The following is a 72089-nucleotide window of genomic DNA, read 5'->3' as shown; positions in this document are numbered from 1 at the left end:
TTTTGAGATGAAGGGGAGATTGGAGACCGGTCTGTAGTTGTTTGCGCATGATGGGTCAAGGGTGGGGTTTTTTTAGTAATGGAGTAATGATAGTGTGTTTGAAGGAGGAGGGGAAAATGCCAGAGGAGAGGGAGAGATTAAAGATTGTAGTTAGGTGAGTTGTGACGACTGGAGAGAGAGACTTGAGGAGGTGTGAGGGAATGGGGTCAGTGGTGCATGTAGTCGGACGAGAAGAGGAGAGGAGCTTGGAGACTTCTTCTTCTGTGATGGGATCTAATGTGGAGAGTGAGCCAGGGGAGATGCAGGGAGGAATGGGAGTCATTGCACTTGGTGTCTGGGAGCGGATTTCCTGAAGGATATTGTCTATTTTCTCTATAAAGTGGGAGGCCAGGTCATCAGCACAAATGTCTGTGATAGGGTCTTGTGCTTTTGGCCTGAGGAGGGAGTGAAAGGTGTCAAAAAGTTTCTTGGGGTTGTTGGATAGTGATGAGATCAGAGTGGTGAAGTAGGACTGTTTGGCGAGGTGAAGGGCAGAGTTATAGGTCCTTAACATAAATTTGAAGTGTATGAAGTCTTCTGGGGTGCGAGTTTTCCTCCATAAGCGTTCAGCACACCTGGAGCATCGCTGGAGAAATCTGGTTTGCGATGTGAGCCACGGCTGTTTCACTCTGTGTTTGGAGGTTCTGAGGGTGAGGGGAGCTACTTGGTCTAGGGTGCTTCTAAGAGTGTTGTTGTAGTGATGTACAGCCAGATCAGGACAGGAAATAGAAGAGATTGGGGACAGTGATGAGTGTAAGGAGTCTGAAAGTGTATGAGGGTTAATGGTATGTAGATTTCTGAATGTGTGGTAGGTAGGAGGGTGCTGGGGTGGGTGAGGAGTTGTGAGTGTGAAGGAGAGAATGTTGTGGTCAGAGAGGGGAAGTGGTGAGTTATCTAGGTAAGAGATTGAACAGAGCCGGGCAAAGACCAGGTCCAGGGTGTTACTGTCTTCGTGTGTTTCAGAGGTTGAGAGCTGTGAGAGGCCTAGGGAAGTGGTTAGTGATAGAAGCTGGGATGCAGATGTGGAAGTGGGGCTGTTAATGGGAATGTTGAAGTCTCCCAGGATAAGGGTTGGTAGTTCTGAGGACATGAAGTGCGGTAGCCAGGCTGAGAAGTGGTCCAGGAAGTGGGTGGGTGAGCCTGGGGGCCGGTATATGACCGCTACTCTGAGGGAGAGGGGACAGAAGAGCCTGATGGTGTGGACCTCAAAAGAAGGGAATGAAAGTGAAGGAACTGGGGGTATATCCTGGAACATGCATTGGGGGGACAAGAGTATGCCGACTCCACCACCAGGTCTGTTAGTGGTGCTTGAGGAATGGGAGAATTGTAAGCCACCATGGGAAATGGCAGCAGGGGAGACAGTGTCAGAGTCTTGGATCCAGGTTTCAGTGAGGGCCAACAGATTGAAAGAGTTGTTCAGAAAGTAGTTGTGCAGGAAAGGGAGCTTGTTACATACAGACCGTGGATTCCAAAGGGCACAATTGAAAGGGAGAGGTGAGGGAGTGCAAGTAATATTAATAAGGTTAGTATGGTTTTGATATGAGTTAGGGTAGCGGTTGAGGTTGGGGGATGAGGGACCGGGGTTTGGGGATATGTCCCCCGAAATCAGTAGGAGTAACAAGATAAAAAGCAAGTAATGTTTTGAAATGTTTGAAGTTTTTTTGTGCAGTGTGTTTGGGTAAGATGGGCTGAGGTTTTTCAGGAAGGTGAGAAGTGCATGGGAGCTATACATGGGAGATGGAAGCAGTGAGGAGCTGATGTGTATGAGTTGTGGTGGAGGGGGGATTGGGCGGTGAATGTGCATTGCAAGGGAGCATAGGAGGATGGGAATAAAGCACCTTGATAAAAGGAAGAGCAGAGTGTGGTTTACCTGACTCCTGCCCTGACTAACTGCCATGAAATAACTGCGGTATCACAATGCTTATCTTCCGTGAAACTTTGCTTCTGTGATGCGTGCACCCCCACTAGCGTGCCCCCCTAAGGATGGTTCTACATTTATAGTCCAGTGATGGGTCAGAAGAGATGGATTATGGGACCAGGGTGGGGATAATTTGGCAGCTGGGGCCAGCACACCAGGGGGTGGTTAAATGATCAAAGGCATTGTGGTTGGCAACATGCTATAACACCTTCACCTGATTGTATCTAGAGTGGCCACAGTAATGGATATACATTCAACATTGAGTACATCCTACAATACAACCAATGAATTATACCAAACATTACGCAGGCACATTAAAATAAGTTGCTAGATGGTACAGTGGCAGATGACAGACAGCAGACTGCAAGCAGAGGTGGGAAGCTATACCATTAGAGTCTATTGCAGCAGATGAGACATGACACAGCAAGCAGAGGTGGGAAGCTATACCTGTGTGAAGACATTCAGAGAAAACAAAATTAAACAGTGGTTGGAGAACTCCACCTCAACAACAGACACTGCTGAAGAGACAGCTTCCTCCTTTAAATAAAACCTATCTATTCTGGACCTACAGTTTCCTCTATGATAGGTGAACCCCTCGTGGCCTGGGGTGTGCCGAATGTGGACATCCACCAGGCGAGCCTCACTAGCTATACTATTAAGGGCGACGCTATCATAAGTCAACTTGTGTCTGGAACCTCCTCTATCTCGGGGCCTCGTGACAGCATTGAAGTCCCCTCCAAAGACAACCTGCCGGCTTGTTAAAAGGTAGGTCTTGATCCTCATAAAGAGACACTTCCGGTTCCACTTAGATTGGGGACCATAGATGTTAATGAGCCGGGGCTCTTGTCCCTTCATGAGGACATCTAAGATCAGGCACCTCCCCATTTCTAACTCAATAACCCGTCGGCATTCCACCGGTGCGGTAAAAAGGACCGCCACTCCGCTATACGGCTCGGCCGCAAGAGACCAATAAGAGGGCCCGAATCTCCACTCCCTTTTACCTTTAAACACGTTTGCCATGTTTGGCAGCCTGGTCTCTTGCAAAAAGAAAATGTCAGCTTCAGGGCCGGACTGGGACTAAAATTCAGCCCTGGCATTTGAAGTCACACAGGCCCACTTGTCGCATGGTGACTGTATAATATCTTTGTACACTTGTAGGCTACAAGAAGTGAGGGGAGTGTAACACGACTATATAAAATATAATCACAGCTGTATCCAGCATTACAGCTCAGTCCCAATAGAATGTAATACAGCACAGCCCCCATAGAATGTAATGCAGCACAGCCCCCATAGAATGTAATGCAGCCAGCCCCCATAGACTGTAATGCAGCCAGCCCCCATAGAATGTAATGCAGCACAGCCCCCATAGAATGTAATGCAGCACAGCCCCCATAGACTGTAATGCAGCCAGCCCCCATAGAATGTAATGCAGCCAGCCCCCATAGAATGTAATGCAGCCAGCCCCCATAGAATGTAATGCAGCCAGCCCCATAGAATATAATGCAGCACAGGCCCATAGAATGGAATGCAGCCAGCCCCATAGAATTTAATGCAGTACAGGCCCATGGAATATAATGCAGCACAGGCCCATAGAATATAATGCAGCACAGCCCCATAGAATATAATGCAGCACAGGCCCATAGAATATAATGCAGCACAGCCCCATAGAATATAATGCAGCACAGGCCCATAGAATGGAATGCAGCCAGCCCCATAGAATATAATGCAGCACAGGCCCATGGAATGGAATGCAGCCAGCCCCATAGAATATAATGCAGCACAGGCCCATGGAATGGAATGCAGCCAGCCCCATAGAATATAATGCAGCACAGGCCCATGGAATGGAAGGCAGCCAGCCCCATAGAATATAATGCAGCACAGGCCCATAGAATGGAATGCAGCCAGCCCCATAGAATATAATGCAGCACAGGCCCATAGAATGGGATGCAGCCAGCCCCATAGAATATAATGCAGCACAGGCCCATAGAATGGAATGCAGCCAGCCCCATAGAATATAATGCAGCACAGGCCCATGGAATGGAATGCAGCCAGCCCCATAGAATATAATGCAGCACAGCTCCCATAGAATGGAATGCAGCCAGCCCCATAGAATATAATGCAGCACAGGCCCATGGAATGGAATGCAGCCAGCCCCATAGAATATAATGCAGCACAGCTCCCATAGAATGGAATGCAGCCAGCCCCATAGAATATAATGCAGCACAGGCCCATGGAATGGAATGCAGCCAGCCCCCCACCAATAGCTCCACAATCCAGTCATCACTTATTGACAAAAAAACAACAAAAAACACTCTACTCACTTCTCTCCTCGTGCCCCGCGCTGCTCCTGGCTCCGGTCTCAGCAGCTGCAGTCTGCCCGACCGGTCACACAGCAGGTGCGCGATGATATGACGTCATCGCGCACCTGCAGTGTCAGCGGCAGGCAGAGCGGGGAATGATGGGAGAGGGGGCGTCAGCGGACGCTCTCTCCTCCATCATTGCATTCAACTGTACCGGCGTCTATGACGCCGGTATAGTTGAATGCGGGGCCGGGAGTGTGCCGCGACAGCGTGGGGAGTGTGCCGACAGCGGCACACTCGAGCGGCCCACTACTGCCATCGGCCCTTCTGGCATTTGCCAGAACTGCCCAATGGCCAGTCCGGCCCTGGTCAGCTTCAACCCAGCTGAGAAAATCAAAGGCCGCAAATCTAGCTGTATTTGACTTTATGCTGGCAACATTAATGGACGCCAACGTCAACGGAGTGGGTACCGCCATCATTGGTGATTGAGTTAGATGGCTTTCTTCTTCCCACTCCCCTTATCCTCTGCCTCAGAGGAGGAATCCTTCCCCCTCTTTAATGACATAGAGGTGTCCATTTCCACATGTTTTTTCTTTTTATCCTCCTCGTCTCCAGACTCTGGGCCAGTCCCTCCCTCCAAGGACCTTACATTCCCAGAAGAAGGAGACTCGGCTCCCTCTGTAAGCCCCGCTGAAGCCGGAACCTCACCCTCAGCATCCTCCTCAGATGAAGAGATGTTCTCAAGGGCTTGGAACCGGTTAGAAAGACCAACCAGAGGGGAGTCAGTTTTTCCTTCCTTAGGTACCTTGGTCAGAGTGGGAGAAGATGTTTTATCTCCCTTCTTTCTCTTCTTTTTGGTGCCAAGCTTACGCTTTTCCTCTAGCCACTGCCTATTATCCTTATCCATACTTTCATAATGGGAGGATTCGGAGGCAGTGGCGGTTTCCTCCCTGTGGATCCTCCTGACCTCCTCATCCAACTCATCATCCCTCGGGGCCTCAGCAGCAAGACTGGCGTCCAGGACAGGGGCCACCGCAGTAGCCCGAGGCTCGCCCAGCTCCCTATCCTGTCTGCGCTTGTCTAGATGCCTCAGCTGGGCAGGTGTCTTTTAATTGCTTTTTCTCCTTGGCCCCTCAGCTCCCTCACCCCTTCTAGTCCCTTCCCCAGCAGAATCAGCCTCGCGGCTTTCTCCCACCCGGGTCACGACTGCATTAGCGAAGGAGCGAGGACAACGGCTGAATGGGTGACCTAATTCACCACACAGGTGGCACCTAATCTCCACACAAGATGCAGCAAGATGGCCGATATCCCCACACAATGCACTTTTCTGCACAGTACAGTTTGCGCTGGAGTGAGTGGGGTTGCCGCACTTGTGACAGAGCTTCGGTTGCCCCTGGTAGAAGACCAGGATACGATCCCTACCTAGGAAGGCAGATGATGGTATGTGGGCAACCGTACCACCTGAACGCTTAAGTTTTACCATAAACGTCCAGGCCCCTGACCAGATACCAAACTTGACACGGTTTTTCTTTGGCATCTCCACTACCTCTCCATACCGGCCAAGCCACGTCATGATGTCATAACAAGAAAGCGACTCGTTACATGTCATCACGGTCATTTTCTTGACTTGATTTTGGCGAGACACCGCCTGAACGGCAAAGTCTCACCAGCCGGGCTCATTTTTTGCCAACTCATAGTTCGACCAGAAGAGTTCAAGCCCCTCCGGCCGAACAAAGCTGACATCAAACTCAGGTGTGGAATAGGGATGTATCAAGGCATAGATGTCAATCGCCTTGAAGCCCATCCTCAGCAGGAGCTCCACAACCTTCAACCTTGGAGGACATGCATCACTGCCCCTCCACCGAAGACGGACCACATTCCTACACACACTACCCGGCCTGGCTGTTGGGAGGGACCACACTGTATCCCCCACTCTTTGTTCTCGGAAGGCCCCGAGGCCATGCCTCTCTATCCAGAAGGATAGATCAACCTCTCGACCCTCTACCATTAGTGATCTCTCCCCCTTCCTTAGAGCCTCCAGGAGACGTCTTTGCATCATGCCATCCCCAGAGCCCAGAGACGAGGAGGATGCCCCATTTCCCCCGGAGGTGACAGCGGCAAAGCTCCTGACAGGTGCTGCCACTACCGGGGGGGGGGCAACCCGACCAGTGACCACATCTGCGCCAACAGCATCACCATTACCCACCTCCATAACCCCCTCACCCTCTACCAAACCAGCAACCACACCACTAGACAAAGAGTTTTCCGCATCCATACCCACCACATTCACTCCTGCTGGACCAGTGACTACAGGGGGTGACACTTTGGCTTCCGCATCATCAGGCACAAGGGGCTGAGTCTCCTCCACAGAACTGGAGGTGACCTCACCCCTGGTTTTATGTGTGCCCTCCGCATCATCAGTTGATATTTTCCGCTGCTTCATGGTTGCTACCAGGCGCCGTTGATCTTTCGCCACTGTGGGGCACCGCTGATCCTTCGCATCAGGATCTTGTTGACCAGCGGCACCAACACAAAATAGGACTTTGGGAGGACCGGAACTCCCAGCCCCAGTAACTCCCTCACGCTGCCGCCGCTCCTCAACTAAGTGATCAGCGGCAACAGTATTCAGGGGCACCGAAGCTACCGAAGCTTCCCATGACAGCGGGCCGCACCCCCCTCCCACTGAGGAGCACACCACAGTATTGTGGCCTGACCGTTCACCCGCCACCGGGCCGCCCTCACTGTCCAGCCTCTCGGCTGATGCACCTGCTGCTACGTCCCGGGCTGGGCAACGGGGCTTATACAGCGAGCTGACCCTGCAGCCGACTCAGGAGGTACAGGGAGGTGGGCATATACATAGCTTACTGCTTCCTTCAGGTTTGGCTTGGTGGTTTTCTTTGCCTTTTTCTTCTGCCCCCCAGGTGCCTCCTCTGGTAAATCATCACCAAGATGGAAGTTCTGAAGGCACACTGGGGACTCCAGGAGCTTGATCTCTGCCATTAGCGCCCCTCCGTGGCCGATGTTGTCACTGTCCTCCCCAGAGCCAGCAGAACTGCGACGAGATGTCATTGTCGCCTGTCCTGCAGGGACCTCGCTGCACGTGGCCTGTGAGTGACTAAGCAGGCTGCCAGGTGGGGCTTTCTGCTGGTCATCCTCCTCCTCATCATCATCATCCACCTGGCTCTCAGGCTGCAGCCCCATCTGCCTTTGCTCTCTGTTATCAGCCGTTTCTCTGAATCGGTCTTCATTTATAAGCTTTTCTTTAAATGGTCCACTTTTTTCTCTGATGTAAGCTTTTCTGACTGCAAGCTCATTGATCTCAACTTTCAGTCTCCTTACCACCGCCTGGAGCTGATTCTTCCTCGGTTTGGAGGAACCTGCAGCTTTGTTGCTTGTGCAGCGCAGATCCTCCTGAAGCCTCCTCAGGGTCTTACTCGCCTCTTCATACTCACGGAGGTGGCTCATGACCCGGAAGGCATAGGTGGACACAGACTCCCGGGGTCTCTGCAGTGCCCAACCCTCCTCAGTGAGGTCGGCCTCAGCTCTGTGAGCACTCAGCTTTCCTCCGGAAGGACCGCCATCTTGCACATTAGCAGGCTTCTCCTCCATGGAAGCCTTGCGGCTTCTCGGGGTCTCTGCAGACCTGGGGGGAGTAGGAGCCACATTGCTGGGACTCCTGGTGGAGCGTCTCACCCCCGAATCCTCTGATGTGCAGGCTGGTTGCTGGTTCCTTCTGCCCCCCGCCAGCCTGGTCCGGGAAGCAGAAGCCTGGGACTTGGCTCCTTCACTCATCCCAGGAAACCTACTCTCTCCCTGGGTAAGAGAGAGAGCAGGTCCCCGGGTGGAGAGGTGGTGGTTCTCAGTAGCTCAGGAGCATACAGCAGGTTCAGTGGCGACCACACCCACAATCACCACAATGAGTAGCAGCTGAGCAGAGCTGCACCCACTATTCTGCTGGTGCAGTCACTGTGTACATACATTACATTACTGATCCTGAGTTACATCCTGTATTATACTCCAGAGCTGCACTCACTATTCTGCTGGTGCAGTCACTGTGTACATACATTACATTACTGATCCTGAGTTACATCCTGTATTATACTCCAGAGCTGCACTCACTATTCTGCTGGTGCAGTCACTGTGTACATACATTACATTACTGATCCTGAGTTACATCCTGTATTATACTCCAGAGCTGCACTTACTATTCTGCTGGTGCAGTCACGGTGTACATACATTACATTACTGATCCTGGATCCTGAGTTACATCCTGTATTATACCCCAGAGCTGAGCTCACTATTCTGCTGGTGCAGACACTGTGTCCCTACATTACATCACTGATCCCGAGTTACCTCCTGTATTATACCCCAGAGCTGAGCTCACTATTCTGCTGGTGCAGTCACTGTGTGCATACATTACATTACTGATCCTGAGTTACCTCCTGTATTATACTCCAGAGCTGCACTCACTATTCTTCTGATGCAGTCACTGTGTACATATATTACATTACTGATCCTGAGTTACATCCTGTATTATACTCCAGAGCTGCACTCACTAGTCTGCTGATGCAGTCACTGTGTACATACATTGCATTACTAATCATGAGTTACATCCTGTATTATACCCCAGAGCTGCACTCACTATTCTGCTGGTGCAGTCACTGTGTACATACATTACATTACTGATCCTGAGTTACATCCTGTATTATACCCCAGAGATGCACTCACTATTCTGCTGGTGCAGTCACTGTGTACATACATTACACTACTGATCCTGATTTACATCATGTATTATACTCCAGAGCTGCACTCACTCTTCTGCTGGTGCAGTCACTGTGTACATACATTGCATTACTAATCATGAGTTACATCCTGTATTATACCCCAGAGCTGCACTCAATATTCTGCTGGTGCAGTCACTGTGTACATACATTACTGATCCTGAGTTACATCCTGTATTATACCCCAGAGCTGCACTCACTATTCTGCTGGTGCAGTCACTGTGTACATACATTACATTACTGATCCTGAGTTACATCCTGTATTATACTCCAGAGCTGCACTCACTATTCTGCTGGTGCAGTCACTGTGTACATACATTACATTAATGATCCTGATCCTGATCTTATAACATTTTACTCTGACACATTTAGAGACATTTTGGATAGTTTTATATTATTTATTGCTGGATTACAGGAATTTTAGATCAGCAGATTACAGGACGGTCACACCTATAGGTTACAGTGATGTCATATATGAAGCCTGTGATGTCCACGGAGAGTGGCGCTGGACAGTCACATATTAGCGGGGGAGGGGCTCAGTATCCGTTATAACTTGTAGAAGTGCTGGATCTGTAATAAAAGCTTTGTTGAATGACAGCCACGTAAACAATGAGTAAAATGTAGCAAAAAATGCCAAGTGTCATGGCCGCGAAGTTGAGCCCACGGGCCATGGAGGAGTGCGACCTGGCGGAGTATAGGTCATTCCTCGCGATTGCCTCCTGCGTCTGGAAATAAAGGTAGAAGAGACAGCGGTCAGTGATGGCAGCGCAGCATCGTAAGACCCCTATACTACCCATAGAGGGCGCCACTTAGCAAGAGCCCTCCTGATGAGGCGGCACAGGGTGACATGATGCTGCTCCCAGACTAAAGCTTTTCGCGATTGTCAGTAATGACATTTTCTGCAACTTCCTATTTATTTCACTTCCTTGGTATTTTAGATGTCCGTGGATGGTAAATATCTTTTTACATCCAGAGACTGAAAATCTTGTCTTGCTCTAATATTTCTTACAGCTGAAGGTTTGTTACATTTGTATCCGATGTATAGGAACACATCAGCAGTAGAAATGTCTCTTCTCTCCTGCTAGATTGTTATAATGTATCAGTCTGGAGTCCAAGCTGCTGATTTCACAAATGATCGGATACAATTGTAACAAAACATGAGCTGTGAGAAGTGTTAGGCTAGTTTCACACTAGCGTTAACTGCATTACGTCGCAAATCCGTTTTTTGGCCGAAAAAACGGATGCGTCAAAAAAGTGAAAAACGGTGACAAACGTATGCCACGCATCCAGCATTTCGACGGATCCGTCGCAAATCCGCTAAACGTTTCCGTCGAAAATACTGGATGCGTTGCATACGTTGTATCCGTTTTACCATCCGTTGTATCCGTTTTTCCGACGGATCCGTTTTTAAAAGGGGAGGCTCCCAAAATTTGATTGGCTACTGGAAAATTTGAAAAACTATATAGTACTGTATTTACAGCCCATCTTTGTGGGTTTTAGTTTTGTGGCAGCGATGGAAGGTGTTCTTGGGAGGATTGCTAGTTTGGTTACCGACGTTATCTTTGAGACAAATCGCCTGGATATCATAGTGCGGGAGAAGGAGGCGGCAGCGGAAAGGCGTAGGATGCTTCTGCAGCAACGGAGACGAAGACGAATGTGGATTCATCCGATTAATCAACTACGGATGACCCGGGGTGTCCAGTCCACTCTGTACCTGGAGTTGCGGCACAATCCACACAAATTCCACAACTACGTGCGGATGAGGATTGAACATTTTGATTTTTTGCTTGCAAAACTGGAGGATGTCATCCGAAGACAGGATACAAGGATGAGGCTTGCCATCACACCGGCGGAGCGGCTGATGGTGACCCTGCGGTAAGCCTCTTTTTTTTATTTCATTGCTGATATTGAATGTTATATTACATGCTGCAGAAAATACTGCGCTGGCATATTGCGCACTATTTTCTGCAGCATGTAGTTTTGGTTTTCTTGGCGGACATTCAACTGCTTTATTTAAATGTCATTGCTGATATTGAATGTTAACAGACTGCAGAAAATACTGTGCTGAAATATTGCGTTGCATTTTCTGCAGTTTTTTTTTTTTTTGGTTTTTTTGGGTTTGATGACATGCAACTGCTTTTTTCCTGTCATTGGTCATTTTGAATGTTATATTACATGCTGCAGACAATACTGCGCTGACATATTGCGCACTATTTTCTGCAGCATGTAGTTTGTGTTTTCTTGGCGGACATTCAACTGCTTTATTTAAATGTCATTGCTCATATTGAATGTTAGATAACAGACTGCAGAAAATACTGCGCTGAAATATTGCGTTGCATTTTCTGCAGTTTTTTTTTTTTTGGGTTTTTTGGGTTTGATGACATGCAACTGCTTTTTTCCTGTCATTGGTCATTTTGAATGTTATATTACATGCTGCAGACAATACTGCGCTGACATATTGCGCACTATTTTCTGCAGCATGTAATTTGGGTTTTCTTGGCGGACATTCCACTGTTTTTTTACACCGGATTCATGCTGGTTTTATTGGGTCTCCTGTCATTTTAAAAAAAATTAACAGTGCCATATTATAAAAAATTGCACAGACAAACAATTTTTAACATTTTTTTTTTTTTTTTTTTTATAAAGTTTCCTAGCTACGGGTGAATCTATGACTTCGCTCCATTATCAGTTCAGGCTGGGCATTTCAACTATCTCTGGAATAGTGAAGGACACATGTCGGGCTGTTTGGACCACTTTGCAACCAGAGTATATCCCCCAACCATCCACGGAAATCTGGTTGCGAAGTGCTGAAGAGTTTCAGCAAATTTGCAATTTCCCTAATTGTGTGGGTGCAGTTGACGGGAAACACATAAGGATTGCGAAACCGGCAGGAACAGGATCGGAGTATTATAATTATAAGAAGTATTTCTCCATCGTCCTTATGGCTATTGCAGACGCCAACTGCAGGTTCCTTGCCGTGGACATTGGAGCGTATGGACGGTCCAATGATTCGCAAGTGTTTAAAAACTCTCCGATGGGTCGTTGCCTTTATGGAGAGAGCTACGATTTCCCGCCAGCCAGACCACTGCCAGGAACAAATGACCCAGCCCTGGAATATGTCTTTGTAGGTGATGAAGCCTTTCAACTGTCGCTGCACCTACTGAAACCGTACAGTAGCCGGAACTTAAACCATACCAAGCGGGTCTTTAATTACCGGCTTACTAGAGCACGAAGAGTAGTGGAGTGTTCCTTTGGCATATTGACGGCGAAGTGGCGAGTTCTGCTGACGGCTATCAAGCTGAAAACAACAACTATAGACGAGGTAGTTAAAGCCTGTGTGGTGCTCCACAACTTTGTCCTGTCAAAGGAGCCCGTTTCTTTGGATGATGAAGAGTTGGAGACCACCTTGTGGGACTACCGCAGCAGCTCGGTTCGCTCTACAAGTTCAGTTACAAGGATGAGGGACCAGTTTGCCGATTATTTTGTCTCACCTGTCGGGCGGATCCCGTGGCAAGACATGATTGTGTAACCTGTTTCCCATGTGTAACCTGTTTCCCATGTGTTTTGGTTATGTAAAAAAAGTGTTTCTGCCCCCCCCCCCCAAAAAAAAGGCCCAAAAGCGTGGTTTTCTTGCTAGTAAAACCATTATGTTATACCCTTTACATGTCTGGTGTTTGTTTTTATTAAACCTTTTTTTATTATATTACCTTAATAAATCCACACACACACAAAGAGTAGAATTGTAATCAGAAATTTATTTTAACTCTTTTTTTTTTTTTTTTTTTTTGTTTTGCCAAAAAAATATATATATATTTTCCAACATTTTTATAGAAAAATTAGAACATTTTTTAGAATCTTATTTACACACTTTACAAATTTTCAAAGTGTTGGGTGGAGATATGAGAGGAGGATGTGCCGGAAGGTTGGACCACGTCGATAGGTGGGGAAACCCTACTTGTTTGGGGTGCAGTGGAAGTGGGGGTTAAACCAAGAGGCTGACCAGAGGGGGGTGGTGTTGGGGTAGGTGGAAGAGAAAAGTTCAGTAAGGAAAACATTGGGGAAGTAATTTGGTCTAGGGGCCGGGATTGTTGTGGGGACTGGGTCGGGTATTGTGACTGGGTAGGGTAGTGGGAGTGGCGTGGGGTTTGGTAATGGTGCTGGTGTGGGGATTGGAGCTGGGTTTGGTAATGCTGCTGGTGTGGGTATTGGGGCTGGGTTTGGTAATGGGGGGTATGGTGTGGAATTGGAGTGGAGGTGTGGTGAGGTGTGTGGGTCGATTCATTAATGGCCTGCAGTGCAGCATTATGGCAGGTATTCATTACCCGCATCTGTTGCTCAAAAGAAAGCTTCTCCATGCTCATGAGCATGGATTGGAAAAAAAGGTTGGCCGGATCGGGACTTACAGCTGAATGCAGCCTATCCAAGCGACTGCTGGTTTCCTGGCTTGTTTCACTGATGCGTGATTGCACCATGTTGAAACCAGCAGTCACTTGCTCTCCCAAAATTTTGAAAGAGCCTTGGAAGGATGCATTCAGGTGTAAGAACTCAGGAGCATAGCTCCTTTCCTGACCCCTCTGGCGCTGCCGCCACGAACCTAATGGTGGTGTCGAGGTGGCAGGATCAGAGGGGTGGGGTAAAGGGAACGCTAACTGTTCAGCATCAGATGCGAGCAATGAAGCCTGCAATAATGCTCCACTGCTTGGGGCGGATGAAGTGGAGGGGACAGAGGGGTCAGAGGAGAGGACAGAGGGGTCAGAGGAGGGGACAGAGGTGTGGGGCCTACCGACGTGGCCCTCAGTGGCGGACTCAGGAGGGATCGCTTCAGAGGGCGCAGAGGAAGATGCAGGCGCCCGGTGGCTGGAGAAGGTGCTGTGAAAGAAAAAACAAAAGAAATTAATACATTGGAATGAAAAAGCCCTGACTGAAAGCAAACTAAGTAGACAGGTTAACATGGTTATAATTGGGCTGTAGAATACTTACACTCTGCTCAGCATTGTTCGCCTCAGGAAGGAGAGGGCCTGGCCATATTTATATCTGCTCCTCTTCCTTCCTGCAGAGCCACTCGGGGCCTTCATCTCATCATTGAATTCCCTCTTAAAGCGATCCCTCAGTGACCGCCACCGCTTCCTAACCTTTCCAACTGTGAAGACAAGAATCAAAAGAAAAAACAAAAAATTGGTAAATGCAATACATTACAGTCAGCTCAAAACATCACTGGAAAGTGAATACTTACCTAGTTTGCTCTGCTGCTGAGGATGAAGGCTCTCCCGCCTTGGAAACAGGGTGCGACACACTTCGTCCCAGAGCCGACGGGTGACACCGGTATCTGCATGCCTGCGGTCAGCCATGTTCCACAGCGGCTCCCGCTCACGAACCTCCTCGATGAGACAGTCTACATCAATGTCATCATCATCATCATCCTCCTCTTCTGCGGGAGCACGCTGTGAAGCCTGTGTCAAAAAAAAAAAAAAAGGAAAACAAACAAATTAGTACACTGAAATACTAAAGTACCAATAGAATCCCCCTCCCCCAAAAAAAAAAAAACTCACTGATGGCCGACCGTGGCGACGAGTCCGCCGACTCTGGGACTGTCTGGGAGAGCCTTCAGCGGCAGCAGCAGGAGCAGCAGCAGCAGCCTGAAATGAAGGAAACAAATTCTCAGTTAAGGTAGGCAGGTGTTTAGTAATCTGTTTTGTGTATGGTGCAGTGTGATGTGCGAAGCAACTGTTTCACCACTACTTACACTTGGTTCCTCCTCCACTTGCATCTCTCCACCCGTCTCGCCCCCTTCTGACAGCTCCTCATCTGATTCAGCTTCCTGTTGAAACATAATGTATGCATGTAGTTATCCATAAAAATTTAATTTAAAGAAATTTAAAAAAAAAAAAAAATTTTGTGTTAACTTACCGATACACGCTGTTGCTGTGGAGGAGGGCTGTCAGAAGAGGACATCGTTTTGTGGTCCTGGTGGGCAGCGGCTGTGTCCTGGTGGGCAGTGGCTGTGTCCTGGTGGGCAGTGGCTGTGTCCTGGTGGGCAGCGGCTGTGTCCTGGTGGTTCTGTAAGTTAAAGACACACTTGCAATCTGCTCGACACATTGAAGTAGCAGATTGGGGTCTTCAAAACTTACTTCTAGCTCTTTAGCTGTGGTCCTGGTGGGCAGCGGCTGTGTCCTGGTGGGCAGTGGCTGTGTCCTGGTGGGCAGCGGCTGTGTCCTGGTGGGCAGCGGCTGTGTCCTGGTGGTTCTGTAAGTTAAAGACACACTTGCAATCTGCTCGACACATTGAAGTAGCAGATTGGGGTCTTCAAAACTTACTTCTAGCTCTTTAGCTGTGGTCCTGGTGGGCAGCGGCTGTGTCCTGGTGGGCAGTGGCTGTGTCCTGGTGGGCAGTGGCTGTGTCCTGGTGGGCAGCGGCTGTGTCCTGGTGGGCAGCGGCTGTGTCCTGGTGGTTCTGTAAGTTAAAGACACACTTGCAATCTGCTCGACACATTGAAGTAGCAGATTGGGGTCTTCAAAACTTACTTCTAGCTCTTTAGCTGTGGTCCTGGTGGGCAGTGGCTGTGTCCTGGTGGGCAGCGGCTGTGTCCTGGTGGTTCTGTAAGTTAAAGACACACTTGCAATCTGCTCGACACATTGAAGTAGCAGATTGGGGTCTTCAAAACTTACTTCTAGCTCTTTAGCTGTGGTCCTGGTGGGCAGCGGCTGTGTCCTGGTGGGCAGTGGCTGTGTCCTGGTGGGCAGCGGCTGTGTCCTGGTGGGCAGCGGCTGTGTCCTGGTGGTTCTGTAAGTTAAAGACACACTTGCAATCTGCTCGACACATTGAAGTAGCAGATTGGGGTCTTCAAAACTTACTTCTAGCTCTTTAGCTGTGGTCCTGGTGGGCAGCGGCTGTGTCCTGGTGGGCAGTGGCTGTGTCCTGGTGGGCAGCGGCTGTGTCCTGGTGGGCAGCGGCTGTGTCCTGGTGGGCAGTGGCTGTGTCCTGGTGGGCAGCGGCTGTGTCCTGGTTTATCTGTTATATGTATAATGGATCTATAGTTAGACCACCCCCTGAACTAGGTAATGTTCAATGATAAACACCCTACTAAAATGATGTCAGAAATGTTCATACAGGTGAACACCAAAACCCCCCCAAAAAGTTGCACGTTATACCATTCATTTCCATGTCCCAAAAAACAAAATTTTTTAATGTTAACACCATGAAAAAATATATTTGACACATTTTATTTAAAATAAATAACCTCTCCCCCCCCAAAAAAAAAAAAAAAATACTTTACAGGTTAACCTTTATTAAAAAAAATGAGCCCTCAACCAACCCTGTATTGCATGTGTAACCATTGGTACATACACCAGTTTTAAATTTACCTTTATGAAATAATACTACGGACATTTTTTTAATAAACATTTTATTATAATTTTTTTTTTGCACTTTTTTTTTTAAAAATCACAAGGAGCTGACATGCTCTTTATTTTAAATACAAGTACTTCAACTGCAAATGGTTATAACTGTAATAAAAAAAAATTCAACACTTTTATTAAATAGAAAAACCCCACACTCACACATTCAAACCACAAGCTGCACACCGCTAGACTTTTTTAAAAAACACATCAGATTTAAAAAAAAAAAAAAAAAAATTAAACCACATGCTGCACAGACCACTATACAGTCAATACATCAGAAAAAGGCAAATAACCAATTATACAGCATGGACAAATGCACATGCCATCAACAAGACGTACCCAAAAAACATGCATGGTATGTGTCCACATTCAGGATCGCATCAGAATTTGGGCAGGATTTCCCATCAGTATTTGTAAGCCAAAACCAGGAGTGTAAAAATTAGGTAAAGTATAATACGAAAACAGGCACACTTTTGCTTTTATCACCCACTCCTGGTTTTGGCGTACAAATACTGATGGAAAATCCTGACCACATCCTGATGCAATCCTGCACATGGACACATACCCTCCCACATGAACAGGCATAAGATTGGCAAAGGCATAATATGGTGCAGGCACATGGTACAAAAGCACACAGCCGTCCAAAAATGCACACATACACATGCACGCACATAGCTTTATGCAAATACACATATGTACAACAAAGGCAGAAAGGTGAAACCAATCAGAAGACGCATACACACACACACATACAAAAGGCTGACAATCCTTTGGCTGAAGCAGCAGGTCTTCACAGTGGCTGGCATCATGGTGGATCTGGACTCTAGCATGGCACTGGCTGGTGCAGGACGATGGCAGGCCTCAGGTTCTCTTCAGGTTTTAAGCTCTTGCTGTAGTCAGTAGTACCTCATACACACAGAAATGCACAGGCACACAGATGCACACTAAAATTGCAATACTCACACTGGCTATGGTGGCTGGAGTCTTGTAGCAGGATGTCTGGAGTCTTGTGGCAGGATGGCTGGAGTCTTGTGGCAGGATGGCTGGAGTCTTGTGGCAGGCTGGCTGCAGTCTTGTGACAGGCTGGCTGGGGTCTTGTGCTTGGCTGGGGTCTTGTGGCAGGCTGGCTCTTGCTGGCAGGCTTCTTTGCTTCTCTGTGTCTTGCTGGCATATGTGGGGTTCAAGGCCCAGGCCAGGTTTATATAGATTTGGGGGTGTCTGGCCAATTGGCAACAAAATACTTCTTCTGAGCATGCTCAGTGTAAAAAAAACGTATTGCAGCGCTGCATTGCGTCGTACGACGTGTCCCGACGCATCCGTCGCTCATAGGCTTCCATTGCAGCCAACGACGTATGCCGCAGGATGCGTCGCGACACGTTTTTTAGGCGGAGACAAAAAACGTTACAATCTACGTTTTTTTGAGACGACGTGTCGCCAAATTTCGACGCATCCGTCGTAAAACGTACACGACGTATGCCAATCCGTCGCCATACGTCGCCAATACAAGTCTATGGGAAAAAAACGCATCCAGCAAAAAGTTTTGCTGGATGCGTTTTTTCTGAAAAAAGACGTTTTGAAACGTAATGCAGTTAACGCTAGTGTGAAAGTAGCCTTAGATCCCCTCTCTTTTAGGGCTGTCCCACACGTCCAGATAATTCCGGTACCGGAATAAATCGGTACCGGAGTTATCCGTGTCCGTGTGCCTGGGAACTCACGGAGGCCATACCTGCGGCACACGTGTGCCGCCCGTATGGCGAGTGGGTACCACACGGAGCGTGTGGTACCCACTCTGCATGGTGCTGAAGCTGCTGAAGCTGCGATTCATATCCTCTCTGCAGTAACGTTTGCTGCAGAGAAAATATGAAGAATAGTGTTAAAAATAAAGATTTAGGTGTCCGCCGCCCCCCCACACCCTGTGCGCCCCCCCGCTGGTCAGAAAATACTTACCCGGGTCCCCCGTCGGCTGTCGCTCCTTCTTGGTCTTGCCGCGGCTTCTCCTGCATGCGGTCACGTGGGCCCGATCATTTACAGTCATGAATATGTGGCTCCACCTCCATAGGGGCGGAGCCGACTATTCATGATTGTAATTGATCGGCCCCACGTGACCGCATACAGTAGGAGGCGCGGCCAGACCAGGAGGGAGCGACAGCCGACGGGGGACCCGGATAAGTATTTTCTGACCAGCGGGGGGGCGCACAGGGGGTGGGGGGGCGGCGGACACCTAAATCTTTATTTTTAACACTATTCTTCATATTTTCTCTATAGCAAACGCTGCTACAGGGAAGATATGAATACCGGCTTCAGCACCATGTGGGGGGGACAGCGCTTACTGTAGCGCTGTCTCCGGCACGCACACGGACCCCAGACGGAGAATGTCCGTGTGAGGTCCGTGTTTTACGCGGACCCATTGACTCTATTGGGTCCGTGTAAAACGTGCGCTCCCACGAACACTGACATGTCTCCGTGTTTGGCACACGGAAACACGGTCCGCACACGGTCCGCAAAAAATCAATGACATCTGAACAGATGCATTGATTTTTATGGGTCTACGTGTGTCAGTGTCTCCGGTACGTGAGGAAACTGTCACCTCACGTACCGGAGCCACTGACGTGTGAAACCGGCCTCATGGATGGATCCCACAATGCTCCCGGGCGTATCACCCACAAGATGGAACTAAATACATTAGACAGCAAGAAAACAAAACACAAAGAGTGATGGAGGATGTGATGTCCCCTACAGTGCAGGCCTCTAGGCATCTGCCTATATGAACCCATTGCTGCCCATCATCATTACCTTGCAGGAGAAGATCAGGGCGGCTACTCCCAGGGGCAGACAGCAGAACACAAAATTCACTAAGGACCAGCACATGTAGTCGTTGTATATCGGCTGAAGAGGTGCTCCCACCACCGGAGGCGCTGTACCCACGGTGAAAACATGTTGTCCTGGCTGGTAGACCCCGGGCTGTAGCGGTACAGGGGCATATTGCTCCGGATGATACATCTGGGGATACGCCGGAGCGGCGACCCCTTGGGCGTAGGGCAGTGGAAGTTGCTGGGTTGGATATGGCAGCGGAGGAGCTGATTCCGGGACCCCCGAGTTCCACTTTTTGGAGTCATCTTCCATGTTTCAGACAAGAGTTTTCTCAAGTTGGAAAATAATCAGATAAGACGCAACGCTGCTCATCCTCCGCAGAAGAAGAGTAAAAAACGAATAATAGTCAATCCAGGATTAAACGTCTTATCAAACGATGGAACCAAAAGGAAATTACACAGCGACCACATTCTGACTTCAGCCATAAAGACACTTTCATTGTGAAATTACAGTTACAATTTTGTTACACAACTTAGGAAAAAATCGCAAACTTTTCTCATGCTCCATGATGGCTCAGTGCGGACCTGGGGCGGAGGTGGTAGGGGCAGCGGGGCATGTAACCCAGGGTCCGGGGGGCATGTAACCCAGGGTCCGGGGGAATGCATCCTCCCAATGTCGCTGTCATTATTTACACGTCTATGTATCAAATGAGCCGCACAAGAATGCTACAATGCTGGAGATCGCGTGCCGTACGAGTACGACTGAATAGCGTTGAGCGAAACGGATTGGTCATTTTCATAAATCGCTGACTTTTAGGCAAAGTCGGGTTTCATGAAAACCGAACCGATCCTAGTGTGGGATCGGCCATGCGGTCGGCGATCAGAGCGCCAAAGTCGCGTTTCGTATGTCGCTGTTACCGCCGTTTTTCATCCAATGAAGGGGGACGCAGAGTGTGGGCAGCGTGATGACATAGGTCTCTGTCCCCACCATCTTAGACAAGGGCATGGCAGTGATTGGCTTGCTGTCTGCAGCGTCACAGGGGCTATAAAGGGTCGTGCACGCCGACCGCCATCTTACTTCTGCCGATCTGAGCATAGGGAGAGTTTGCTGCAGTTAGTCAGAAGCAGGGATATTATTAGGGAGGGAAGATTAACCCCCAATCCGCTTGTGCTGGAGCGATTTTCACTGTCCCACACCACCTTTTTGTGCAGGGACAGTGGAGGTCGTATTTTAGTGCAGCAGCTGCATAGCTGTGTGCACGGTGCTGTGCAAACCAACTGCTTTTTTCAAAGCAAAAATCCTGTTGCTCCATTCTGCACAGTTACCTGTCTTGTTTATTTGCCTACCAATTTTTTTGTTCAGCAGTCCTTTTTATTGCTGCCATACTTGTCCTGAGATCATTGTAGGAAGCTTGTTATTGCAGTAATTTTTTTTTTTTTAATAATAATTACAGCCACTTTCTGCCACGTTCATAGTGTTGTGTTATACCATTGGGCCAGAGTTGTGGTTCAGTGTCTCCCCCCAAAAGTGAGATAGTAATTCTCACACAGTTTATATTCGGCCGGTTTCACACGTCAGTGGCTCCGGTACGTGAGGTGACAGTTTCCTCACGTACCGGAGACACTGACACACGTAGACCCATTAAAATCAATGCATCTGTGCAGATGTCATTGATTTTTTGCGGACCGTGTCTCCGTGTGCCAAACACGGAGACATGTCAGTGTTCGTGGGAGCGCACGTATTACACGGACCCATTAAAGTCAATGGGTCCGTGTAAAACACGGACCACACACAGACCTTCTCCGTGTGCAGTCCGTGTGGCGTGCAGGAGACAGCGCTACAGTAAGCGCTGTCCCCCCACATGGTGCTGAAGCCGCGATTCATATCTTCTGTGCAGCAGCGTTTGCTGCATAGAAGATATGAATAATAGTGTTTAAAAGAAAGATCTATGTGTCCGCCGCCCCCCCACCCCCTGTGCGCCCCCCCGCTGTTCTGAAAATACTCACCCGCTCCCACGTTGGCTGTCACTCCTTCCTCTCTGCCCCGCGCCTCCTACTGTATGCGGTCACGTGGGGCCGCTCATTTACAATCATGAATAGTCGGCTCCGCCCCTATGGGAGGTGGAGCCACATATTCATGACTGTAAATGATCGGCCCCACGTGACCGCATACACTAGAAGCCGCGGCCAGACCAGGAAGCAGCGAGGGAGGCGGGTAAGTATTTTCTGAACAGCGGGGGGGGGGGGGGGGGGCGCACAGGGGGTGGGGGGCCGGCGGACACATAGATCTTTATTTTAAACACTATTATTCATATTTTCTCTGCAGCAAACACTGCTGCAGGGAACATATGAATCGCGGCTTCAGCACGATGCAGGGTACCACACGCTCCGTGTGGTACCCACTCGCCATACGGGCGGCACACGTGTGCCGCACGTATGGCCTACGTGAGTTCCCAGGCACACGGACACGGATAACTCCGGTACCGATTTATTCCGGTACCGGAATTATCTGGACGTGTGGGACAGCCCTTAGTTATTGCCAACACCTGTTAGGTGCCACAGGTAAGTTACAGGTGCTGTTAATTACACTAATTAGAGAAGCATCACATGATTTTTCGAACAGTGCCAATACTTTTGTCCACCCCCTTTTTTATGTTTGCTGTGGAATTATATCCAATTTGGCTTTAGGACAATTCTTTTTTTTTTTTTTCATTTAAGACAAATTAAATGAAGATAATAATAACAAAGAATTTGTGATTGCAATCATTTTCAGGAAGAAACTGAGTATTATCTGACAGAATTGCAGGGGTGTCAATACTTTTGACCACAACTGTATATACATGTGTAGTGTGTGAATATATACAGGTGCAGTGTGTGTATATATACATGCGTAGTGTGTGTGATAAAATTACTAGATTTGAATAAATGTGGATTGTTGATCATGGAATGTATATAAGATTTCCCCTGAAGTTAAGCCCTGACCCAACTTTCAGAGGAAATAAATAACAAGACCCTGTGTTATTTTCAGAAAATCACAGTAGTTTCCATATTTGCTGACTTTGTACAATGTATCATTCCGGGGGTCTTGGCCCTTTATCACATTGTGGATTGTCCAGAACTGACACATATAAACCCCCCTCAGTTACATGAGGTTGGGACGAGTTTCTAACATTCATATAAAACTAGAAAAGATTTTCATTCACTGACAACAAGTAGAAATGTTGAATCTGGTGAGATGTAAGAGCCGCAGAACACTTTATTCTAGTATTTCACTTTAATACACTGCACTGGCCCTTTAATGGTGTGACGCAGGTGTGTATACTTCTGCTGCCCCCCTCTGACCCCATACACCTGTGTGTATACTCGGTACTCGCCATCTCCAGGGTCTAATCTGTAATAATAACTTGGAATCAGCCGGAGATTATCCTCCTCCTCAGTTTCCACATCTCACATAATGCAACATGACGACTCCAAGGGCTTCACCCTGCGGGGGCCAAAAAGTAATAGACCCTCCACTTGTATGAAAGATATATCTGATCCAGGGAAAGCTGGGTGGCGGCCATGACAGCTCCCAAACATCGGTGTCAACCTCATTATCTCCTACCTGTAAATATTGTATGAAACTTTAGGGTCCATGGAAAGCAGGGCGCTCTTTAAATCCTCCAAGCTATAGAATAATTTTTATTTTTAAGGACCCTGTCTCTTTAAACAGAATCCGAGTTCAGTTTGTACAGGACGTCACCCAATAATTGTAGGGAAACCTCAGCTGTGCAAAGTATTCCTTAATTGTAAAGTGCTGTGGAATATGTTGGCGCTATATAAATAAAAATTATTATTATTATTATTCCAGGCGTTCAGCCTCTGAGTGTAGAGAATGTTTCCATTCACTGACAGCAATGGTGAAGTCCTCGCCTGCCATCTATCCGACCCACATGTGCGGGAAGGACTGGTGGCGGGTCACAATGTAGTAAATGACGTAGGTGATCCAGGCAAGGTGCCCGCAGGAGCAGGGGCGGACACAGACAGCTTAGGGCCCCTGTGCAAGAAATGTATCTGGGCCCCCCTCCTTTCATCGCGACCAAGCTACAGATATACATATTTTTTTTACAGTCTCCTCTCATATATATTGCAACCCTTATTACACAGTGCTCTCTCTTTATGTATAACACCGTCCCGTATCATATAGTTCCCTCTTGTTATGTACAGCACCGTCCCTTACATATCAGATTCTCATTATTATTATTATTATTATTATTTATTGTTATAGCGCCATTTATTCCATGGCGCTTTACAAGTGAGGTGGGGTATACATAATAAAAACAAGTACAATAATCTTGAACAATACAAGTCATAACTGGTACAGTAGGAGAGGACCCTGCCCATGAAGGCTCACAATCTACAAGGGATGGGTGAGAATACAGTAGGTGAGGATAGAGCTGATCGTGCAGCGGTTGGTTGATCGGTGGTTACTGCAGGTTGTAGGCTTGTCGGAAGAGGTGGGTCTTCAGGCTCTTTTTGAAGGTTTCAATGGTAGGCGAGAGTCTGATGTGTTGTGGTAGAGGGTTCCAGAGTAGGGGTGATACGCGAGAGAAATCTTGTATACGATTGTGGGAAGAGGAGATAAGAGGGGAGTAGAGAAGGAGATCTTGTGAGGATCGGAGGTTGCGTGTAGGAAAGTACCGGGAGATGAGGTCACAGATGTATGGAGGAGACAGGCTGTGGATGGCTTTGTATGTCATGGTTAGGGTTTTGTACTGGAGTCTCTGGGCAATGGGGAGCCAGTGAAGGGATTGACAGAGGGGAGAGGCCGGGGAATAGCGGGGGGACAGGTGGATTAGTCGGGCAGCAGAGTTTAGAATAGATTGGAGGGGTGCGAGAGTGTTTGAGGGGAGGCCACAGAGCAGGAGGTTGCAGTAGTCAAGGCGAGAGATGATGAGGGCATGGACTAGGGTTTTTGCAGATTCTTGGTTGAGGAATGAACGGATTCGTGCAATATTTTTGAGTTGAAGTCGGCAGGAAGTGGAAAGGGCTTGGATATGTGGTTTGAAGGAGAGATCAGCGTCAAGGATAACCCCGAGGCAGCGAGCTTGTGGGACTGGGGAGAGTGGGCAGCCATTTACTGTAATGGATAGGTTTGTTGGGGGGGTCACGTGAGATGTCATTATTTTTGTTATTTATACCTCCCTGTTCTTTATTACATATCATCCACTCCTGTTAGATATAAACTGAAATGATGGCTGATGGAGCATGGGAAAGCTTCTTTTGTGATGGATGCGGCTCATTGGACTGGTCTTCTGGTCAGATGCTGCTCCCTCAGCAGTCATTTTACATTTTACAGGAGAGGACACCATGCAATAAAGAGAAGACGCTGTGAATAACAAAAATAATGAGAATACTCAATGTAAGGGACGGTGCTGTAGATGGCAAGAGATGATACTGGGTAATAATGGACGGCGCTCCACATAACAGGACGCTGTTAGTGATGAGCGAATCTACTCGTTACTCGAGATTTCTCGAGCATGCTTGGGGGTCCTCCGAGTATTTTTTAGTGCTCGGAGATTTACTTTTTCTTGCCGCAGCTGAATGATTTACATCTGTTAGCCAGCATAAGTACATGTGGGGATTCCCTAGCAACCAGGCAACCACATGTACTTATGCTGGCTAACAGATGTAAATCATTCAGCTGCGGCAAGAAAAAGTAAATCTCCGAGCACTAAAAACTACTCGGAGGACCCCCAAGCATGCTCGAGAAATCTCCAGTAACGAGTATATTCACTCATCACTAGACGCTATATAATAAAGGACGGCACTATACATAAATAGGATGTTACGTAATAAGGGACGGGAGGGTACCGATACCGCAGATGCGATTTCAGGATACGGTCACCGCCGAAGCAGTCACAGGAAGCGAGCACTAATAACAGTAAACAGGGTATGGGATATGGGATACTATATCAGACTAGGAATGGGGGACCTGGCAACATACATTTGCATACACACCAACTACCTAACATACTGTAACTATAGGGATTGCTCAGGCACCTCCCTACTGAGGAGGGTGCTTTTTATACAAGATGTCTCCACGCTTTTGGCTGGGAGACACGTTGCAAGTGAAGACACATTTAACTAAATGCCTCCCAGCTGAGCATTTACCATGTGTACGTGCTGCCCCTTTTAGAACAGGGGAGTGCGCAAAGATGCACCCTAGGCACCCCATCGGGACACAGTGCAGCATGCATAGTGGAGGTAGAAGGCAGGAGCATGCTGGAGACAGTGCCATGGGCCGGTGAGTAAGCTGATGTCCCTGCATAGAGGTAGGAGGGTACACCATGTCAGGCATAGCGCTACATGCCTCTTTCTGAATTTGTCTTGTTCTTCTGCAACACATGGAAAAAAACTCGATTCTACTCACCTTTCTCCGCTCCCATGCCACACGGCGTCCTCTTCTGCAACCGGCGCAAGAGCCGCCAGCTGACTTGTCGTCACTGCCATATGCCCCCCAGTCATGGACACACCGAAGTCAGATGCTGGATGCAAATTGGTCAGCGGCGTGTACTGCAGCAGAACTGGCGGATCACCGGTGCTGCAATATATTTCAGCTGAATGTGCGTCCAAGGATGCAGATTGAGCTGAAATATTCGCTGGTGTCAGTGGCCGCACTCCACTTCTGGGCCCAATGCAGCTGCGACTTGTCTGGCCCCGGGAATGCCCCGCTAAAGGGAACCTGTCACCAGGTTTGGCAGATACAGCCACCACCTTTCAGGGCTCATCTACAGCATTCTATAATGCTGTATATAAGCCTCCAATCCGACCTGTAAGAGAAGAAAAATAAGTTTTATTATACTCACCCGGGGGCGGTCCGGTCTGATGAGTGTCACAGCTCCGGGTCCGGCGCCTCCCATCTTCTTATGATCGCCGCCGTGCTGCTTGCATCATGGCTCCCCGGCATTGCGCTCCTGCACAGTCGTACTTATCTGTGCATAGTACTGCAGTTCGCAGATGCCAGGAAAGGTCAGAGAGGCCCAGCGCCTGTGCACTGCATGACTTTGCTCTGCCCTCAACAGGACAGATAAGTACGCCTGTGCAGGAGCGCGATTCCGGGGAGCCATGAAGCAACAGGAGGACGGCATCGCAAGAAGATGGGAGGCCCCGGACCCTGAGCTGCGACACCCATCGGACCGGACCGCCCCTCAGGGGAGTATAATAAAACTTATTTTTCTTATCTTTCAGGTTGGATCGGGGGCTTATCTACATAATTACAGAATTCTGTAGATAAGCCCTGAAAGGTGGTGGCCGTATCTTATAGCGGCCAAAACTGCTGACATGTTCCCTTTAAGTGATATTTACCTTTACACTTACTACCTACTGTGTCTCAGATACTAATATATATATATATATATATATATATATATATATATATATATATATATATATATATATATATATATATATATATATATATATATATATATATATATATATATATATATATATATATACAGTGGGGCAAAAAAGTATTTAGTCAGTCAGCAATAGTGCAAGTTCCACCACTTAAAAAGATGAGAGGCGTCTGTAATTTACATCATAGGTAGACCTCAACTATGGGAGACAAACTGAGACAAAAAAATCCAGAAAATCACATTGTCTGTTTTTTTATCATTTTATTTGCATATTATAGTGGAAAATAAGTATTTGGTCAGAAACAAAATTTCATCTCAATACTTTGTAATATATCCTTTGTTGGCAATGACAGAGGTCAAACGTTTTCTGTAAGTCTTCACAAGGTTGCCACACACTGTTGTTGGTATGTTGGCCCATTCCTCCATGCAGATCTCCTCTAGAGCAGTGATGTTTTTGGCTTTTCGCTTGGCAACACGGACTTTCAACTCCCTCCAAAGGTTTTCTATAGGGTTGAGATCTGGAGACTGGCTAGGCCACTCCAGGACCTTGAAATGCTTCTTACGAAGCCACTCCTTCGTTGCCCTGGTGGTGTGCTTTGGATCATTGTCATGTTGAAAGACCCAGCCACGTTTCATCTTCAATGCCCTTGCTGATAGAAGGAGGTTTGCACTCAAAATCTCACGATACATGTCCCCATTCATTCTTTCATGTACCCGGATCAGTCGTCCTGGCCCCTTTGCAGAGAAACAGCCCGAAAGCATGATGTTTCCACCACCATGCTTTACAGTAGGTATGGTGTTTGATGGATGCAACTCAGTATTCTTTTTCCTCCAAACACGACAAGTTGTGTTTCTACCAAACAGTTCCAGTTTGGTTTCATCAGACCATAGGACATTCTCCCAAAACTCCTCTGGATCATCCAAATGCTCTCTAGCAAACTTCAGACGGGCCTGGACATGTACTGGCTTAAGCAGTGGGACACGTCTGGCACTGCAGGATCTGAGTCCATGGTGGCGTAGTGTGTTACTTATGGTAGGCCTTGTTACATTGGTCCCAGCTCTCTGCAGTTCATTCACTAGGTCCCCCCGCGTGGTTCTGGGATTTTTGCTCACCGTTCTTGTGATGATTCTGGCCCCACGGGGTGGGATTTTGCGTGGAGCCCCAGATCGAGGGAGATTATCAGTGGTCTTGAATGTCTTCCATTTTCTGATTATTGCTCCCACTGTTGATTTCTTCACTCCAAGCTGGTTGGCTATTGCAGATTCAGTCTTCCCAGCCTGGTGCAGGGCTACAATTTTGTTTCTGGTGTCCTTTGACAGCTCTTTGGTCTTCACCATAGTGGAGTTTGGAGTCAGACTGTTTGAGGGTGTGCACAGGTGTCTTTTTATACTGATAACAAGTTTAAACAGGTGCCATTACTACAGGTAATGAGTGGAGGAAAGAGGAGACTCTTAAAGAAGAAGTTACAGGTCTGTGAGAGCCAGAAATCTTGATTGTTTGTTTCTGACCAAATACTTATTTTCCACCATAATATGCAAATAAAATGATAAAAAAACAGACAATGTGATTTTCTGGATTTTTTTGTCTCAGTTTGTCTCCCATAGTTGAGGTCTACCTATGATGTAAATTACAGACGCCTCTCATCTTTTTAAGTGGTGGAACTTGCACTATTGCTGACTGACTAAATACTTTTTTGCCCCACTGTATATATATTGTACATACATGCATAGATAACCAAAGTACACATCGATACATGAAAACACTTTTGGCCATGACTGTGTGTATGTGTGTGCATTATATGTAGCATATACAGTATACTGTATATATATAATTATAGACACACAGATAACTACTGTACACTCAGGTTCTAATACACACACATACATATATATATATATATATATATATATATATATATATATATATACCGTATATATATATATAGTGTACTGTGATTATGTTTGTGTCCCACAGATACATATGAGCACTGTGCATAGGTACATATACATACACTAGATGATGGCCCGATTCTAACGCATCGGGTATTCTAGAATATGCATGTAGTGCGACGTAGTATATAACACAGGCCACGTAGTATATTGCCCAGCCACGTAGTATATTGCCCAGCCACGTAGTATATTGCCCAGCCAAATAGTATATTGCCCAGCGACGTAGTATATTGCCCAGCGACGTAGTATATTGCCCAGTCACGTAGTATATTGCCCAGTCACGTAGTATATTGCCCAGCCACGTAGTATATTGCCCAGTCACGTAGTATATTGCCCAGTCACGTAGTATATTGCCCAGTCATGTAGTATATTGCCCAGCGACGTAGTATATTGCCCAGTCACGTAGTATATTGCCCAGTCACGTAGTATATTGCCCAGCCACGTAGTATATTGCCCAGTTACGTAGTATATTGCCCAGTCACGTAGTATATTGCCCAGCCACGTAGTATACAGCACAGAGCCACGTAGTACATTGCCCAGCCACGTAGTATATTGCCCAGTGACGTAGTATATTGCCCAGCCACGTAGTGTACAGCACAGAGCCACGTAGTATATTGCACAGTGACGTAGTATAAAGCACGGAGCCACGAAGTATATTGCCCAGCTACGTAGTAGATTGCCCAGTCACGTATGTCACAGGTTAAAAAATAAAAAATAAACATACTCACCTTCGGATCCGAGGGCACCTTGTAGTTCTAACATACTCACCATTCTCGTCGCTGCTCCTCAGCGTCCCGTCTCTCCGCCTCCTGGGATCCAACGGCGCTGTGCCAATGGGGGCGAAATCTTCCGTTCCTAGCGAGACCGCTAGGTATTCTGGGTAATTTTGCAAAGCATCGCTGGGAAAGGAAGATGGTGGCAGGTGTGAGCGGACAACGGAGGGTGAGTATAGCAGGTTTCTGGGTTTTTTTAACATTACTTTTTTTACTATTGATGCCGCATAGGCAGCATCAATAGTAAAAGGTTGGGGACACACAGGGTTAATAGCAGCGGTAACGGAGTGCGTTACCCGCGGCATAACGCGGTCCGTTACCGCCGGCATTAACCCTGTGTTAGCGGTGACCGGAGGGGAGTATGGAGCGGGCGCCGGGGACAGTGACTGCGGGAAGCATGGAACGGATCGCCGGGGACACTGCGGGGAGTAAGGAGCGGCCATTTTCTTCCAGACTGTGCCTGTAGCTGATTGGTCGCTGCAGCCATGACAGGCAGCTGGCGAGACCAATCAGCGAATGAATAACCGTGACAGAAGGACAGACAGACGGAAGTGACCCTTAGACAATTATATATACATATATATAGATACTTATATATAGACTTTTACAAACAGGTGCACAGAAGTATGGTAATACACATAGGTGATAGTAAGTCTGTACACATTTTGTTACTTACACGTGCCGTCCCTCTGGCAGGTGCATTCTTCCATCTCCAGCAGCTCCATCCTGGAGGTCTTCAGTCCTCCATCAGCACTTACTGGCCAGATCTCCAGCTCTCGCCAGTCCTCCTGCCTCTTCACTACCTCTGATAGCTGCAGAGAGTTCTCCCTGTAGTCAGTGGATCTGAGACTTCTACCTCCTGAGAAGTTCTGTCAGGTGCCTGACCCATGTGAACATCGGACATCACATCACCCTCCCCTCCCTCCGTAGCCACTTACCACCCCTGTACTGAGGGGTCTTTACTGGGCTGCACTGGCCACTCTTCAGCATTCACACTGCAGCTCCTGCATCTGAATGGGCCAGTGCCGCAGTTTTCCAATAAAGCCCCCTCGGTACAGGAGGTGGAGGTAGCTACAGGGGGATTGATGTGATCTCTCATGTGAACATTGATCAAGCAGTTCAGTTGTCAGAACTGCTCAGGAGGCAGCAGAAGTGTCAGATGTACTGACTGCTCAGAGGCTGTTCCCAGCAGCAGTGAGGAGACAGGACTGGCTGAGATCAGCCATACTTACCAGGCCTGTTCCTGCCTGCACGAACCAGGAAGAGAAGCTGGGGGCGTGTCCAAGGATTCCGGGGGGCGTGTCCAGTGATCCCGGGCTCCTTCATCATATCAAAGAGCCAGCGGCAGCATCAACTAAGAGGAGAGGAAGGGGCCCCTCTCTGACAGCAAAGACTCGGGTACAGCCCCTTCCTCTCCTCTTAGTGTAGAGGCAGCCGCTGGCTCTATGAGAGAGTAAGATATTTGAGCAGCTGATCGGGCCCCCTGTCCTCCTGGGCCCCTGTGCAGCTGCACAGGCTGAACATGCGGTGTGTCCGCCCATGCGCAGGAGCCCAGGACGATCCCCGCCATGTTCAGCCTCAGCGCGGTGCCCGAGTAATGAGCGGCCAGCGGCAGGTCCCCTCTGCTCAGCGCCTCCCGCGACTGCAAGACACAAAGCACAAACGGATCTGATACAAAGAATCCAAGGGATGAAGGGGATGCACAATGGCCGCACCCTCATTCTAGGGAATCAGACCCCGTACACACTGGGCAGGTGTGAAACTAAGGGTACCGTCTCACAGTGGCACTTTTGTCGCTACGACGGTACGATCCGTGACGTTCCAGCGATATCCATACGATATCGCTGTGTCTGACACGCAGCAGCGATCAGGGACCCTGCTGAGAATCGTACGTCGTAGCAGATCGTTTGGAACTTTATTTCGTCGCCGGATCTCCCGCTGTCATCGCTGGATCGTTGTGTGTGACACCGATCCAGCGATGTGTTCGCTTGTAACCAGGGTAAACATCGGGTTACTAAGCGCAGGGCCGCGCTTAGTAACCTGATGTTTACCGTGGTTACCAGCGTAAAAGTAAAAACAAACAAACAGTACATACTCACATTCCGGTGTCTGTCCCCCGGCGTTCTGCTTCTCTGCACTGTGAGCGCCGGCCAGCCGGAAAGCGAGCACAGCTGTGACGTCACCGCTCTGCTTTCCGGCTGGCGTAGACACAGTGCAGAGAAGCAGAACGCCGGGGGACAGACACCGGAATGTAAGTATGTACTGTTTTTTTTTTTTTACTTTTACGCTGGTAACCATGGTAAACATCGGGTTACTAAGCGCGGCCCTGCGCTTAGTAACCCAATGTTTACCCTGGTTACCCGGGGACTTCGGCATCGTTGGTCGCTGGAGAGCGGTCTGTGTGACAGCTCCCCAGCGACCACACAACCACTTACCAACGATCACGGCCAGGTCGTATTGCTGGTCGTGATCGTTGGTAAATCGTTTAGTGTGACAGTACCCTAACTGCTGTCAGGCTGCTCCTCACCCGGGTCAAAGCCTCCTACACAGCTAATTACTGTATCAACCTTCATGTGAACATGGCCACTATCACCTGAAGAGGCAGAACTGACACAAGTGATGGAGGTGACTGGCGGTCACCAGATACTGATGATGGAGGTGACGGGCGGTCACCAGATACTGATGATGGAGGAGACGGGCAGTCACCAGATACTAATGATGGAGGGGACGGGCGGTCACCAGACACTGATGATGTAGGGGACGGGCGGTCACTACTCACCAGTAGGGTTGAGCGAAACGGGTCGATCATTTTCAAAAGTCGCCGACTTTTGGCTAAGTCGGCGTCTCATGAAACCCGATCCGACCCCTGTGCTTGTCGGCCATGCGGTACGCGACTTTCGCGCCAAAGTCGCGTTTCAATGACGCGAAAAGCGCCATTTCTCAGCCAATGAAGGTGAACGCAGAGTGTGGGCAGCGTGATGACATAGATCCTGGTCCCCACCATCTTAGAGAAGGGCATTGCAGTGATTGGCTTGCTGTCTGCGGCGTCACAGGGGCTATAAAGGGGCGTTCCCGCCGACCGCCATCTTACTGCTGCTGATCTGAGCTTAGGGACAGGTTGCTGCCGCTTCGTCAGAAGCAGGGAGAGCGTTAGGCAGGGTCCACTAACCACCAAACCGCTTGTGCTGCAGCGATTTCCACTGTCCAACACCACCTTCGGTGTGCAGGGACTGTGGAAGCTATTTTTTTTTTTTTTCCCCTCAGCGCTGTAGCTCATTGGGCTGCCCTAGAAGGCTCCGTGATAGCTGTATTGCTGTGTGTACGCCACTGTGGAAACCAACTGCTTTTTTCAAAGCACATATCCTCTTGTTCCTTCCTTTCTGCACAGCTATCTTTTTTGTTTGTCCACACTTTTTATTTAATTTGTGCATCAGTCCACTCCTATTGCTGCCTGCCATACCTGGCTTACATTACTGCAGGGAGATAGTAATTGTAGGACAGTTTTTTTTTTTTTTTTGTTTTTTTTTGTGGGAGATTAAGATTGGCATTTCTGCTACAGTGCCATCCCTGTGTGTGCCATCTCTCACTGAGTGGGCCATAGAAAGCCTATTTATTTTTTCCGTGATTTGTGTTCTAAAATCTACCTCAACACAAAAACACTACATCAATCAGTGGGAGAAAAATATTGGCCTCAGTCAGGGCTTGTGTGCCACTGCTGTGTGTGCTATCTCTCATTCAGTGGGCTATAGCAAGCCTATTTTTTTTTTTTTTTTTTTTAATATTATTTGGTTTCTAAAGTCTCCCTGAAAAAAAAAAAAAAAACCTAAAAAAACAGTGGGAGAGTAATATTGCCCTTTCAGCTTGTGTGCCAGTCTTGACTCCTGGGTGTGCCACCTCTCTCCCTCTCATTCAGTGGGCCATAGAAAGCCTATTTATTTATTTTTTTTAAATATTATTGGGTTTCTAAAGTCTCCCTTAAAAAACAAAAAATACATAAAAAAACAGTGGGAGAGTAATATTGCCCTTTCAGCTTGTGTGCCAGTCTTGACTCCTGGGTGTGCCACCTCTCTCCCTCTCATTCAGTGGGCCATAGAAAGCCTATTTATTTATTTTTTTTAAATATTATTGGGTTTCTAAAGTCTCCCTTAAAAAACAAAAAATACATAAAAAAACAGTGGGAGAGTAATATTGCCCTTTCAGCTTGTGTGCCAGTCTTGACTCCTGGGTGTGCCACCTCTCTCTCTCATTCAGTGGGCCATAGAAAGGCTATTTTTTTTTTGGTTTTTTTAATATTATTTGGTTTCTAAAGTCTCCCTGAAAAAAAAAAAAAAAACATACAAAAAACAGTGGGAGAGTAATATTGCCCTTTCAGCTTGTGTGCCAGTCTTGACTCCTGGGTGTGCCACCTCTCTCTCTCATTCAGTGGGCCATAGAAAGGCTATTTTTTTTTGGGTTTTTTTAATATTATTTGGTTTCTAAAGTCTCCCTGAAAAAAAAAAAAAAAACATACAAAAAACAGTGGGAGAGTAATATTGCCCTTTCAGCTTGTGTGCCAGTCTTGACTCCTGGGTGTGCCACCTCTCTCCCTTTCATTCAGTGGGCCATAGAAAGCCTATTTTTTTTTTTTTTTAAATATTATTGGGTTTCTAAAGTCTCCCTGAAAAAAAAAAAAACATAAAAAAACAGTGGGAGAGTAATATTGCCCTTTCAGCTTGTGTGCCAGTCTTGACTCCTGGGTGTGCCACCTCTCTCTCTCTAATTGTGGGCCATAGAAAGCCTTTTTTTTTTTTTTTTTTTTTAATATTATTTGGTTTCTAAAGTCTCCCTGAAAAAAAAAAAAACATAAATTAGGTGGGAGATTAATATTGACATTAGTGCTTGAGTGACAGTCCTGCGTGTGTGTCATCTCTGTGATTTTGTGCCACAGAAAACAGAGTGTGTAACATTGTGCCTGATTTTCCTTGTGGTCTCACCAACCTGTTAAGGGATATTGAAATCATACTGAAGTTATAGCTCACCGTGTAAGTTGTTTGACAGCAACAAATAAAGTTACTTTGGTTAAGATTTTAAAACAATGAGGAAGTCTGGTGCAAGAGGTCGTCGTGGGCGTTCATTGTCAGCTGGTAATGATGGTAGTGGTAGTGGAGCATCAGGTGGTCGTGGGGATAAAAATATTCCACCTAAGTCTGGAGCTGTGGAGCCAGTTTCGTCGTCAGGCTACACAAGGCCTCGAACGCTCTCTTTTCTGGGAGTAGGAAAACCGCTTTTAAAGGCGGAGCAGCAACAGCAAGTTTTGGCTTACATTGCAGACTCAGCCTCTAGCTCTTTTGCCTCCTCTTCCGAAACTGGTAAATGTAAAAGCAGCGCGTCGCTTGTGGATGTTCACGGTCAGGGACAAGTCGCTTCCTTGTCCTCCTCAGCAAAAACTACAACAAGAGAGAAGGATGCAGCAGGCGACACAACGGGTCACTCCATGGAGCTCTTTACACATACCGTCCCTGGCTTAGAAAGTGAAACATTTAACAGGCCATGCCCATTACAAGTATATTCTGACATGGAGTGCACTGATGCACAGCCACAGCCAGAGTACTATGCTGCTCCTTTGACTCAGACCACCACATTGCCCTCTCAGGGTACAGATCCACAATCAGACCCTGATGAGACTATGTTGCCCCGCCACGAACGCTATACCACCGACCGACACAGTGACACAGACGAAGTTGCACACGAGCTCGAAGAGGAGGTAATAGATGACCCAGTTATTGACCCCGATTGGCAGCCATTGGGGGAACAGGGTGCAGGCGGCAGTAGTTCAGAAGCGGAGGTGGAGGAGGGGCCGAAGCAGGCATCAACATCGCAACAGGTTCCATCTGCCGGGCCCGTATCTGGCCCAAAACGCGTGTCAAAGCCAAAACCTGTTGGAGCACAGCGTTGCCATCCGGTTAAAGCTCAGTCTGCAATCCCTGAAAAGGGATCCGAGTCTAGGAAGAGTGCAGTCTGGCATTTTTTTAAACAACATCCAACTGATCAGCGCAAAGTCATCTGTCAAAAATGTTCAACTAGCTTAAGCAGAGGTCAGAATCTGAAAAGTCTAAATACTAGTTGCATGCATAGACACTTAACCACCATGCATTTTCAAGCCTGGACTAACTACCAAACGTCCCTCAAGGTTGTAGCACCCTCGGCCAATGAAGCTAGTCAGCAACGCAACATCCCTTCCGTCACTGTAAGGCCACCATTTTCTGCACCACCGGCAGTATCTGTGCAGGTTTCTTTGCCAGCCAAAAGCAGTCAGGGTCAGGGAACCACCAGTTTTGTAGGAGGAAATATTGCATCTAGGGCACCGGCGGAAACAATACCGTCTCCAACCGTCTCTCAGTCTGCCATGTACACCGGCACACCCGAAAGTTCCACGATCTCCAGCTCTCCAGTCCAGCTCACCCTACATGAGACTCTGGTTAGAAAAAGGAAGTACTTATCCTCGCATCCGCGTACACAGGGTTTTAACGCCCACATAGCTAGACTAATCTCGTTAGAGATGATGCCCTACCGGTTAGTTGAAAGCGAAGCTTTCAAAGCCCTGATGGAGTACGCTGAACCACGATACGAGCTACCCAGTCGACACTTTTTTTCCAGAAAAGCCATCCCAGCCCTGCACCAGCATGTTAAACAGCGCATCGTCCATGCACTCAGGCAATCTGTGAGTACAAAGGTGCACCTGACTACAGATGCATGGACCAGTAGGCATGGCCAGGGACGTTATGTGTCCATCACGGCACACTGGGTGAATGTGGTGGATGCAGGGTCCACAGGCGACATCAATTTAGGGACAGTTGTGCCTAGCCCACGGTCTAGGAAACAGTTGGCTGTAGGCGTTCGCACCCCCTCCTCCTCCTCCTCCTCGTCCTCCTGCAGAAGCTACAGCTCTTCCACAGAACGCAGTCTGCCAACCACTCCATCGGCAGATGACACTGTTGCACACCAGTTGTCCCATTATGGGCCAGCTACTGCCAAGCGTCAGCAGGCTGTATTGGCTATGAAGTGCTTGGGCGACAACAGACACACCGCGGAAGTTCTGTCCGAGTTCTTGCAACAAGAAACGCAGTCGTGGCTGGGCACAGTAGATCTTGAGGCAGGCAAGGTAGTGAGTGATAACGGAAGGAATTTCATGGCTGCCATCTCCCTTTCCCAACTGAAACACATTCCTTGCCTGGCTCACACCTTAAACCTGGTGGTGCAGTGCTTATTGAAAACTTATCCTGGGTTCTCCGACCTGCTCCTCAAAGTGCGTGCACTTTGCTCACATATCCGACGTTCGCCTGTACACGCCAGCCGTATGCAGACCTATCAGCGGTCTTTGAACCTTCCCCAGCATCGCCTAATCATAGACGTTGCAACAAGGTGGAACTCAACACTGCACATGCTTCAGAGACTGTGCGAACAGAGGCGTGCTGTTATTTATTTGTGGGAGGATACACGGGCAGGCAGTAGGATGGCAGACATGGAGTTGTCAGGTGTGCAGTGGTCTAAGATACAAGACATGTGTCAAGTCCTTCAGTGTTTTGAGGAATGCACACGGCTGGTTAGTGCAGACAACGCCGTAATAAGCATGAGCATCCCCCTAATGCGTCTGCTGATGCAAAGTTTGACGCACATAAAGGAGCAGGCGTCTGCACCAGAGGAAGAGGAAAGCCTTGATGACAGTCAGCCATTGTCTGGTCAGGGCAGTGTACAGGACGAGGTAGCGGGCGAAGAGGAGGTGGAGGACGAGGAGGATGATGGGGATGAGTATATTTTTAATGCCGAACCTTTCCCGGGGGCACAGGAAATTGGTTGCGTGTCACGGCCGGGTTCTGGTTTTTTGAGGGACACAAGTGACGTAGATTTGCCTGCAACTGCCCCTCAACCAATCACAACCGGAGATTTGACAACTGGAACTTTGGCCCACATGGCGGATTATGCCTTACGTATCCTAAAAAGGGACACACGCATTACGAAAATGATGAACGATGACGATTACTGGTTGGCCTGCCTCCTTGATCCACGCTATAAAGGCAAATTGCAAAATATTATGCCACATGAGAACTTGGAACTAATATTAGCAACCAAACAATCAACTCTTGTTGACCGTTTGCTTCAGGCATTCCCAGCACACAGCGCACGTGATCGTTCTCACACGAGCTCCAGGGGGCAGCAGACTAGGAGTGTTAGGGGTGCACACATCAGAAGTGGCGTTGGACAGAGGGGTTTTCTGACCAGGTTGTGGAGTGATTTTGCTATGACCGCAGACAGGACAGGTACTGCTGCATCAATTGAAAGTGACAGGAGACAACATTTGTCCAGTATGGTTACTAACTATTTTTCTTCCCTTATCGATGTTCTCCCTCAACCGTCATTCCCATTTGATTACTGGGCCTCCAAATTAGACACCTGGCCAGAATTGGCAGAATATGCATTGCAGGAGCTTGCTTGCCCGGCAGCAAGTGTCCTATCAGAAAGAGTATTCAGTGCTGCAGGTTCAATATTAACCGAAAAAAGGACTCGTCTGGCTACCCAAAATGTTGACGATCTAACATTCATTAAAATGAACCACAACTGGATTTCGAAATCTTTTGCCCCACCTTGCCCGGCCGACACCTAGCTTTCCTATGAAAAGCTCTTGCCTGTGAATTACTTTTCTAATGTCTAATTTGCTGCAGCTGATTGTACAGCATACGACATGTTTACACCTCCCTAAATGGCAAAACTCCCCACACGGGGCCGTGGTATCGCGACTTGGCGCAAGCACCCGTGAGACTGCTGTTTGTCTGAAGAGGTGGGTGTGCTCGCTTTTGGTTGACGGCATTGCTACTGGGTCCCTCATAGTACAATGTAGTGTCTCTGGCGGTGGTGGTGCGCACCCAACGTCAGACACACCGTTGTAACATGAGGGGCCCTGGGGCGGTCCCGCCGGCCTCAAGAGAGTTCCCCCCTACCCCAGCTCAAAATGTGCTCTACCACGTCCAAAATTATGTCGCACAGCTCCACCAATCTTTAGTCTATTCGCTGACATCATTCAATGTCTGGCACTGACAATACAAATTTGTAGACATCTATGATGCAACTTAAAGTAGTCTGTGTCTGTGTCCTATATTGGCACCATTAAATAGTTACTGCCAAATTACTATGTCAGAAACTCAGTAGATGAGCCCACCCCTGTACCTAAGTATGCCACCTTTTTTTTTGTTTTGGTTGTTTTGCGAGACATTAACATCTATTTATATTTTGGGAGTACTGGGACAGACACTCCTTGCACTACTCCTCCACTCACCACCAAGCTGCCTGTGTATCCATGTAACCGCTGTAAAGCTGCCATGAGCCTATTGTTTGTTATTTTAGGCCTTTGATAGCCTGTCTGCGGTCCCTACTTTAAATACTCCTCCACTGACCACCAAGCTGCCTGCCCGTGTATCCATGTAACCGCTGTAAAACTGCCATAAGCCTATTGTTTGTTATTTTAGGCCTTTGATAGCCTGTCTGCGGTCCCTACTTTAAATACTCCTCCACTCACCACCAAGCTGCCTGCCCGTGTATCCATGTAACCGCTGTAAAACTGCCATGAGCCTATTGTTTGTTATTTTAGGCCTTTGATAGCCTGTCTGCGGCCCCTACTTGCAATACTCCTCCACTGACCACAATGCTGCCTGGAGTGCCTGCCTGTGTATCCATGTAACCGATGTAAAACTGCCATGACTGCCTACTGTTTGTTATTTTAGGCCTTTGGTAGCCTGTCTGCAGCCCCTACTTGCAATACTCCTCCACTGACCAGACCACTGCTGCCCGTGTACCCCTGGAACCAATTATAAAGTGCCTACAGCCAGCCCATTTTCTTATGTTAGGCCTTTGAAGCCTGTCTGCGGTCCCTACTTTAAATACTCCTCCACTCACCACCACCAAGCTGCCTGCCCGTGTATCCATGTAACCGCTGTAAAACTGCCATGAGCCTATTGTTTGTTATGTTAGGCCTTTGATAGCCTGTCTGCGGTCCCTACTTTAAATACTCCTCCACTCACCACCAAGCTGCCTGCCCGTGTATCCATGTAACCGCTGTAAAACTGCCATAAGCCTATTGTTTGTTATTTTAGGCCTTTGAAGCCTGTCTGCGGTCCCTCCTTCCACTAGTCCTCCACTGACCAGACCACTGCTGCCCGTGTACCCCTGGAACCAATTATAAAGTGCCTACAGCCAGCCCATTTTCTTATGTTAGGCCTTTGAAGCCTGTCTGCGGTCCCTACTTTAAATACTCCTCCACTCACCACCACCAAGCTGCCTGCCCGGTTATCCATGTAACCGCTGTAAAACTGCCATGAGCCTATTGTTTGTTATGTTAGGCCTTTGATAGCCTGTCTGCGGTCCCTACTTTAAATACTCCTCCACTCACCACCAAGCTGCCTGCCCGTGTATCCATGTAACCGATGTAAAACTGCCATGACTGCCTACTGTTTGTTATTTTAGGCCTTTGGTAGCCTGTCTGCAGCCCCTACTTGCAATACTCCTCCACTGACCAGACCACTGCTGCCCGTGTACCCCTGGAACCAATTATAAAGTGCCTACAGCCAGCCCATTTTCTTATGTTAGGCCTTTGAAGCCTGTCTGCGGTCCCTACTTTAAATACTCCTCCACTCACCACCAAGCTGCCTGCCCGTGTATCCATGTAACCGCTGTAAAACTGCCATGAGCCTATTGTTTGTTATTTTAGGCCTTTGATAGCCTGTCTGCGGTCCCTACTTTAAATACTCCTCCACTCACCACCAAGCTGCCTGCCCGTGTATCCATGTAACCGCTGTAAAACTGCCATAAGCCTATTGTTTGTTATTTTAGGCCTTTGAAGCCTGTCTGCGGTCCCTCCTTCCACTAGTCCTCCACTGACCAGACCACTGCTGCCCGTGTACCCCTGGAACCAATTATAAAGTGCCTACAGCCAGCCCATTTTCTTATGTTAGGCCTTTGAAGCCTGTCTGCGGTCCCTACTTTAAATACTCCTCCACTCACCACCACCAAGCTGCCTGCCCGTGTATCCATGTAACCGCTGTAAAACTGCCATGAGCCTATTGTTTGTTATGTTAGGCCTTTGATAGCCTGTCTGCGGTCCCTACTTTAAATACTCCTCCACTCACCACCAAGCTGCCTGCCCGTGTATCCATGTAACCGATGTAAAACTGCCATGACTGCCTACTGTTTGTTATTTTAGGCCTTTGGTAGCCTGTCTGCAGCCCCTACTTGCAATACTCCTCCACTGACCAGACCACTGCTGCCCGTGTACCCCTGGAACCAATTATAAAGTGCCTACAGCCAGCCCATTTTCTTATGTTAGGCCTTTGAAGCCTGTCTGCGGTCCCTACTTTAAATACTCCTCCACTCACCACCAAGCTGCCTGCCCGTGTATCCATGTAACCGCTGTAAAACTGCCATGAGCCTATTGTTTGTTATTTTAGGCCTTTGAAGCCTGTCTGCGGTCCCTCCTTCCACTAGTCCTCCACTGACCAGACCACTGCTGCCCGTGTACCCCTGGAACCAATTATAAAGTGCCTACAGCCAGCCCATTTTCTTATGTTAGGCCTTTGAAGCCTGTCTGCGGTCCCTACTTTAAATACTCCTCCACTCACCACCACCAAGCTGCCTGCCCGTGTATCCATGTAACCGCTGTAAAACTGCCATGAGCCTATTGTTTGTTATGTTAGGCCTTTGATAGCCTGTCTGCGGTCCCTACTTTAAATACTCCTCCACTCACCACCAAGCTGCCTGCCCGTGTATCCATGTAACCGCTGTAAAACTGCCATAAGCCTATTGTTTGTTATTTTAGGCCTTTGAAGCCTGTCTGCGGTCCCTCCTTCCACTAGTCCTCCACTGACCAGACCACTGCTGCCCGTGTACCCCTGGAACCAATTATAAAGTGCCTACAGCCAGCCCATTTTCTTATGTTAGGCCTTTGAAGCCTGTCTGCGGTCCCTACTTTAAATACTCCTCCACTCACCACCACCAAGCTGCCTGCCCGTGTATCCATGTAACCGCTGTAAAACTGCCATGAGCCTATTGTTTGTTATGTTAGGCCTTTGATAGCCTGTCTGCGGTCCCTACTTTAAATACTCCTCCACTCACCACCAAGCTGCCTGCCCGTGTATCCATGTAACCGCTGTAAAACTGCCATAAGCCTATTGTTTGTTATTTTAGGCCTTTGAAGCCTGTCTGCGGTCCCTCCTTCCACTAGTCCTCCACTGACCAGACCACTGCTGCCCGTGTACCCCTGGAACCAATTATAAAGTGCCTACAGCCAGCCCATTTTCTTATGTTAGGCCTTTGAAGCCTGTCTGCGGTCCCTACTTTAAATACTCCTCCACTCACCACCAAGCTGCCTGCCCGTGTATCCATGTAACCGCTGTAAAACTGCCATGAGCCTATTGTTTGTTATTTTAGGCCTTTGAAGCCTGTCTGCGGTCCCTCCTTCCACTAGTCCTCCACTGACCAGACCACTGCTGCCCGTGTACCCCTGGAACCAATTATAAAGTGCCTACAGCCAGCCCATTTTCTTATGTTAGGCCTTTGAAGCCTGTCTGCGGTCCCTACTTTAAATACTCCTCCACTCACCACCACCAAGCTGCCTGCCCGTGTATCCATGTAACCGCTGTAAAACTGCCATGAGCCTATTGTTTGTTATGTTAGGCCTTTGATAGCCTGTCTGCGGTCCCTACTTTAAATACTCCTCCACTCACCACCAAGCTGCCTGCCCGTGTATCCATGTAACCGCTGTAAAACTGCCATAAGCCTATTGTTTGTTATTTTAGGCCTTTGAAGCCTGTCTGCGGTCCCTCCTTCCACTAGTCCTCCACTGACCAGACCACTGCTGCCCGTGTACCCCTGGAACCAATTATAAAGTGCCTACAGCCAGCCCATTTTCTTATGTTAGGCCTTTGAAGCCTGTCTGCGGTCCCTACTTTAAATACTCCTCCACTCACCACCACCAAGCTGCCTGCCCGTGTATCCATGTAACCGCTGTAAAACTGCCATGAGCCTATTGTTTGTTATGTTAGGCCTTTGATAGCCTGTCTGCGGTCCCTACTTTAAATACTCCTCCACTCACCACCAAGCTGCCTGCCCGTGTATCCATGTAACCGCTGTAAAACTGCCATAAGCCTATTGTTTGTTATTTTAGGCCTTTGAAGCCTGTCTGCGGTCCCTCCTTCCACTAGTCCTCCACTGACCAGACCACTGCTGCCCGTGTACCCCTGGAACCAATTATAAAGTGCCTACAGCCAGCCCATTTTCTTATGTTAGGCCTTTGAAGCCTGTCTGCGGTCCCTACTTTAAATACTCCTCCACTCACCACCAAGCTGCCTGCCCGTGTATCCATGTAACCGCTGTAAAACTGCCATGAGCCTATTGTTTGTTATTTTAGGCCTTTGAAGCCTGTCTGCGGTCCCTCCTTCCACTAGTCCTCCACTGACCAGACCACTGCTGCCCGTGTACCCCTGGAACCAATTATAAAGTGCCTACAGCTAGCCCATTTTCTTATGTTAGGCCTTTGAAGCCTGTCTGCGGTCCCTACTTTAAATACTCCTCCACTGACCACCAAGCTGCCTGCCCGTGTATCCATGTAACCGCTGTAAAACTGCCATGAGCCTATTGTTTGTTATTTTAGGCCTTTGAAGCCTGTCTGCGGTCCCTCCTTCCACTAGTCCTCCACTGACCAGACCACTGCTGCCCGTGTACCCCTGGAACCAATTATAAAGTGCCTACAGCCAGCCCATTTTCTTATGTTAGGCCTTTGATAGCCTGTCTGCGGTCCCTACTTTAAATACTCCTCCACTCACCACCAAGCTGCCTGCCCGTGTATCCATGTAACCGCTGTAAAACTGCCATAAGCCTATTGTTTGTTATTTTAGGCCTTTGATAGCCTGTCTGCGGTCCCTACTTTAAGTACTCCTCCACTGACCAGACCGCTGCTGCCCGTGTACCCCTGGAACCAATTATAAAGTGCCTACAGCCAGCCCATTTTCTTATGTTAGGCCTTTGAAGCCTGTCTGCGGTCCCTACTTTAAATACTCCTCCACTCACCACCACCAAGCTGCCTGCCCGTGTATCCATGTAACCGCTGTAAAACTGCCATGAGCCTATTGTTTGTTATTTTAGGCCTTTGATAGCCTGTCTGCGGCCCCTACTTGCAATACTCCTCCACTGACCACAATGCTGCCTGGAGTGGCTGCCTGTGTATCCATGTAACCGATGTAAAACTGCCATGACTGCCTACTGTTTGTTATTTTAGGCCTTTGATAGCCTGTCTGCAGCCCCTACTTGCAATACTCCTCCACTGACCACACCAATGCTGCCCGTGTACCCCTGGAACCTATTTAAAAGTTCATAGAGCCTAGTTATATATTTTATTTACTATTAATAAGGCCATGATGGACTACGCTGTACCACGCTACAAGCTAACCAGTCGACACTTCTTTTGCGAGAAAAGCCATCCCAACCCTCCACCAGCATGTAGAAGACCGCATTGTCCATGCACTCTGGCAATCTGTGAGTACAAAGGTGCACCTGACAACAGACGCATGGACATGTAGGCATGGCCACGGAAGATTACGTGTCCATTACGGCGCAATGGGTTAATGTGGTGGATGCATGGTCCACAGGGGACAGCCTACTAAGTCTGTCTGCAGTCCCTAATTCAAATTGTCCTCCACTGTCTAAATCGGAGCTTCCACCTTCTGGCTTTCGGCCTATAGTATCAGAAATTAAACTGCATTTGGCCTTCAACTTTGGTTAGGGCCTACTAACGGCTTCTGCCCCTCCCTGGTGTTGCCCTCAACTAAATAAAGCTGAGCTTCAACCTTCTGCTCCAAATTTCCATTTTGAAAAATGCAATAGGCTTTTCCGGCCTACTAAAGGTGTCTGTCTGTGTGCCCCTGCCTGGTGTTGTCCTCAACTAAATAAAGCTGAGCTTCAACCTTCCGGCTCTCATTAAGTGGTTTTAAAAAAAAAAATGGTGGTTAGGGCCTACTAACGGCTTCTGCCCCTCCCTGGTGTTGCCCTCAACTAAATAAAGCTGAGCTTCAACCTTCTGCTCCAAATTACCATTTTGAAAAATGCAATAGGCTTTTCTGGCCTACTAAAGGTGTCTGTCTGTGTGCCCCTGCCTGGTGTTGCCCTCAACTAAATAAAGCTGAGCTTCAACCTTCTGCTCCAAATTACCATTTTGAAAAATGCAATAGGCTTTTCCGGCCTACTAAAGGTGTCTGTCTGTGTGCCCCTGCCTGGTGTTGTCCTCAACTAAATAAAGCTGAGCTTCAACCTTCCGGCTCTCATTAAGTGGTTTTTAAAAAAAAATGGTGGTTAGGGCCTACTAACGGCTTCTGCCCCTCCCTGGTGTTGTCCTCAACTAAATAAAGCTGAGCTTCAACCTTCCGGCTCTCATTAAGTGGTTTTAAAAAAAAAAATGGTGGTTAGGGCCTACTAACGGCTTCTGCCCCTCCCTGGTGTTGTCCTCAACTAAATAAAGCTGAGCTTCAACCTTCCGGCTCTCATTAAGTGGTTTTTAAAAAAAAAATGGTGGTTAGGGCCTACTAACGGCTTCTGCCCCTCCCTGGTGTTGTCCTCAACTAAATAAAGCTGAGCTTCAACCTTCCGGCTCTCATTAAGTGGTTTTAAAAAAAAAAAATGGTGGTTAGGGCCTACTAACGGCTTCTGCCCCTCCCTGGTGTTGCCCTCAACTAAATAAAGCTGAGCTTCAACCTTCTGCTCCAAATTACCATTTTGAAAAATGCAATAGGCTTTTCCGGCCTACTAAAGGTGTCTGTCTGTGTGCCCCTGCCTGGTGTTGTCCTCAACTAAATAAAGCTGAGCTTCAACCTTCCGGCTCTCATTAAGTGGTTTTAAAAAAAAAAATGGTGGTTAGGGCCTACTAACGGCTTCTGCCCCTCCCTGGTGTTGCCCTCAACTAAATAAAGCTGAGCTTCAACCTTCTGCTCCAAATTACCATTTTGAAAAATGCAATAGGCTTTTCCGGCCTACTAAAGGTGTCTGTCTGTGTGCCCCTGCCTGGTGTTGCCCTCAACTAAATAAAGCTGAGCTTCAACCTTCTGCTCCAAATTACCATTTTGAAAAATGCAATAGGCTTTTCCGGCCTACTAAAGGTGTCTGTCTGTGTGCCCCTGCCTGGTGTTGTCCTCAACTAAATAAAGCTGAGCTTCAACCTTCCGGCTCTCATTAAGTGGTTTTAAAAAAAAAATGGTGGTTAGGGCCTACTAACGGCTTCTGCCCCTCCCTGGTGTTGTCCTCAACTAAATAAAGCTGAGCTTCAACCTTCCGGCTCTCATTAAGTGGTTTTAAAAAAAAAAATGGTGGTTAGGGCCTACTAACGGCTTCTGCCCCTCCCTGGTGTTGTTCTCAACTAAATAAAGCTGAGCTTCAACCTTCCGGCTCTCATTAAGTGGTTTTTAAAAAAAAAATGGTGGTTAGGGCCTACTAACGGCTTCTGCCCCTCCCTGGTGTTGCCCTCAACTAAATAAAGCTGAGCTTCAACCTTCTGCTCCAAATTACCATTTTAAAAAATGCAATAGGCTTTTCCAGCCTACTAAAGGTGTCTGCCCCTCCCTGGTGTTGTCCTCAACTGAACAAAGCTGAGCTTCCACATTCTGGCTTTCGCCCTATACTATCAGATATTAAACTGCATTTGGCCTACTAGTGTGGTTAGGCCCTTGAAACAGTGTCTGCTGCTCTTGGGTTTGCTACTCCACTGAACAAAGCAATGCCGCCTGTTTAGTCCTGTTACCAATTTTGAACTGCATGTAGCCTACTTTATTCTTTGGCCCTATATCTGTTTCCTCCTCATCCTGCCCATTGCCCAGCCACTGCTAAATGAGTCTGCTGGTACATTGACCTAGACCACTACATTCCCCTTGTACTCTACACAGCCAGAATCTGTCCCTGATGAAAGTAAGGTTCCCCTTCCCGCATGTTATACCACCTTACACAGGGACAAAGAGGAAGGTGCAGATGAAAGTGCAGGTTCCTTCATCAGGTGGGGGGGCATACTCGTTGGCGACGTCACTGGCACAGGGCCCCTCAGAGTACGCAAAAGTGTCGCTGCTGGTGGGAGGCGCCCCCGCCATGCAAACACACCGCCGTACTTTGAGGGGCCCTGTGCCAGTGGCAATGCGAACGAGTGGGCCCCCCCCTGCTTGCTCAGGATCACAGCACTTGCAACTTTTAAATACTTACCTTTCCCTGCAACACCGCCGTGACGTAGTCCGCTTTTCCTGGGCCCACGAAAAACTTGAGCCAGCCCTACTCCCCCCACAACTTTCCCCCAATTCCCTATGCCCAACTATTATTATACAGTTAATTAAGATTGGCAAGCTTCAGAAACAAGAATGGATGTTTTTGGCATTAAAATGGGCACTGTAGGTGTTTTCCTGGCCTCCACTCACTGCCGACTATGCTTCCCCATTGACTTGCATTGGGTTTCGTGTTTCGGTCGATCCCCGACTTTTAGCGATAATCGGCCGACTGCACTCGACTCGACTCTGGACAAAATCGGGTTTCCCAAAACCCTACTCGATCTTAAAAAAATGAAAGTCGCTCAACCCTACTCACCAGATACTAATGATGGAGGCGACGGGCAGTTACCAGATACTAATGACAGAAGCAACGGGCAAGCACCAGATACTGATAATGGAGGCAGTTTTTCTGCACTTTAAATTTTTTCATCTTCCTCCAAGAGCCAGAAATTTTCATTTCCATCAGTGCACCCATATGAGGGCTTGTTTTCTTGGTGAGACAAGATACAGTTTTAATAAGACCGTGTAGATGGAATCCGGGAAAAAAGAGCGGTGACATGGTGAAAAGAAGCACAACGCAGCCATTGTTTTTCGGGTTTGCTTTTCTGTGTTTATTGTGCCTTTAAAATGACCCAGTGACATATTTCTCCAGACTGCGGCGAGGAGAAACCTGCTCAGTTATTCTACCATTTTTGTGGCTTAAAACAATATGAATTTCATTTTTTTTTTTTAAAGTCGGCTTGTGTCGCCATTTCCGGAAAACTTTTTTCTTATATATATATATATATATATATATATATATATATATATATATATATATATACATATACTTTTTCTATGGCATGCTGTCCTTTTATAATGGAACCAATTAAGGGAACTTACAACTTTTTTTTCTCTCTTTTGCTGGTTGCATTTTAGGAGGAGGAGGCGGAGGACATATAAAATCCCAGCAACTTTGGTTTTCCTTATTTCACCATTAATTACATATATTTCTGTTTTAATATCTCTAACTTTTACTGCCCAGAGATTTCTTTTCTCACGTTATTTTCCAGCTTCATTAGGAGACTGAATCTGACACATTGCAGGGGGAAATAGACACCAAACAGTAAACTTTAAACTTTAAAGGGGTTGTCCACTACTTTCAATTAACCCCCCAATGTATCCCCCCAGGGCCCCTAATGAATTGTGCAAATACCTTCTGTTGCCGTTTTCGCCTGTGAGCGGTGCTATTCCGGCGGCTGAGTCCGGGTCACGTGACCCCCAGGCTGCAGCCGCCGCTTATTTCCGCCGACGTCACGTCAATTTCCAGACTCTGGAAATTGACGTGACGTCAGCAGCAGGCGAGACCAGCCTCCACAGACAGGCTGTGGGCGAGGCTGGTGGCTGCCTGCGGGGCTGTGCTGGGGGCGGGCGGGTCTGTGCTGGGGTGGGTGGGGCTGCGCTGGGGGCAGGCGGGGCTGTGCTAGGGGCGGGCGGGGCTAGGCAGGGATGATTGTGCGGACGCCGGGGGTCTGCGTGCCCGCGCCGGTATGTGCGGGCCGGTGCCGGGGGTCTGCGTGCCGGCGCCGGTATGTGCAGGTGCCGGGGGTCTGCGTGCGGGCGCCGGTATGTGCGGGCGCCGGGGGTCTGCATGCCTGCACCGGGGGTCTGCGGGCGCCGGGGGTCTGCATGCCGGCGCCGGGGGTCTGCGTGCCGGCGCCAGTATGTTCGGGCGGTGCTGGGTTCTGCGGTGGTTTTTTTGCGGGGGGTGGACATTGGTGTGTGTGTGTGTGTGTCTCTGTGCGCAGGCATCGTCCGATGGGACCACAAGTCCCATCGGGCTCTGCCTGCTACAGTGACAGTGAGTGACACATTAGCCAATGATGGGACAGTAGTAGTCCCATCATCCGGCTAATGTGTTGAATGTAAAAAAAACCCCAAAACATACACACATATACAGTACATACATACATACAACACACACCATGTAACATGTGACATCATGCAACATGTGACAACATGCGACATGTGACAACATGCGACATGCGACATACGACATGCAATAACATGCGACATGTGATGACATGCGATGACATGCAGCATGCGACATGCGACGACATGCAACATGTGACATGCACCCTGCGACATGCAACATGCGACATGCGGCGACATGCAGCATATGACATGCAACATGCACCATGCACCATGCCATGGCATGCGACATGTGACAACATGCGACGACATGCACCCTGCGACATGCAACATGCGACATGCGGCGACATGCAACATACGACATGCAACATGCGATGACATGTGACATGCAACGACATGCAACATGTGACATGCACCATGCGACATGCACAATGCGATGACATGCGACATGTGACAACATGCGACGACATGCACCATGCGGCAACATGCACCATGCAACATCATGCAACATGCGACGACATGCACCATGCGACAACATGCGACATGCAACATGCGACGACATGCACCATGCGCCATGCGATGACATGCAACATGCGATGACATGCGACGACATGCAACATGTGACATGAGACATGCGGCGACATGCGATGACATGCAACATGCGATGGCATGCAGAATGCGACATGTGATGAAATGCAACATGTGACGACATGCGACATGCACCATGCGATGACATGCGACATGCACCATGCAACATGCGACGACATGCAACATGTGACATGCGACATGCAACATGCCACATACAGTACATGCATACAGTACATACATACAACATACATATAGACATACAGTACATATATCATAGAGTACATACTCACTATCACTTGTCACCTTTATCCCCGAAGCCAGTGTCATCTGTAAAAAAATATTAAAATAATAAACAAACACTATACTCCCTGATCCGCAGAAATCCAATTAAAACGAGTGTCCCTCCACGATCTCCCATGGAGAGCAGGAGCATTAGCTGATGCGACCTCTCTCCAGGAGCTCCAGGAATACAATGATGGAAGGTATCCTTCCACAATGTATTCCTCACAATGTATTCCTACGCCCCTGTGAGAAAATAGTCCCTAGTCTCACTTTATGCCATTGCTGTGTGAGAAATTTTCCCAGGCAGCAATTGCCATAAAGTGAGACTTTGTCCTAAGGTAACCTCTCAGTGATGCACTACAGGAGCCATTGTCTCCTGTCAGTGTGTCACTGAAGGTCTTATAGAGCAGTGACATCACCCGATGTCACTGTTCTATAGGGGAGATCGTCGTGGGACACTCGTTATTAATTGGACTACCGCGGACAGGTAGTATACGGTTTATTATTTTACGTTTTTTGCAGGCGCTGAAGTATGGTAAGTATGGTTAAATGAAGAATATTAAAATACTTTTTTCCTAATGTGTGCGTGTTTTATTAACCCTTTATTAGTATTGGATTAATAATGGATAGGCGTCTTATTGACGCCTCTCCGTTATTAACCCGGCTTAATGTCACCTTACAATAGCAAGGTGACATTAACCCCTTATTACCCCATATCCCGCCGCTACAAGGGAGTGGGAAGAGAGGGGCTAAGTGCCGGAATTGGTGCATCTTACAGATGCGCCATTTCCGGGGCGGCTGCGGACTGGTATTTGTAGCCGGGGGGGGGGGACCAATACCCATGGCCCCTCTCTAGGCTATGAATATCTATGAATATCAGCCCGCTGCTGTCTGCGTAGCCTTTCTGGCTATAAAATATAGGGGGACCCCACGTCATTTTTTTGGGTGGGTCCCTCTATTTTAATAGCCAGTAAAGGCTACGCAGACAGCTGCGGGCTGATATTCATAGCAGGCTACAAATATTGGCCCCCAGCCGTCGGCTTTCCCCCTCTGGTGCAGAAAATTGTGCGGGAGCCCGCGCCGTTTTTTTTAAAAAATTTTACGCTCATTAAGGCCTCTTTCACACTTGTGTCGGTACGGGTCCGTCGGACCGACGCACGTTGTGAAATTTGTGCACGACGTGGGCAGCGGATGCAGTTTTTCAACGTATCCGCTGCCCATTCTGAAGTCGGGGAAGGAGGGGGCGGAGTTTTGGCTGCGCATGCGCAGTAGAAAATGGTGGACGCGAAAGACAAAAAAACGTTCACTTGAACGTTTTTTCGTGCCAACGGTCCGCCAAAACACGACGGATCCGTTGCACGACGGACGCGACGTGTGACCATCCGTCGCGATCCGTCACTAATACAAATCTATGGGTAAAAAACGCATCCTGCGAGCAGGATCTGTTCTTTTCCCAAAAAGACTGATTGCGACGGATTGCTAAAAACGCAAGTGTGAAAGTAGCCTTAGAAACATCGGCCTTTCTATTATATATCTATGGATATATCTATCTATAGATATATTTATAGATAGATATATCTATAGATACATAGATGTATCTATCCATATATCTGGCTGCTTTCACACATCAGGTTTTTGCCGTCAGGCACAATCCGGCGAGTTTTGAAAAAAAACGGATCCTTTTTTTTCGCCAGATCCGTTTTTTTCTCATAGAGTTGTATTAGCGCCGGATTGCGCCTGATGGCCACACGTTTCATCTGTTTTTTGCCGGATCCGTCAAAAAAGCTGTTTCCGCCAGACGGAAAACACATACAGGGGAACGGTTTTTCTGTCCGGCGAAAAAACCCACAGCGATGGATCCGTCAAAAAACGTATGAAACTGAGATGTGAAATGATGAATCTGGCCTCCGAATCCGTTTTTTCATGCATGTTTCCATTCAAATCATGCACATTTTCCATTTATTTATTTATTTCCAAAAACTGCCTCAAAACCGCGCAAAAAACGCACCAAAAACAGCATCAAAACTGCACCAAAAACTGCATCAAAACTGCACCAAAAACTACATCACAACCTGGTGCAGTTTTGCAGTTTTGGTGAAGTTTTGATGCAGTTTTTGGTGCAGTTTTGATGCAGTTTTTGGTGCGGTTTTGATGCAGTTTTTGGCACGGTTTTGATGCATTTTTGATGCAGTTTTTGGTGCGTTTTTTGCGCGGTTTTGGTGCAGCTTTTGGTGCGGTTTTGGTGTAGTGTTGATGCAATTTTGGTGCGGTTTTGATGCAGTTCTTGGTGCGGTTTTTGTGCGTTTTTCATGCAGTTTTTGGTGCAGTTTTGATGCATTTTTGATGCAGTTTTTGGTGCGGTTTTTGCACAGTTTTGGTGCAGTTTTTGGTGCGGTTTTGGTGTAGTGTTGATGCAATTTTGGTGCGGTTTTGATGCAGTTTTTGGCGCGGTTTTGATGCATTTTTGATGCAGTTTTTGGTGCGGTTTTTGCACGGTTTTGGTGCAGTTTTTGGTGCGGTTTTGGTGTAGTGTTGATGCAATTTTGGTGCGGTTTTGATGCATTTCTTGGTGCTGTTTTTGTGTGTTTTTCATGCAGTTTTTGGTGCGGTTTTGATGCGTTTTTTATGCAGTTTTTGGTGCATTTCTTGTGCGGTTTTGATGCATTTTTAAATTCGCTTTTGGTGCGGTTTTTGCGTGGTTTTTATGCGTTTTGGTGCGTTTTTGAAAGCTAAATAAACATGTATTATTGAACAAAAAAAGAAAGATTTGTGATGTCATTATTGTCCAACCTCCTCTTTTACATTTGTCCAACGCACACTCCATTACACACACAGATAGACAGATAGATGATAGATGAAATGGATAGACAGATCTACATATAGATAGATCTATAGATGCATACATCTATCTATTCATATATCTATCTATAGATATATCTGGATCAGGGCCGTATTTAGAGTTTCTGCTGCCCTAGGCACTTTTAGTGCTGCCTCCCCCTTTGGTGAGTATGACACTATCGGCAGTGACTTTGGCAAGAATCGCTGATGCGAAAGTTGCCTTTTGCAGCAGATCTGGCGGTTTTTCTGCATCTGCCGCCTAACGGATCACTTACGGCAACACTGCGTTCGGCTTCATTCATTCCCTATGGGATTTGCGCCACTTGCTGTGATCTGGCAAATGTGGTACCATACCTGCCAACTTTTGAAGAAGGGAAAGAGGTAAAAAGTTTGCGGCGAGCGTAGTGTGTCGCGGCAAATCTTAGGCCACACCCATTTCACAACTAGTCACACCCATATCCACATCCCAACCACAGCCATTTAGCACTGCTGATCACACTGTTTCATATACAATAATTATAACCCCCCCAAAATATGGCCACACAGTGCTCCATACTGTACAATGGCCACACATGATGCTCAATACTGTATAACGGCCACCACACATGATGCTCCATACTGTATAATGACCGTACATGGTGCTCCATATTGTATAATGACTGCACATGATGCTCCATACTGTATAATGGCCCCACATGATGCTCCATACTGTATAACGGCCGCACATGATGCTCCATACTGTATAACGGCCACACATGATGCTCCATACTGTATAACGGCCACACGTGATGCTCCATACTGTATAATGACCGTACATGGTGCTCCATACTGTATAATGACCGCACATGATGCTCCATACTGTATAATGACTGCACATGATGCTCCATACTGTATAAAGGCAGCAACACATGATGCTCCATACTGTTTAATGGCCACATATGATGCTCCACGCATACTGTATAATGGCCCACCCCCTCCCATCCTGTATGCATGGCTCTTCTCCCCCCCCATGCATGGCTCATCTCTCCCCCCCATGCATGGCTCATCTCCCCCTGCTCCCTGTATGCCTGGCTCATCTCCCCCTCCTCCCTGTATGCCTGGCTCATCTCCCCCTCCTCCCTGTATGCCTGGCTCATCTCCCCCCTCCTCCCTGTATGCCTGGCTCATCTTCCCCTCCTCCCTGTATGCCTGGCTCATCTCCCCCTCCTCCCTGTATGCATGGCTCATCTTCCCCTCCTCCCTGTATGCCTGGCTAATCTCCCCCTCCTCCCTGTATGCCTGGCTCATCTCCCCCTCCTCCCTGTATGCCTGGCTCATCTCCCCCTCCTCCCTGTATGCATGGGTGGCTCTGGCTCATCTCCCATACTGTCCTGTATGCGTGGCTCGTCGCCGGCTCTCATCTTGCATGGCTCGTCATCTCTCCCCCCTGGCCAGCCGCCCCCAGGCTCCATGCATGGCTCATCTTCATCGGCTCCCCGCCGCTCCGCGCTCCCATCTTGTACGGCTCGGCTGCTCCCCGTCTACGATCCTCCTTCATCCTCCCCCATCCGTCCTCCCACCCTGGCTGTCATCATACTCACCTTTGTCCTTTTCCACACCGCGTGGAACGGAATCCTCTCCACCTCTGTCCCGACGCAGCACCCTCGTCCTGTGTGAGCGGTCAGGTGGTACCGCTAATTAAGGTCATGAATATGCGCATATTCATGACCTTAATGAGCGGTACCACCTGACCGCTCACACAGGACGAGCTGCAGTCGGCCGACGCTGAGACCAGACCAGGCATCGCTGGAGCTAGCTAGGTGAGTATGTATGATGACTCACTCATACTGTATGATGTCGGGGCAAGGACTCGCGGGCGGGGGTGGGGGGGCGGGGTTATTAAGGTGACCCAGCAAAACTTTATTAAAAAAAAACAAAAAAAAACCTTGCTCTGGTGCCGCCCCCCGCATCGTCCCCGCCCTAGGCACGTGCCCTCGGGTGCCTAGTGGCAAATACGGCCCTGATCTGGATAGATATATCTATTGATAGATGTATGGATAGTGTAGGGTGTGTGTCCACTGTCCGGATTACATCCGAATGAGCTGCAGATTAGATGCTGCGTACTTGTAGTCCCATCGGATGATGCCTGCACACATGCCCCAAAAGACCCCCAGCACAGCCCCGCACATCCCCAAACAGTCCCACGCACACCCGAACAGCCAGGCACCCACCCGAAAAGCCCTGCACACACCCGAACAGTCCCGCACACACCCAAACAGCCAGGCACCCACCCGAAAAGCCCTGCACACATCTGAACAGTCCTGCACACACCCGAAAAGCCCCGCACACACACGAACAGTCCCGCACACACACAAACAGCCCCGCGCCCACACGAACAGTCCCGCACACATCCGAACAGCCCGCAGACCCAGCACACACATACACGCACACAGTCACCGCCCACATTCCGCCCACACACTTCCCTCCTCCAGAACTGCAGCATTTCTCGGACCCCGGGGAAAAAAAGCTGCGTTTCGGTGCGGCTTTTTCTGCAGCATGTGCACAACAAGTTTGCGGCTCCCATAGACTTACATTGGTTGTGCACTACACTGCGGATTTGATGCAATTCTGTGCGGCAAAAAATGCTGCGGATCTGCAATCAAATCCGCAATGTGTGTACACAGCCTTAGCATTTAGTGAACCTAGCAAAAAAGCCAAGCAAAAAACAAGTGTGGGATTGCACTTTTTTTGCAATTTCATCGCACTTTGAATTTTTTTCACATTTTCTGTTACACGACATGGTAAAACCAATGGTGTCGTTCAAAAGTAGAACTTGTCTCGCAAAAGATAATCCCTCACATGGCCATATTGACAGAAAAATTATGGCCCTGGAAAGAAGGGGAGCGATAAATGAAAACAAAAAAGCTCCAGTGGTGAAGGGGTTTAGAAACATGGATATGGACATATCTATGGAAATAGACATAGATATATCTGTATGTATCTATCTATCTATATATCTATCTATTTGTTATCTATCTATCTATCTATCTATCTATCTATCTGTCTATCTATCTATCTGTGTGTAATGGAGTGTGGGTTGGACAAATGTAAAAGAGGAGGTTGGACAGAAATGACATCATAAATCTTTTTGAAGATAGAGGGGGGAGAGGAGGGAGGGGTTGGCGTGTGTTTTGGAGTGGGTGTGCCAGGTGCAGAGTTACAGGCGAGTGCAATGCATCATGGAACTTGTAGTATTAGAGCACAATAAGTCAGGAGACAGGAAGTTGTCGATTAACCCCATGAGAGCTGGATCCAGCACTAAAGATGTGCTGCTACAGCATGATAAAAGGTAATATTGCTAAAATAAACACAGTAGATGTTTTCAGTGTCACATAATAGCAAGATTTATGAAAAAAAAGTTATAGTAGTGGACAACTTTTTTAAGTTATTTTTTTTATAACTTTGTCCAGCATGGAAACTTCTGAAACTTTGCAAGTCACTTTTAGGGCCAATATCCGCATTCCCAAGGCAGATTGGGGAAGAGCTGTTTTTAAGCCATTTATATGCAAAAAATTTTTTTTACAAATCTCCTATTAAAGTGATTTGCAAACTTTCTGAACTTTCCACGTCGGACAAGAAAAGTAAATAAAGCTTCCTCTTTTAGTGGCAGATGTATCACACCGCTCCGTGTACCCACACCCGATATAGGACATAATAGTATATTCTAGGTTGTGAATCGGTTAAAGGCACAGTGCATCATATTTTACTTATCAGTCCAAATATTAGTTTCCTGGGCTCATAAGACACCCAGTGACCCCATGATTAATCTACAAAATAAGGGACTTCATCCACGTATCTAATGCACAGAGGCCCCCTATGGGTACATGTCCACGATCAGGATGGCCGGCGGTATCGTCGGAGCGGCAAACCCGCTCGGCGCTAAGGCCCGCCCCCTTCTGGGACGAGATGATGCCCGATGTGTTCATTGCGCAGCGTCGCCTCAAGGAACACGGACATGCTGCGATCTTAAAAGACGCGCAGCATGTCCGAAGTCGCAGGGCCGACGGATGCGTGTTACCACACATAGTGGACACCAGATTTCATAAAATCCCCTCCACTATGCTGGAACATCTGGACGCTGCGTGTTTGAAGCTGCGGCCCCACGCAGCGTCAAACACGCAGCGTTTTCTGAACGTGGACACGTACCCTAAATCTACGCCTGAGAGCTGCGTACTATGGCAAGAAGGTGTAATGCGCCCTCTAGTGGAGAGATCAACACATCACTGTCAGTACCTGCCCTGTCCAGCAGGTGGCAGTGTAATCCTCTTTGTTATTACCATTGAGCTTCTAGGATCAGAAGTGGTCAGTGATAGAATAGAGAATTGGAGGAGGGGGCACTCACCTTGGAGGAGAATATGAAAGCCACAATCCCAAGGGGCAGGCAGCAGAGGGTGATATTGAGGAGGGAGAGGCCAGTGTAGTCCCTGTAGGCAGCTTGAGGCATGGCCACCACGTACTGAGCTGTAGTGACCACCGTGAGGTGGCCATGTGGTTGGGTTGGCATTGGTCCTGGTGGAGTGTGGTAAGGTGGTGGAGGCTGGTTGATCAAGCCGGGCTGATACGGTTGGTCTTGGTTGCCATGCTTGGTGTACGGCGGTGGTGGATACATCTCGTCTTCTGCTCTGGTGACATCTGAGGTGGCTTCTCCTGACCAGAAGTGATGACGTCTTCACCATTCTATGGAATCATCAATCAGAGCAAACAATGGTCGGCAAGGTCAATGTTTGTTACATTGTAGCCCAAGGGGACGTTACCAGGAAACCTGTCACCTCATGTCTAAAGTGGCTGATAACAGAGGACAAAAAAGCACATTCACAGGCACAGCATGTTGAGTGTCAGCTTTACAGGGAAAATTATTGAAAATCTGGATGAAGACACAAAAAGAGGATTTCATCATCATAAAGAGGAAATGTATCACTGCGACAGCGGGCCCCCACTGCTGATCAATGTGAAGGGGCCACAGCAAGGAATGAGTAATGACACTTCTCTAGTTTATTCTGCTCAGGACTGCACCACTGGCCATATGGAATACTGCAATCAGCCCCTCTGTGGTGCAGATCACTAGAGAGCGGTGGGTACACGGGAAGTGATGGTGGGTGCAGAGGAGCAAGGGCAACAAAAGTACAGAGATGCAGATTTCTATACGTAGCAGAGTTGTAGAGGTAACAGAGGTGCAGAGTTGTAAATGCAGCAGAGGTGTAGAGTCACAGAAGTGCAGCGTTGTAGAGGGAGCAGAGTCGTAGAGGGAGCAGAGGTGCAGAGTCGTAGAGATAGCAGAGGTGCAGAGTCGTAGAAGTAGCAGAGGTGCAGAGACGTAGAGGGAGCAGAGGTGGAGAGTCGAAGAAGTAGCAAAGGTGCAGAGTCGTAGAGGTAGCAGAGGTGCAGAGTCGTAGAGGTAGCTGGTAGCAGAGGTGCACAGTCATAGAGGTAGCAGAAGTGCAGAGTCGTAGAGGTAGCAGAGGTGCAGAGTCGTAGAGGTAGCAGAGGTGCAGAGTCGTAGAGGTAGCAGAGGTGCAGAGTCGTAGAGGAAGCAGAGGGGCAGAGTCGTAGAGGGAGCAGAGGTGCAGAGTCGTAGAGGTAGCAGAGGTGCAGAGTCGTAGAGGTAGCAGAGGCGCAGAGTCGTAGAGGTAGTAGAGGTGCAGAGTCGTAGAGGAAGCAGAGGGGCAGAGTCGTAGAGGGAGCAGAGGTGCAGAGTCGTAGAGGTAGCAGAGGTGCAGAGTCGTAGAGGTAGCAGAGGTGCAGAGTCGTAGAGGTAGAAGAGGTGAAGAGTCGTAGAGGTAGCAGAGGTGCAGAGTCGTAGAGGTAGAAAAGGTGAAGAGTCGTATAGGTAGCAGAGGTGCAGAGTCGTAGAGGAAAAAGAGGTGAAGAGTCGTAGAGGTAGCAGAGGTGCAGAGTTGTAGAGGGAGCAGAGGTGCAGAGTCGTAGAGGTAGCAGAGGGGCAGAGTCATAGAGGGAGCAGATGTGCAGAGTCGTAGAGGTAACAGGTGCAGAGTCGTAGAGGTAGCAGAGGTGCAGAGTCGTAGAGGGAGCAGAGGTGCAGAGTCGTAGAGGTAGCAGAGGGGCAGAGTCATAGAGGGAGCAGAGGTGCAGAGTCGTAGAGGTAGCAGAGGTGCAGTGTTATGAACTGGTGGTTTAGGAGCAACATGGGACGTGCTCTGGAGGAGGTGGTACCTGTACTGACCGCAGTTCCTGAGCTTAACACAACACTAGAAGTAGCCGTGGGATGTTCCTGTCACTCCCTAGACACCTCGTCACAGCCGGAGGACTAACTACCCCTAAAGATAGAAACAGGAATGCTATCTTGCCTCAGAGAAAATCCCCAAAGGATAGGCAGCCCCCCACAAATATTGACTGTGAGTGGAGAGGGAAATGACATACGCAGAATGAAACCAGGATGTAGCAAAGGAGGCCAGTCTAGCTAGACAGATAGAACAGGACAGAATACTGTGCGGTCAGTATTAAAAAAAACTAGAAAAATCCACCACCGAGTTTACAAAATCTCCACACCTGACTAAAGGTGTGGAGGGTAAATCTGCTTCCCAGAGCTTCCAGCTTAACTGAATAAATCCATACTGACAAGCTGGACAAGAAAAAACATAGAAAGTGAAGAACGATTAAGTCCACAACAAGTGGACTGCTAAAGAACAAAGCAAGGACTTATCTTTGCTGAACAGGTCAGAATATCAGGGAAATCCAAGCAGAGATGTGAATCCAAGCAGGAACCACTGACAACTGGCACAGGCTGAGGGATAGAACCAGGTTAAATAGCCGAGCCAGAAAGACAATCAGTGGAAGCAGCTGCTGACTGCTAAATCCAAGGAGCAGCAGTACCACTTAAAACACCGGAGGGAGCCCAAGAGCAGAATTCACAAAAGTGCCACTTACAACCACCGGAGGGAGCCCAAGAGCGGAATTCACAACAGTACCCCTCCCTTGAGGAGGGGACACCGAACCCACACCAGAGCCCCCAGGCCGATCAGGACGAGCCAAGTGAAAAGCACGAACCAAATCGGTGGCATGGACATCGGAGGCAACAACCCAAGAATTATCCTCCTGGCCATAACCCTTCCACTTGACAAGATACTGAAGCCTCCGCCTCGAAATATGAGAATCCAAAATTTTCTCAACCACATATTCCAACTCCCCCTCAACCAACACCGGGGCAGGAGGATCAACCGAGGAAACAACGGGCACCACATATCTCCGCAACAAAGATCTATGGAAAACATTATGGATGGCAAAAGAGGCTGGAAGGGCCAAACGAAAGGACACCGGATTGATAGTCTCAGAAATCTTATAAGGACCAATAAACCGAGGCTTGAACTTAGGGGAAGAAACCTTCATAGGAACATGACGAGAAGATAACCAGACTAAATCCCCCACCCGAAGCCGGGGACCAACACACCGACGGCGGTTAGCAAAATGCTGAGCCTTTTCCTGAGACAACGTCAAATTGTCTACCACATGAGTCCAAATCTGCTGTAACCTGTCCACCACAGAATCCACACCAGGACAATCAGAAGGCTCAACCTGCCCCGAAGAAAAATGAGGATGAAAACCAAAATTACAAAAGAAAGGCGAAACCAAAGTAGCCGAACTAGCCCGATTATTAAGGGCGAACTCGGCCAACGGCAAGAAAGCCACCCAATCATCCTGATCAGCAGACACAAAGCATCTCAAATAGGTTTCCAAGGTCTGATTAGTTCGCTCAGTTTGGCCATTTGTCTGAGGATGAAACGCCGAAGAAAAAGACAAATCAATGCCCATCCTAGCACAAAAGGCCCGCCAAAACCTAGAAACAAACTGGGAACCTCTGTCAGACACAATATTCTCCGGAATGCCATGCAAACGAACCACATGCTGAAAAAACAATGGAACCAAATCAGAGGAGGAAGGCAATTTAGGCAAAGGTACCAAATGGTCCATTTTAGAGAACCGGTCACAAACCACCCAGATAACAGACATCTTCTGGGAAACAGGAAGATCTGAAATAAAATCCATGGAAATGTGTTGTGAATTCCGTTTTCGGACTCCCTCCTGTGGTCATGAATGGTACTTTGGTTAGTTCTGCTCTTGGACGCCCTCTGGTGGCTTCGAGCGGAACTGCTGGTCCCTGAGGTTGGCTTTCCCAGCTGCCCTCGTTTATTGCTATGTTGGCTTCCCTATTTAACTCCACTCTGATCGTTACTTCATGCCAGCTGTCAATGTCTCAGTATTGGTTCAGATCTCTCTTGGACTTCTCTGAGGACCTGTCTACTCCAGCAGAAGCTAAGTCCTTGCTAGTTCATTTGTTGTTACTGCTTCCTGAATATATTTCTTAGTACTGCTAAATTCTAGTCCAGCTTGCTATCATGATATTCCCTTGCTAGCTGGAAGCTCTGGGGGTGCAGAGTGGCACCTCCACACCATGAGTCGGTGTGGGGGTCTTTTTGCATTTTCTGCGTGGTTTTTGTAGTTTTTTTGTGCTGACCGCATAGTTCCTTTTCTATCTTCTGACTATTTAGTGAAGTCTGGCCTCCTTTGCTAAAACCTGTTTCATTCCTGTGTTTGTGACTTTCCTCTTAACTCACAGTCAATATATGTGGGGGGCTGCCTTTACCTTTGGGAAATTTCTCTGAGACAAGGTAAGGCTTCTGTTTCTATCTTTAGGGGTAGTTAGCTCTTAGGCTGTGAAGAGGCGTCTAGGGAGAGTTAGGTATGCTCCACGGCTATTTCTAGTGTGTGTGATAGGAGTAGGGTTTGCGGTCAGCAGAGTTCCCACTTCCCCAGAGCTAGTTCCGATTTCTAGTTTACTCATCAGGTCTTTCCGGGTGCTCCTAACCACCAGGTCCATAACAGTACAGCTGGCCCACAAAGTGTTAATGCATCTCAAAAGAGGGATAAGAGAAGTTCTGAACCCATTTTTTTTTCTTTGCAGTGTGTTTTGTCTCTCTTTTCCCCTTAACCTCTGGGTGTTTCAGGACTCAGGTGTAGATATGGATATTCAAGGTCTGTCCTCTTGTGTTGATCACCTCACTGCGAGGGTACAAAGCATTCAAGATTATGTAGTTCAGAATCCGATGTTAGAGCCTAGAATTCCAATTCCTGAATTGTTTTCTGGGGATAGATCTAAGTTTCTGAATTTCCAAAATAATTGTAGACTGTTTCTTGCTTTGAAACCCCGCTCCTCTGGTGACCCCATTCAGCAAGTAAAAATTATTATTTTTTTGTTGCGTGGCGACCCTCAAGACTGGGCATTCTCCCTTGCGCCGGGAGATCCTGCATTGCTTAATGTAGATGCGTTTTTTCTGGCACTTGGATTGCTTTATGACGAACCGAATTCAGTGGATCAGGCAGAAAAAATCTTGCTGGCTTTGTGTCAGGGTCAGGATGAAGCGGAGGTATATTGTCAGAAGTTTAGAAAATGGTCTGTGCTTACTCAATGGAATGAGTGTGCCCTGGCAGCAATTTTTAGAAAGGGTCTTTCTGAAGCCCTGAAGGATGTTATAGTGGGGTTCCCCACGCCTGCTGGTCTGAATGAATCAATGTCCTTGGCCATTCAAATTGATCGGCGTTTGCGCGAGCACAAGGTTGTGCACCATTTGGCGGTGTCCTCTGAGCAGAGGCCTGAGCTTATGCAATGTGATAGAACTTTGACCAGAACTGAACGGCAAGAACACAGACGTAAGAATGGGCTGTGTTTTTACTGTGGTGACCCCACTCATGCTATCTCTGATTGTCCTAAGCGCACTAAGCGGTTCGCTAGGTCTGTCACCATTGGTACTGTACAGCCTAAATTTCTTTTGTCTGTTACTCTGATTTGCTCTTTGTCGTCCTACTCGGTTATGGCATTTATGGATTCAGGCGTTGCCCTGAATTTGATGGACTTGGAGTTTGCCAGGCGCTGTGGTTTTTTCTTGGAGCCTTTGCAGTATCCTATTCCATTAAGGGGAATTGATGCCACGCCGTTGGCCAAGAATAAACCTCAGTACTGGACTCAGTTGACCATGTGCATGGCTCCTGCACATCAGGAAGATATTCGCTTTTTGGTGTTGCATAATTTGCATGATGTGGTTGTGTTGGGTTTGCCATGGCTACAGGTTCATAATCCAGTATTGGATTGGAAATCAATGTCTGTGTCTAGTTGGGGTTGTCAAGGGGTACATGGCGATGTTCCGTTGGCGTCAATTTCTTCTTCCACTCCTTCTGAAGTCCCTGAGTTTCTGTCGGATTACCAGGATGTATTTGATGAGCCCAAATCCAGTGTCCTACCCCCTCATAGGGATTGTGATTGTGCTATAAATTTGATTCCTGGTAGTAAGTTTCCTAAGGGCCGACTTTTCAATTTATCTGTGCCAGAGCACGCCGCTATGCGGAGTTATATAAAGGAGTCCTTGGAGAAAGGGCATATTCGCCCGTCTTCATCACCGTTGGGAGCAGGGTTCTTTTTTGTGGCCAAGAAGGATGGTTCTCTGAGACCCTGTATAGATTACCGCCTTCTCAATAAAATCACGGTCAAATTTCAGTACCCTTTGCCTCTGCTGTCTGATTTGTTTGCTCGGATTAAGGGGGCTAGTTGGCTCACCAAGATAGATCTTCGAGGGGCGTATAACCTTGTGCGTATTAAACAGGGCGATGAATGGAAAACAGCATTTAATACGCCCGAGGACCATTTTGAGTACCTGGTAATGCCATTCGGGCTTTCTAATGCTCCATCTGTGTTTCAGTCCTTTATGCATGACATCTTCCGAAAGTATCTGGATAGATTCATGATTGTATATTTGGATGATATTTTGGTCTTTTCGGATGATTGGGAGTCTCATGTGAAACAGGTCAGAATGGTATTCCAGGTCCTTCGTGCTAATTCCTTGTTTGTGAAGGGGTCTAAATGTCTCTTCGGAGTTCAGAAGGTTTCCTTTTTGGGCTTCATTTTTTCCCCTTCTACTATCGAGATGGATCCTGTTAAAGTTCAGGCCATTTATGATTGGACTCAACCTACATCTGTGAAGAGCCTTCAGAAATTCCTGGGCTTTGCTAATTTTTACCGTCGCTTCATCGCTAATTTTTCTAGTGTGGTTAAACCTTTGACTGATTTGACAAAGAAAGGTGCTGATGTGGTTAATTGGTCCTCTGCGGCCGTTGAGGCTTTTCAGGAGCTGAAACGTTGTTTTTCTTCGGCCCCTGTGTTGCGTCAGCCAGATGTTTCGCTCCCTTTTCAGGTCGAGGTTGATGCTTCTGAGATTGGAGCAGGGGCTGTTTTGTCTCAAAGAAGTTCTGATGGCTCTGTGATGAAGCCATGTGCCTTCTTTTCTAGAAAGTTTTCGCCTGCTGAGCGTAATTATGATGTTGGCAATCGGGAGCTGCTAGCCATGAAGTGGGCATTCGAGGAGTGGCGACATTGGCTTGAGGGAGCCAAGCACCGCGTGGTGGTCTTGACGGATCACAAAAATCTGACTTATCTTGAGTCTGCCAAGCGGTTGAATCCTAGACAGGCTTGATGGTCGCTGTTTTTCTCCCGTTTCGATTTTGTGGTCTCATACCTTCCAGGTTCTAAGAATGTGAAGGCGGATGCCCTTTCTAGGAGTTTTGTGCCTGATTCTCCGGGAGTCCCTGAGCCGGCTGGAATTCTCAAAGAGGGGGTAATTCTGTCTGCCATCTCCCCTGATTTGCGGCGGGTGCTGCAGGAGTTTCAGGCTGATAGACCTGATCGTTGACCAGCGGAGAAACTGTTTGTCCCTGATAGATGGACTAGCAGAGTTATTTCTGAGGTTCATTGCTCGGTGTTGGCTGGTCATCCTGGAATTTTTGGTACCAGAGATTTGGTGGCTAGGTCCTTTTGGTGGCCTTCCTTGTCACGGGATGTGCGTTCTTTTGTGCAGTCCTGTGGGACTTGTGCTCGGGCTAAGCCCTGCTGTTCTCGTGCCAGTGGGTTGCTTTTGCCCTTGCCAGTCCTGAAAAGGCCTTGGACGCATGTTTCCATGGATTTTATTTCAGATCTTCCTGTCTCTCAAAGGATGTCTGTCATCTGGGTGGTTTGTGATCGCTTTTCTAAGATGGTCCATTTGGTACCCTTGCCTAAATTACCTTCCTCTTCTGATTTGGTGCCATTATTTTTTCAACATGTGGTTCGTTTGCATGGCATTCCGGAGAACATTGTGTCGGACAGAGGTTCCCAGTTTGTCTCTAGGTTTTGGCGGTCCTTTTGTGCTAAGATGGGCATTGATTTGTCTTTTTCTTCAGCTTTCCATCCTCAGACAAATGGCCAAACTGAACGAACCAACCAGACTTTGGAAACCTATCTGAGATGCTTTGTTTCTGCTGATCAGGATGATTGGGTGACCTTCTTGCCGTTGGCTGAGTTCGCCCTTAATAATCGGGCTAGTTCGGCTACTTTGGTTTCGCCTTTTTTTTGCAATTCTGGTTTTCATCCTCGTTTTTCTTTGGGGCAAGTTGAGCCTTCTGACTGTCCTGGTGTGGACTCTGTGGTGGACAGGTTGCAGCAAATTTGGACTCACGTAGTGGACAATCTGACGTTGTCCCAGGAGAAGTCTCAACGTTTCGCTAACCGCCGTCGTTGTGTTGGTCCCCGACTTCGTGTTGGGGATTTGGTTTGGTTGTCTTCTCGTTATGTTCCTATGAAGGTTTCTTCTCCTAAGTTTAAGCCTCGTTTCATTGATCCTTATAAGATTTCTGAAATTCTCAACCCTGTGTCATTTCGTTTGGTCCTTCCAGCTTCCTTTGCCATCCATAATGTGTTCCATAGGTCGTTGTTGCGGAGGTACGTGGCGCCTATGGTTCCCTCCGTTGATCCTCCTGCTCCGGTGTTGGTTGAGGGGGAGTTGGAGTATGTGGTGGAAAAAATTTTGGATTCTCGTATTTCGAGACGGAAGCTTCAGTACCTGGTTAAGTGGAAGGGCTATGGTCAGGAGGATAATTCCTGGGTTGTTGCCTCCGATGTCCATGCTGCCGATTTAGTTCGTGCCTTTCATTTGGCTCGTCCTGATCGGCCTGGGGGCCCTGGTGAGGGTTCGGTGACCCCTCCTCAAGGGGGGGGTACTGTTGTGAATTCCGTTTTCGGACTCCCTCCTGTGGTCATGAATGGTACTTTGGTTAGTTCTGCTCTTGGACTCCCTCTGGTGGTTTCGAGCGGAACTGCTGGTCACTGAGGTTGGCTTTCCCAGCTGCCCTCGTTTATTGCTATGTTGGCTTCCCTATTTCTCTGATCGTTACTTCATGCCAGCTGTCAATGTCTCAGTATTGGTTCAGATCTCTCTTGGACTTCTCTGAGGACCTGTCTACTCCAGCAGAAGCTAAGTCCTTGCTAGTTCATTTGTTGTTACTGCTTCCTGAATATATTTCTTAGTACTGCTAAATTCTAGTCCAGCTTGCTATCATGATATTCCCTTGCTAGCTGGAAGCTCTGGGGGTGCAGATTGGCACCTCCACACCGTGAGTCGGTGTGGGGGTCTTTTTGCATTTTCTGCGTGTTTTTTGTAGTTTTTTTGTGCTGACCGCATAGTTCCTTTTCTATCTTCTGACTATTTAGTGAAGTCTGGCCTCCTTTGCTAAAACCTGTTTCATTCCTGTGTTTGTGACTTTCCTCTTAACTCACAGTCAATATATGTGGGGGGCTGCCTTTACCTTTGGGGAATTTCTCTGAGACAAGGTAAGGCTTCTGTTTCTATCTTTAGGGGTAGTTAGCTCTTAGGCTGTGAAGAGGCATCTAGGGAGAGTTAGGTACGCTCCACGGCTATTTCTAGTGTGTGTGATAGGAGTAGGGTTTGCGGTCAGCAGAGTTCCCACTTCCCCAGAGCTAGTTCCAATTTCTAGTTTACTCATCAGGTCTTTCCGGGTGCTCCTAACCACCAGGTCCATAACAGAAATGTGCGTCCAGGGCCTCTAAGGGACCGGCAAAGGCAAAAGCAACCCACTAGCGCGGGAACAGCAAGGCTTGGCCCGGGCACAAGTCCCACAGGACTGAACAAAAGAACGCACATCCCGCGACAAGGAAGGCCACCAAAAGGACCTAGCAACCAAATCTCTGGTACCAAAAATCCCAGGATGACCAGCCAACACTGAACAATGAACCTCAGAAATTACCTTACTAGTCCATCTATCAGGAACAAACAGCTTCCCCACTGGACAGCGGTCAGGTTTATCAGCCTGAAATTCCTGAAGCACCCGCCGTAAATCAGGGGAGATGGCAGAAAGAATCACCCCTTCTTTAAGAATGCCAACCGGCTCAAGGACTCCAGGAGAATCAGGCAAAAAGATCCTAGAGAGGGCATCAGCCTTAACATTCTTAGATCCCGGAAGATACGAGACCACAAAATCAAAATGGGAGAAAAACAGGGACCATCGAGCCTGTCTAGGGTTCAGCCGCTTGGCCGACTCGAGGTAAATCAGATTCTTATGATCGGTCAAGACCACAACGCGGTGCTTGGCTCCCTCAAGCCAATGTCGCCACTCCTCAAATGCCCACTTCATAGCCATCAACTCACGATTGCCAACGTCATAATTGCGCTCCGCAGGCGAAAACTTTCTGGAAAAAAAGCACACGGCTTCATCAAAGAACCATCAGAATTCCTCTGAGACAAAACGGCCCCTGCCCCAATCTCAGAAGCGTCAACCTCAACCTGAAAAGGAAGAGAAACATCCGGCTGATGCAACACAGGGGCAGAAGTAAATCGGCGTTTAAGCTCCTGAAAGGCTTCAACAGCCGCAGAGGACCAATTCGTCACATCAGCGCCTTTATTCGTCAAATCGGTCAGGGGTTTAACCACACTGGAAAAGTTGGCAATGAAACGGCGATAAAAATTAGCAAAGCCCAAAAATTTCTGAAGGCTCTTCACCGATGTGGGTTGAATGCAGTCATGAATGGCTTCGACCTTAACAGGATCCATTTCTATAGACGAGGGAGAAAAAATAAAACCCAAAAAAGAGACCTTCTGAACTCCAAATAGGCACTTAGACCCCTTCACAAATAAAGCATTATCACGAAGGATCTGGAATACCATCCTGACCTGCTTCACATGAGACTCCCAATCATCGGAAAAAATCAAAATATCATCCAAATACACAATCATGAATTTATCAAGATAATTGCGGAAAATATCATGCATGAAGGACTGAAATACAGAAGGAGCATTAGAAAGCCCGAAAGGCATCACAAGGTATTCAAAATGGCCTTCGGGCGTATTAAATGCCATTTTCCATTCGTCACACTGTTTAATACGAACAAGATTATATGCCCCTCGAAGGTCAATCTTAGTAAACCAACTAGCCCCCTTAATCCGAGCAAACAAATCAGAAAGCAAAGGTAAAGGGTATTGGAATTTGACCGTGATATTATTAAGAAGGCGATAATCAATACAGGGTCTCAAGGAGCCATCCTTCTTGGCAACAAAAAAAAATCCCGCTCCCAATGGTGACGAAGACGGCCGAATATGCCCCTTCTCCAAAGATTCCTTGACATAACTCCGCATGGTGGCATGCTCTGGCACAGACAGATTGAAAAGTCGGCCCTTAGGGAACTTACAGCCAGGAATCAAGTTAATATGTTATGATTTTCCCAATGGCAGGGAAATCAAAATAACAACGGACTAGCTCTCGGGTGATGGGAACTAAAGTGACCGTGACCTGAACCTGACACAACACTGGAAGTAGCCGGGGAGTGTTTCCTACGATGCCCTAGACACCACGCGCCAGCCGGAGATCTAACTACCCCTATCAGAGGAATATACAGGCCTGCCTTACCTCCAGAGATGAACCCCAAAAGGAGATAGCAGCCCCCCACAGATATTGACGGTGAGTCAAGAGGAAAAGACATACGTAGGATGAACAGCAGATTTAGCACAGTGAGGTCCGCTTACTAGATAGCAGAAGTACAGGAAAGAGTCACTTCACGGTCAACTTCAAAACACTACTCAAAAACACCATCCTGAAATTACTTTAAAACTCCAGTGACAACTCATGCCACTGGAGTGGCAATTTCAGTCCACGAGAGCTTCCAGCTACAGAGAGTCACATTGCAAATAGCTGGACAAAAATAGCATTAACTAGAAACAAAATTCAACTTAGCTGAACAGGATCTTGAGGCAGGAGAATGCAACAGAATGCTACTGATACATTGTTGGCCGGCATCGGACCAGCAGCCAAGCAGCCTTAAATAGGAAACTCCCCTAATGGGTGTCAACAGGTGATCAAGGATAGAAGAAGGCAAATAAATGGCACTACCATAAAACACCACCGGGGGAGCCCACAAACAGAATTCACAACATTAATAGCACAATCACAGTCCCTATGTGGAGGAAGGGAACTGGACTTGGGCTCATCAAATACATCCTGGAAATCCGACAAAAACTCAGGGACTTCAGAAGAGGGGGAAGAGGAAATTGACATCAAAGGAACGTCACTATGAACCCCTTGACAACCCCAACTAGTGACAGACATAGATTCCCAATCCAGCACCGGATTATGTTCCTGTAACCATGGAAAACCCAGTACAACAACATCATGCAAGTTATGCAACACCAGAAAACGGCAATCTTCCTGATGTGCTGGAGCCATGCACATGGTCAGCTGAGTCCAATATTGTTATGACCCCAGTGGACAGGGTCTCAGAGGAACGTGTAAGTCTGCAAGATACAAAAATCCAGCTCATAGGGCTGTGGTAACTGGGTTGACCAAATAGCTACTCCTAACGCCAACACTAGAAGTAGCCGGGGATCATGCCTATGGTGATCACTAGATGACTCGCGCCAGCCGGAGAATCTAACTACCCCTAGGAGAAGAAAACAAAGACCTCTCTTGCCTCCAGAGAAAGGGACCCCAAAGCAAGATACAAGCCCCCCACAAATAATAACGGTGAGGTAAGAGGAAATGACAAACACAGAAATGAACCAGGTTCAGCAAAGAGAGGCCAGCTTACTAATAGCAGAATAAAGCAAGATAACTTATCTGGTCAACAAAAACCCTATAAAAATCCACGCTGGAGATTCAAGAACCCCCGAACCGTCTAACGGTCCGGGGGGAGAACACCAGCCCCCTAGAGCTTCCAGCAAAGGTCAGGATACAGATAGGAACAAGCTGGACAAAAATACCAAACAAAACAAAAGCAAAAAGCAAAGAAGCAGACTTAGCTTGAAAAACAGGAACCAGGATCAGAGGACAAGAGCACAACAGATTAGCTCTGATTTCAACGATGCCAGGCATTGAACTGAAGGTCCAGGGAGCTTATATAGCAACACCCCTGAACTAACGACCCAGGTGAGGATAAAGGAAAAGACAGACGCTCCAGAGTCAAATCACTAATGACCACTAGAGGGAGCAAAAAGCAAAATCACAACAGTACCCCCCCCTTAGTGAGGGGTCACCGAACCCTCACCACGACCACCAGGGCGATCAGGATGAGCGGCGTGAAAGGCACGAACTAAATCGGCCGCATGAACATCAGAGGCGACCACCCAGGAATTATCTTCCTGACCATAGCCCTTCCACTTGACCAGGTACTGAAGCCTCCGCCTGGAGAGATGAGAATCCAAGATCTTCTCCACCACGTACTCCAACTCGCCCTCAACCAACACCGGAGCAGGAGGCTCAGCAGAAGGAACCACAGGCACAACGTACCGCCGCAACAAGGACCTATGAAACACGTTGTGGATAGCAAACGACACAGGAAGATCCAGGCGAAAGGACACAGGATTAAGAATTTCCAATATCTTGTAAGGACCAATAAAACGAGGTTTAAATTTGGGAGAGGAAACCTTCATAGGAACAAAGCGGGAAGAAAGCCACACCAAATCCCCAACACGTAGTCGGGGACCCACACCGCGGCGGCGGTTGGCAAAGCGCTGAGCCCTTTCCTGTGACAACTTCAAGTTGTCCACCACAAGATTCCAGATCCGCTGCAACCTATCCACCACAGAATCCACCCCAGGGCAGTCAGAAGGTTCCACATGACCCGAAGAAAAACGAGGGTGGAAACCAGAGTTGCAGAAAAACGGCGAAACCAAGGTGGCGGAACTAGCCCGATTATTAAGGGCAAACTCAGCTAACGGCAAGAAGGTCACCCAATCGTCCTGATCAGCAGAGACAAAACACCTCAAATAAGCCTCCAAAGTCTGATTAGTTCGCTCCGTCTGTCCATTAGTCTGAGGATGGAAAGCAGACGAAAACGACAAGTCAATGCCCATCCTACTACAAAAGGATCGCCAGAATCTGGAAACGAACTGGAATCCTCTGTCTGACACAATATTCTCAGGGATGCCGTGCAAACGAACCACGTTCTGGAAAAACACAGGAACCAGATCGGAAGAGGAAGGCAGTTTAGGCAAAGGAACCAAATGGACCATCTTGGAGAAGCGATCAGATATCACCCAGATAACAGACATGCCCTGAGACACCGGAAGATCAGAAATGAAATCCATGGAGATATGTGTCCAAGGTCTCTTAGGGACAGGCAAGGGCAAGAGCAACCCGCTGGCACGAGAACAGCAAGGCTTAGCTCGAGCACAAGTCCCACAGGACTGTACAAATGACCGCACATCCCTAGACAAGGAAGGCCACCAAAAGGATCTGGCCACCAGATCTCTGGTGCCAAAAATTCCTGGGTGACCTGCCAACACCGAGGAATGAACCTCGGAAATGACTCTGCTGGTCCACTTATCAGGCACAAACAGTCTGTCAGGTGGACAAGAATCAGGCCTATCAGCCTGAAATCTCTGCAACACACGTCGCAGATCTGGAGAAATAGCTGACAAGATAATACCATCCTTAAGAATACCAACAGGTTCAGCGACTCCAGGAGCATCAGGCACAAAGCTCCTGGAAAGAGCATTGGCCTTCACATTCTTTGAACCTGGTAAATACGAGACAACAAAGTCAAAACGGGAGAAAAACAATGACCAGCGGGCCTGTCTAGGATTCAGGCGTTTAGCAGACTCGAGATACATCAGATTTTTGTGATCAGTCAAGACCACCGCACGATGCTTAGCACCCTCGAGCCAATGACGCCACTCCTCAAATGCCCATTTCATGGCCAACAACTCCCGATTGCCCACATCATAATTTCGCTCTGCAGGCGAAAACTTCCTAGAGAAAAAGGCGCAAGGTCTCATAACAGAGCAACCAGGGCCTCTCTGCGACAAAACGGCCCCTGCTCCAATCTCTGAAGCATCCACCTCAACTTGAAAGGGAAGCGAGACATCAGGCTGGCACAAAACAGGCGCCGAAGTAAACCGACGTTTCAACTCCTGGAAAGCCTCCACGGCAGCAGGAGCCCAATTAACCACATCGGAGCCCTTCTTGGTCATATCCGTCAAAGGTTTCACAATGCTAGAAAAGTTAGCGATAAAACGACGGTAGAATGTTGTGAAATTGGATTCTGGGCTCCCCCGGTGGCCACTTGTGGAATTTAACTTGTGTGCATCATCCCCTCTGTTCACCTGCTCCTATCAGGATGTGGGAGTCGCTATATAACCTTGCTCCTCTGTCAGTTTCATGCCGGTCAACAATGTAATCAGTAGCCTTTCTGTGCATGTTCCTGCTACTAGACAACTCCCAGCTAAGTTGGACTTTTGTCCTTGTGTGTTTTTGCATTTTGTTCCTGTTCACAGCTGCTGTTTCGTTACTGTGTCTGGAAAGCTCTTGTGAGCGGAAATTGCCACTCTGGTGTTATGAGTTAATGCTAGAGTCTTAAAGTAATTTCTGGATGGTGTTTTGATAGGGTTTTCTGCTGACCATGAAAGTGCCCTTTCTGTCTTCATGCT

At 48.0% G+C, this 72089-nt stretch overlaps 2 protein-coding genes across 2 annotated transcripts; both read right to left on the bottom strand.

The window, feature by feature from the left end:
- Positions 1-10215: 10215 nt before the first annotated feature.
- On the bottom strand, positions 10216-15076 carry LOC143770556 (uncharacterized). The gene is made up of 6 exons (XM_077260261.1): positions 14946-15076; positions 14782-14856; positions 14588-14674; positions 14272-14488; positions 14019-14178; positions 10216-13907 (listed from the first exon to the last, which is right to left on the bottom strand). Exons 1-6 carry the CDS (start codon positions 14988-14990, stop codon positions 12908-12910), a joined length of 1584 nt encoding a protein of 527 aa, XP_077116376.1. The 5' UTR covers positions 14991-15076; the 3' UTR covers positions 10216-12907.
- A 7033-nt stretch (positions 15077-22109) lies between these two features.
- Positions 22110-56975, bottom strand: LOC143770557 (interferon-induced transmembrane protein 3-like). Its single transcript, XM_077260262.1, has 3 exons — positions 56684-56975; positions 30920-31010; positions 22110-23253 (listed from the first exon to the last, which is right to left on the bottom strand). Exons 1-3 carry the CDS (start codon positions 56948-56950, stop codon positions 23165-23167), a joined length of 447 nt encoding a protein of 148 aa, XP_077116377.1. The 5' UTR covers positions 56951-56975; the 3' UTR covers positions 22110-23164.
- Between the last annotated feature and the right edge of the window lie 15114 nt (positions 56976-72089).

This window comes from Ranitomeya variabilis, chromosome 4 (assembly GCF_051348905.1).
Source record: "Ranitomeya variabilis isolate aRanVar5 chromosome 4, aRanVar5.hap1, whole genome shotgun sequence".
Taxonomy (NCBI): Eukaryota; Metazoa; Chordata; class Amphibia; order Anura; family Dendrobatidae; genus Ranitomeya; species Ranitomeya variabilis.
The sequence above is the reverse complement of the archived record's forward strand: the minus strand, read 5'-3'. Positions and strand labels throughout refer to the sequence as shown.

Coding starts and splice junctions, on each gene's coding strand:
- LOC143770557 (XM_077260262.1), bottom strand. CDS start 56,950: ATGTATCCACCACCGCCGTACACCAAGCATGGCAACCAAGACCAACCG. Junction 31,011..56,683: donor CTTTCATATTCTCCTCCAAG/GTGAGTGCCCCC, acceptor TGTGTCTTGCAG/TCGCGGGAGGCGCTGAGCAG. Junction 23,254..30,919: donor CATGGCGGGGATCGTCCTGG/GCTCCTGCGCAT, acceptor GTGTCCGCCCCT/GCTCCTGCGGGCACCTTGCC.
- LOC143770556 (XM_077260261.1), bottom strand. CDS start 14,990: ATGTCCTCTTCTGACAGCCCTCCTCCACAGCAACAGCGTGTATCG. Junction 14,489..14,587: donor GTCGCCACGGTCGGCCATCA/GTGAGTTTTTTT, acceptor TTTTTGACACAG/GCTTCACAGCGTGCTCCCGC. Junction 14,179..14,271: donor TCAGCAGCAGAGCAAACTAG/GTAAGTATTCAC, acceptor TTGTCTTCACAG/TTGGAAAGGTTAGGAAGCGG.